At 46.5% G+C, this 72,089-nt stretch overlaps 1 long non-coding RNA gene across 3 annotated transcripts; it reads left to right on the forward strand.

The window, feature by feature from the left end:
• The first annotated feature begins 28,596 nt into the window (after positions 1–28,596).
• Positions 28,597–59,632, forward strand: LOC147979375 (uncharacterized). Of its 3 annotated transcripts, none has more exons than XR_015618699.1 (3): positions 28,597–29,432; positions 31,624–31,753; positions 59,377–59,632. It is a non-coding gene; the product is annotated as an uncharacterized LOC147979375 (long non-coding RNA). The 3 variants fall into 3 exon arrangements; XR_015618700.1 differs by lacking the exon at positions 59,377–59,632 and adding an exon at positions 31,934–32,266; XR_015618698.1 differs by lacking the exon at positions 59,377–59,632 and having other exon boundaries at positions 31,624–32,266.
• Positions 59,633–72,089: the final 12,457 nt, after the last annotated feature.

Here is a 72,089-nt window from a genome sequence, read left to right on the forward strand (position 1 = left end):
TACAACTCCAATGTCATCTTCTCTTCTTCAATTCTTTTAATTTTTAATTTCAAATACTCATTTTCTTTTTCAACTAAATTTAACTTCTCGACAAGAGGGTCCGTTTCAAATTCCGGTTCACATACCTCCTAGATTAAAATATCTCTATGTCAACTTGATGGCCATAATTGTCATAAATGCGAAATGCAACAAATAGTTATTAAAGATAATTTACCACATCTGAATCATAAAGCAGGCGAGGGCCGACCGGGACGGATATCAAGACCATGGCACTATGTATAAGAAACAATCATACAAAGTAAGAAAATTATAAATACCAACTATATAAATCATACAATCATACAAATAACTATATAAATCAAGTACAACGTAAAAATTTGAATATCTAATAATCACTATCGGTAATGACGTGCTCTTCATCATCATCATCATCACTATCGGTAATGACGTGCTCATCATCATCATTAATAAATGCATCATCATGTGGAAGGCCACCTTTACGTAATCGTTCAAGCATTGACAGGTCATCTGCAACAGTAACTTCTTCTTCTTCCGGCTCTTCTTGTTCCAGCTCAGGGATGAAGTTGGATTCACTATCGTTGTCTACTTCAATGTTCTCGTGGAGTAGAGCGGTTCTTGAAACTTTTTTTGGAAAGACGTGTTTCTTGGAAGAATTATCCTTTGTCATATGTGTCTTGGTTAATGTGATGTTCATAATCCTTTTCATTGGGGGGAGGTGGTCTAACGCGTGGCGGCACTTCATAAACGATGTCCCAACCACTGAGATGTGGATCACTTTGACAGGCCCACGGTAGATAGAAAACTTGGGTTGCCTATTGAGCCGTAATATAGACATCGGGAACATCCAAATGGGTGCTTTGTTTGATTTTGACTAGCCCTATATGTTCATGAGTCCTTCTAGTCTCCCTCGGCTGGAACCAATAACATCTGAAGACTACGACGTTTGATGGGTTTTCACCATAGAATTCAAGTTCATAAATTGCTTCAACTCTTCCATAATACTCGATACCTCCTTCGCCGATAGCAGAGACACAACAATTTGTAGACTTTCGGTCGGCCATAGATAGGTCTTTGCCATAGGTACGAAAATGATACACGTTGATGTCGTATTTGTCAAATGAACGGACCTTATAGTCAAAACCATTAGCTACTTGTCTCAATTCGGCACCCATAGTCTCTAAATTAGCCTACAAGTTTAATACGAAAGGATTGTTGCATTAGTCGCAAATTAGCCAAAGAAAAGAAAGGGTCTAATGGAAATTACCATTTTTTTGAACCAAGAGATGAAACCAGGAAATTCGGCTCCTTGTTTTGCGAGAAGCTCATACTCTTCGATGGAATCCTTTTGGATCACTGCTCCATACAAGAAAATAGCGACATATCGACTTCATCAAATATCCAGGAATAAGAGAAGTTCAAAGGAATTCAAAGTTGTGAAACAATGTACCAAGATCTTAGTCGATGTACGGCCGCACTTCTGTTAGGTTGTTGAAGGGATACAACGAAATGGTTCGCCATTCTTCAACATCCAACCTTACTGGTTTCCAACCACCGGCTGGTGCGAGATTCCCTTTGAATAGGCTGAGGTTGGATTGACCCTTTTGAGGTTCGTCAGCATTGTAACGAGGCTTCAAATTATTCAAATGACGATTTTTGGCTTCGTAGTGTACGGTCACGAAGTTTGCCGCCTCCTCAGTGATGAATGCCTCCGCCATCGATGCTTCTATTCTACGTTTATTTTTACATTTTTCTTGAAGCGTCTTCTGCATCCTCTCAGTTGAGTAGCACCAACGATTTTGCACGGGCCCCCCAATCGTGCCTCGGTCGGGAGATGCAAAATCAAGTGTTGCATTGGATTAAAGAAGCTTGGCGGAAAGATCTTCTCTAACTTGCAGATCAACTCCGGCGCCAACTGTTCCATTTCTTCTAGGAGTCCAAGCGATAGTTCTTTCGCACAAAGAACACGGAAGAAATAACTCAGCTCAGCTAGTATTAGGCATTCATCCTCAGGGATGAAGCCACGCAACATCACCGACATTATCCGCTCAATCCATATGTGCCAATCATGACTTTTTAGACCAAATATTTTCAATTTTTGAAGACTCGCTCCCCTCTTTAGATTTGCTGCATACCCATTGGGGAACATCAACTGCATTTTCACCCACAAAATAATTTCCTACATAGCTGGCCTTCCAAGATTGAACCATGCCTTTCGCTTCGTCTAGTTGATCCCCTTTCCTTTCAGTTCTTTCATGTTTTGTAACGGCCTATCACATAGCTCCTCTTGATCGACTCTAGCCTTAGTATTATCCTTTGATTTCCCCTCTATGCCGAACAATGTACCAAAAATGGCTTCGGCGATACTCTTTTCAGTGTGCATCACGTCGATGTTGTGTGGGCAAAGGAGGTCTTTGAAGTAAGGCAGATCCGAGAAGCATGTCTTGTGAGTCCAGGCGTGTTCCTTATTATACCCCCTGAAATACCGTGGACACTCTGGATCTGGCTCGAGAGCGTTTAACTGATCTAGGGTCTGTTGGCCTGTCAACGCAGGTGGTGCAGAGTGTTTGACAAATCTACCTTTGATGAAGTTCTTCTTGTCTTTCCTGAACTTATGGCCAGGATGTAGAAACGGTCTATGTAAGTCGAAGCAACTATACTTGCGCCCTGCCGTCAGCCAATGAAACTCAAGAGGTCCCTTACATGTGGGGCACGGGAACCTTCCATGCACACACCAGCCAACGAATAGCGCATACGCCGGCAAGTAATGCGTCGAGTACATGTACCAGGCACGCATTATGAAGTTCTGTTTGCTAAAGGCGGCGTATGTCTTGAACCCATTATCCCAAGCTTCTTGCAATTCGTCCTTAAGCGGCTGCATGTACACATTCATATTCTTCCCCGGATAGTTGGGCCCTGGAATTATCAACGTCAGGAAAATATTCTTTCGTTGCATAAACTACCCGGGGGGAGATTGAGTGGAATAACAAACACGGGCCAACAGCTGTATGGGGCTGCCATCTGACCAAACACACTGAACCCATCTGGGCTGATGGCGACTCGAGGATGCCTTGGATCTGCCATTTTTTCCTTATGTAATGCATCGAAGTGCTTCCACGCTTCACCATCCGATGTGTGCACCATCATCACATTCCCATCTGCATCTAGTTTGGTTCTTTTGCTCGTTTTGTGCCATGTCATCTGTCTGGCCATCTCTTCGACCATGAAAATACGTTGAAGTCTTGGTACGATTGGCATATACCGAAGAACATTAATGGGTATTTTGGTCCGCGTCTTCTCACCCATACCGTTGTCTACCACAACATACCTGGAAGAATTGCAAATGGGACAATAGTTCAAGTCCTCATACTGAAGCCTAAATAAGACACATCCTTTCTCATAGGCATGTATCTTCTCATAGGGAATCTTAAGAGCACGGAGGATTTTGGCTGACTGGTACAGGTTTGGAGGTAGCACATGGCCTTTGGGTAGAAATCGGCTGAATACTGTCATCATCGCGTCATAGCATTCTCTGCCCAAGTTGAATTGAGCCTTCAAAGCCATTATTTGTGAGATGGCATCCAGCTGACAAAGCTCAGTTTGCTCGTAGAGAGGACGTTTTGAGGACTCCAACATTTCAGTGAAGGCCTTTGCAGATTCCTCCATCTCCTCGTCTGAGTCCCAAGCATTGTCAAAGTCTTGCACCATGTCTGCGGTCCCGGTACCATGCTCCTCGGTGTGACGACGAACCTCGGCTCTGGCACATTGGGCACACTCACCATGTAATGTCCAGACCGTGTAACCAGGCGTAAAACCGAACTTTTGCAGGTCTTTACTCATTTTAAGCTCGTCCCTCTTTTTATAGTTGTCGCAACGGGCACAGGGGAACCAGCTAAATTCCTGGCCATTTGCAAATGTGGCTCTAACAAACCCCTTGGTTCTTGTTAACCATTCCTTGGTCCAAACTTTCTGACTAGTGTAACCGGTGTACATCCATGCACGATCACTCATATTGACTTCCTATTGGACACACAAGAAATATATACATAATTAAGCAAACCATATCCATCAGTTAATGGAGTTTGTTAGTTTTATTACGTCCATGCAACCTACACACTAATAGGTAAAGATAGGTCCTAATCCCACCCGAGTATGTGTAGATCGGGTTCGTTTTCCCATGCTCTGCTCCGGACCGATGCAAAATTTCGGCAGCACCCCCCCCCCCCCGCTGTTCTCCTAATACACGTCTCGGCAATAAGCAGAGAGAATGTGTACCCGGAGAACAACAGGGAGGCACCGACGAAATTCTGCATCGGATCCGGAGCTGAGCATATGGGAAAACGAACCCAATCTACACATACTCGGGTTGTCCATGTATAACGTTGGACAATTCGAAAGAATCATGATTATAAATATGCAAATGCATGCATATTTATAGATGTAACCCTTTCGAACGGGAGACGCATAGTGGTTACGCATACTGATGATTGACACCTATAGCTAGCAAGTTTCATCGGCATGAAGACCGGAAAAAAACAAATGAAGGGGGGAGGAGGAGATGTCATTTGTGCTCACCAACGAACGCAGGGGCGAAGCTCGTCGAACACTAGCCCCTCGCAGTGATGAAATACCTGCATATTTAAATTGAAAGATGAGTAACATAGCAAGTATTCGACACCGACGACCACATGTACCTCGCACTGACGATACTTGCTATTTACGGTACCATCGACACCGAGGAACCCTCTAATCCGCTCGTCCCTGGGTAAACTAAATAGCAACTACCATCGGTGCAAGGTACATGATGCGATTGGCGTTGAACACTAGATCCACATCCCACAAGTGAATCCAGCGCCTGGCGTCCCGCAACAATAGTTCTGGTGGCCGATGACGGTTGAAAACCTTGGCGAATTTGTCTGGCAGCCTCTGTGATGAGGCTTAATGCCAAGGTTTGAAATTTCAAACAACCAAACTGACTTGAGTTAGTTTGGGTGTTTCAAGTTTCAACACTTAGCTTTCAATCGTCATCTCTGAGGTTGCCAGACAAATTTGCAATGGTGTTCGACCGCCATCGACGCCGAGAACTGTTGCTGCTGGACGCAGGACCCCTGTGTCACTTATGGGACGTGGATGTAGTATTCAACACCGACGGCCACATGTACCTCGCACTGACGATACTTGCTATTTAGGGTACCATCGACACCGAGGAACCCTCTTCTTCTTCTTTCTCTTTTTTCCTTTTCTTCTTCTTCTTCTTCTTCCTCTTCTCATTTTTCCTCTTCTTAAACCTAGCACTAACCTAAACCTAAAAACTCAAAACTACACCTAAACCTAAAAACTCAAAACTACACCTAATTAAACATAGCACTAACCTAAAACAAATCAAGAAAATAGAGAACAAAAAAACAGAAAAAAAATCACCTCTTGCTCCGGCGAGGTCGACCGATTGGGCGGGGCGGCGCAGGGGCCGTGGGGAGGAGGATGGCAGCGGGGCGGGGCGACGCAGGGACCTCGGGGAGGGGTCCGGCACTGGGGCGTCCCGGCGCAGGCCACTCCGGCCACGGGGCGTGGCGGGGCGGCGGGGCGACTGGGCGACGAGGCGCAGAGGGGCGGCGGGGCGACGGGGCTCGGTGGCGCGGCGGGGCGGGGATGGCCGGCGGCGGCCACAGAGGAAAGAGGCGGACGCACAGGAGGGAGGAAGAGAGAGAAAGAGAGAGAGAGGGGAGACGGCTTGGCCCGTTAAGTGGGCCTTCTTTGCCGTGCTTTAGCAGATGGTAATGAGGGCAATCGTTAGGGCTGGCCCACGTCTCCTCTTTGCCGTCTGCAAGCAGATGGCAAAGGACTAACATTGACGTCCGCCAGCAGACGGCAAAGTAATCACCTCTTTTGAAGTTCGCTAGCGGACGACAAAGAATCTGACCTAGCCACGCCGTGCCCTGTGGGGCCCACCTGGCTCTTTGTCGTCTGCCTTATAGCTCTTTGCCGTCAGATGGCCGACGGCAAAGAAGCAGCTGACGGCAAATAGCATTTTTGCCATCTGCCCTTTCTTTGTCGTCCGCTTTGTGGAAGCGGACGACAAAGAGGCTCTTTGCCGTCAGCTAGCGGACGGCAAAGAAGCTGATTCCAGTAGTGTTAGTGCAATGAGTTATATGTTGTTAGGAATTACCAAAATCACCCAGGGATAGTTGCACTTTCAATCTCCTCCTTTTTGGTAATTGATGACAACATATAGATCAAAGCTTCGACAAGTGATAATAAGATTTAAATATATCATCGCTTTGAGAAGTATGTGATAAGCAAGAGCACCCTCTAAATTTGTGCATTATATAAAAATTTGCTTTTTGAATGCAAATGCACAATCAATTATAATCATGGGTTACTCTTCCATGTCAAATACATCTTGGTGGAGCGCTCAAAATGATAGAAGGTAAAATATGCACTCATCACCAAGGAAAAGTGAATGATCATATATGAGAGATAAGTAGTAGCATCATTCAAGTACAAGCATTAAGGTATGATATGATCAAACACATGATCAAACAAGTATCTCACACACACATAAATTATCATCCAAGCAAGCACACAAATAAGTAACAACCAAGAAGCAAACGATATAGCAAAAAGAAACAAGCTCTCTCTCTCTCGAAGCCTATGATCTATACACTTTCTCCCCCTTTTGGCAACAAGTTATCAAAAAGCTCGAAAATGCATAGTGTTATGCGTCTCTCTAGGATTGATCTTCGGGAGGAGGCGTTGAGAGGACTCCAAGGACGAATGTATCGGTTGAAGTTGTTGGAGCTGGTGGAGTGGCAACTGGAGGTGCTACTGATGTTGTGGCTACAGGTGCTGATGTAGTAGCTCTTGTGTCAGTTACTGGCACTGTAGCAGATCTCTGTCCCCTAGGCACTCTCTAAAAGGCATATGTGGTAGCTTTCCCTTTCTTCTCCTCAGCTTCTTCCTGGAGCTGCTCAACAGTTGTCTGCATCTCTGTCACCTTCAAGTCAAGATCATAGAACTTTGTTTCAATGATCCTCTCTAGGCTTTCTTGGTTATGAGTCAGGGTGGCCAATCCCTTCTCAATCCTCAAGGTGGCTTGAATAAGATATCCAAGTTGATCTTGCTTTGACTTGAGAAACACTTGAGAAGCCTCTTCAACACTTGGGATTTTGGTTGCTTTCTCAGCCTTTGCTTTCTCCCTCTTCTCTTGAGCCTCTATAGAAGTAGGATCTTCAGCATTCATGAAAACTATGTTGTCCTCAAAATCAGGCCTCAAGGGAAGATGTTTCTTGTCTAACAAGTATGTGCATGTGCCCATCTTGGAGTTGATGAGCATCTGGATGTGTGGAGCATACCCACATGACCTCTTCTGATCAGCAGCTGTCCTCTTGATTGTCTCAACAATCAGACTCATCACTTTGAACTTTTGGGGCACATCAAACAACTGCAACAAGTTTATGGAATGGTCTCTGATCATCCTATGATCGCCTGACTTGGGCAACAAGGTGTGCGTCAAGATAGTGTTGATGGTGGTCAGAGCAGACAACAGATAGTATATAGAGCCCATCTTGTGAGTCTCCAAGGCTTTGTCAGGAATCTCCTTATACGTGTTAGCCATGGAGTTGTGATCTTTCTTCTTCTTGGCATAGACATATATGTCATCATCATGCTCTGCAGGGGCATTTATCAGCTTGGCCCATTCAGCAACTGTCGGTTGGTACCTAGTACCTTCAGAGATCCAGACAATCCTTCCATCAGGATAGAAATGAGCTGTAGAGTAGAATTGCATAATGAGCTCATCATTCCATTTGATGAGTTTCTGACCCACAAAGGTGTCTACTCCACATAGTCTGAGCTCTCATGCACTCCTGGAAAGTGGTCTTCATTGTTATCAATGTACTTCCAGTCTACCCACTTCATATCACAGACAATTGGCTTCTTATCTAGCAGAATAGTATCATAGAAGTCATGCCGCTCCTTGGTGTGAAACCAATAATCCATAGCAGTCCTTCTCCTCACAGCATATGGATCGGATTCTCTCCATAGTCTGAGGCCTGCATATTTTCTGATCTTCATATTTTCTGCCACTGGATGATTATCATCATGGTCAGGAATCTTGGGCTTCTTCTTCTTCTTCTTCTTCAATCTCAGGCACTAGGCCCTGTTCTTCTCAACAGCTGGTATATTCCTTGTGCTACTCTTTGGTGCAGTCTTGGGGGCTGGAGCAGAAGCTTTGGGGGCAATCTTGGGCTTAGAAGGGGTAGCCCCAGACTTGATGGCATCCCCCATAAGCTTTTGAGTTTTGGGTGCTGGTGTAGCATCCTCTTCCTCTTCATCCTCAGTTGGGTCTTCCATCATAGAGGATCTCTGAGGCGAAGCATCCTATGGATATCACCATGTCAAGAGTCCGTTTGGCAAGTGACACGTGCGACATCTACTTCACATACATAAAGGTGAATCATCTCCTTTACACGTGCTCACTTGACCCCTTCGAGGATGATATACTACTTGACACTCCACTCGTGTGCATGCATAGGTATTGTCGGAACGGTACGGACGAGGAGGAGGAGTGTGAGCGCAAGTGTACAACTACACCATCCGCGAGGGAAGCGTGGAAGCGAAGACAGAAGAAGATGGAAGCTGCAGAGTCTACAGTGGCCGGACGTCCGACATACCACCGGACGTCCGACACTCTACAGCACCCGGACGACCGGCGTCCACCGGACGTCCGACACACCTTCAACCAGTCGCAGACCGAGCCCTGCGATCGGACGACTGACGCCAACCGGACATCCAACGCCACCTGTCCCGAGAAGAATCAACGGACGTCCGACGCGCGCCGGACGTCAGGACCGTCCCGAGCAACCGGACGTCTGACCCCCACCGGCCGTCCGGTACCTGCCTGTGCGCAGCCGCGGGCCTTTGGCCTTGTATCCCTCTCCCACTTACCCCTTCGTGGCTTAGACTATAAATAGACCACCTCCACATACTTTCTAAGGTAGCGTTGGTTTAGCTCATACTTAGAGATAGAGCTTCGCTCATCCACATCGAATCTACTCCTCGTGAGATACCGCGGCCTCTTCGGAGAAGATCCCTTTGGATTCAAGACCTCCTTTTGGAGAAGAACATCAAGACCTCCTCACGGAGAAGACCGGCTACCTTTGTATCGTCCGTTGTTGACTTTGGATCTTGTATCTCACCTTTGTGTTCATCGATCTAGCGCATGTGTGATCTATTCTTGTTGGTTGAGTGATCCTCTCGTGTTTTCCCTCGTTTTCCCCTCGTGTTCTTCGCGTTCTTGGACGGGATCCGCTCCTTTCGTGAAAGATCGGCCCCTAGGGTTCCTACCCTACATCATCTTGGTATCATGAGCCACGTTGATTACGATTTCGGAGCGTCCCCCACCGTTTTCTAGCCTTCTTTTGCTTGATTTCGTCCTAAATTCGAAAATCCCCACCAAAAATAGCCTCAATTTTTTTTGTGATTTGTTGGTTTGATGATGTTTTGTTGATTTTGATCCATGGATTTGCTTGGTTTCGAGTGGATCTAGCATCTTCCCAAGTTTCCCCATCTTTCATCCACGAAATCTCATCAATTTTGACCCCAAAATCCCCAAATTCCGCCCAAAATCGTGTCCCGAATTTCGGATCTGGAGTTGACCCCGATACACCGGACGACCGTCATCTTACCGGACGTCCGGAGCCGCAGGAACCACCGGACGACCGGAACCCCCTAACCCGAGCAGAATCAGCGGATTTCCGACCCGACCGGACGTCCGGCGACCGGACGTCCGTTTTTTCCGGACATCCGCTATCTGTACATATCAACTTCGGCTGATTTTTGTTTCGGCCATAACTAATTCATCCGAACTCCGTTTTTGACGTTCTTTAGCTCGTTTTGAAGCTCTTGACATCCCCCTTCCCACAAAAATACCACCAACATCATTTGACTCCATCAAATTTTCGGAAATTTGGCAAGTTTGCCTAGGCCCTCCACCATATCATCCACTACACCACCATAGCCTTCCGCAACCTAACCAAATTTGTTCCCCATCGCATTAGTGGTTGCTTGAGGAGTGATTTGAGTCTCCTAAGGTGTCTAGACAATTAGGGACGGTCGCTTCTTCATCAACCACCACCACCATTTCCGCATAACCTTGCCCACCATACACTTCCGCCACCTCAACTTAACCCAATTTTGTTTGTGTTGTGAGTTGTGTCTCCTAAGGTGTTTCGGCTACTTAGGGACCGTGCTTCCAACTCCGACACCGTGTAAAGTCCACCACCTTACCCTCGACTTCCGCATTGCGTACTCCACAACCCATCTTTGCCTTTCCGCAATTCCATTGAGCTTCCACAAAATCACCACCGCATTCCGCTACCACCATTTGACTTTTGTCCTTGAGATTTTGAGTCGCGGTTTTTCCGTTTCCTAAAGTGTTTCGGCTACTTAGGGACGAGTCTCCATCATCTTGGTATCTCCATCAAGATCACCGCCACCCATCATCGACACGGACGGTGACCCCCATATCATCTTGGTATCGTGGTATCCCTCCATTGTATATTCCCTCGCCATTGCATTGATAACCCCTAGCCCATTTTGCGTTACTTGCCTATCGAGACTAGCCATTTGAGTATTGCCGGCAATGTTACTTGTGCGCATTAGTGATCTACACCATACATTGCGTACATACCATATCATATTGGTATCATATCATCTCGTGTGCCTCAAGTTTGTTCCCGCATATACACAATTACTATCTTGGTTTGTGCATTTCGCAAAGTGGATATAAAAAAAGAGAATAAGCTTTTAAGCAAAAGAGAAAGAGCAAAGAAGCTTGTAAGCAATAGCCATAGCATCCTCCCACATTGCATAAGATTGTCATATCCGATCATCTTGGATCAAACACCGGAAACCATACATACATAGCATACTTGGGATAGAAAGTTTATCCATTTTGCATCTTATAGGTTGTGCACAAGTGTCGTATCCGCCTATAGAGCAATCGTGCTAGCGTCTCTCTTGAGTTGTGCAACACGAGCGTTTTCCGTGGATTCCACATTTTGTGCTCATCCTTGGTTGCACGACCCCATTTATCTATCCATGTGTGCATTTCCGTGTGCCACCATATTGCTATTGGTCTACTTGTTTCACTTGCGAATTTGTGAATCTCTTTCAACATTATTGACTCTTGCTAACATTTTGCATTAAATTTTTGTGCCACTATCCTCACCGAGCTCCACCATAAGCCTTACTTGTGTAGGTGTGAGAAACCGACAAGAATTGGTACCAATTGTGCTATTTCCTTGTCCACATTGGAGTGATCATTGATCCACTTTCAACTTCGGTCAAGGTACATTTGGTATTCGTTCTTCTCTTTCTACCACTCACATTTTTATCTTGGAGTGATGGATAGGCAAGGCATTTCATCTTCGGTCTACAACAACAATGACGAGTTTGATGCCATGAACAACTCCAACGACGCCAAGATGCAAGCTCAAATGGAGGAGATCAAAGCCCTTATCAAGTCCTACAAGAGGTCTTCCTCACCTTCGAGAAGACGCTCAAGAGCACATGCCTCCGAGATACCATCTCCGGCAAGATCACATCGGCATCGACACAATCACCAACAAGGACGTGAAGGTCAAGAGCTCAACACCAACAACCGCTCAACGACTTCAACATCGCCCTTGGCATCTTCGCCAAGCGACTTCAAGGCATCTTCGCCTACGGACATACGACATCTTCGCCCACAAGCACTTCAAGAGAAGCTCCCCAAGCTCAAGTCCATGACTTCCAAGAGCTACTACGACCTCGACACCGACCACAAGATTCCTTTCTATGGGACTCAAGAACCCGAGGAGTATCTCGAGTGGGAGCGTTTGATGGACGACTACCTCAAGCTACATCAAGTTCCTCCCGAAGATCAAGTGAAGTGCGCCACAAGGAACTTCCACGACTACGCGTCCACATGGTGGCTTCACACACCTTCGGAGACCTATGACATGAGTTGGCCCAAGACGAAGAGAGCTTTACGACGAGAGTTTGTGCCTCCAACCTACACGGAACAACTTCAACGCCAATTGGAGAACACCATCCAAGGATCCAAGTCCATCGACGAGTACTTCAAGGAGATGAAGATTGCCTTGCGACGAGCCGGCGTGAACGACCCCATTTCGATGAAGTTCCACTTCATGATGGGATTACACAACGACATCTCCAAGACGATCTTCCTCGAGAACTACAAGTCCCTCGACGACAACTACATTGGTGCTCTCAAGGCGGAACAAGAACTCATGAAGGCCAAAGCTTCTCCACCCCAAGCTCACTTCACGACGACCAAGCTCCATAAGAACGAGCATGAGGATAGTACCACCAATATGTCCAAGCCCGACAAGCTCCAAGACGATGCTCCCAAGTTCAACATCACCGACATCCCTCTTTGTGGCATTGATGATGCCGAGTCCTCCATGACTCTTTTTCAAGACGGTGCGGCGAAGATGATGTAGGGTAGAGACCCTAATCGCCCGATCTTTCACGGAAGGAGCGGATCCCGGGAAAATCACGAAGAACACGGGGAAGAACGGGGAGAAAGTACAACAAGAAACACAAGAGGAATCACTAAACCGACACGAATAAGTCACACATGGGCTAGATCCTCGAATACATAGAACGATACACGAATCCACGGACAACTAAGGACGATACAAGTGTAACCGGTTCTTCTCCGTGAGGAGGTCTTGATGATCTTCTCCAAAAGGAGGTCTTGAATCCGCTTGGGGGATCTTCTCCGGTGGAGGCTCGAATCTCCGAGGAGAAGGTAACCAAGTGGATGAGCAAAGCTCTCTCACAAATATGAGCTAAACCTTTACTAACCCTAGAAAGGAGGTGGGAGAGGTCTATTTATAGTCTAAGTGCAAATGGGGGCGAAAGTAGGGGTACATGGGCCTCAGGCCCGAATCTGGACGCAGCCAGGTACCGGACGTCCATTGGTGGCCGGTCGTCCGGTGTCTCAGGAGCGGCCGGTCGTCCGGTGTCCTCCGGACGTCCGCTGGTTCTGCTCTATGATGGGGTGCCGGACGTCCTGAAACGTCGGACTTCCGCTGATGTTGGCTTGGATGCAGTGGCGCCAGTCGTCCGGTCTGGACCAGACATCCGCTCGTTTGCTTCGGGTGCAGGGGCACCGGTCGTCCGGTCTGGACCGGACGTCCGCTCCCTGGGGCTTGGCTGATGCTTCAGGCACCGGATGTCCGGTCCCGGCCGGTCGTCCGGTGGCTGGGACTTTTCCTTCAGCCCTCCTTCTTCTCCGTCTTCTCGTCCATCTTCCTCTTCTTCTTGTCCTTGCTCCTTAGCTTCTCCATGGTACCTGAGTATGCACAAAGTGTCCATATGAGGTAGTAGCCATGCTTCATGTGCATCAAAGTGGAATTGTGAGAGGAGAGATGTCACCTCGGTTTCAAGAGCTCTTGCACGTGATCGAGTCATGGGTCCACTAGGCACTTGATGAGACGATGGTAGGTCCATGGGGATGACCTTGGGATGCTCCGCATCATCTCCCCTCCCTTGGGGAAGATCCAACCTCGGATCGAAATCCTCATCACCATGGTACGGGGAGAGATCTTTGACGTTGAAGATGTCGCTCACGGAGTACTTGTCACGTGGGATGTCAATCTTGTATGCGTTGTTGTTGTAGCGTGCGAGCACCTTGAATGGTCCATCGGCTCGTGGTAGTAGCTTGGACTTGCATTCGTTGGGGAAGCGTTCCTTGCAAAGGTGTAGCCACACAAGATCTCCAATGTTGAATATCATGTGATTCTTGTTGACATTGAGCTTGGTCGCGAGTCGTTGTACTTGGAGCTCAATGGTGTGCCTTGTATCTTCATGCATCTTCTTGAGGTGGTTGGCTCAGTCACTCGCGTCCATGTTTGTGCGCTCATGGAGTGGTAGAGTTACGATGTCCAATGGGGACAACAGGTTGAAACCGTAGACAACCTCGAAGGGGGATTTGCCGGTAGTCAAATGTCTTGCGTGGTTCTAGGCGTACTCGGCGATGGGTAAGCACTCCTCCCACTCCTTGATGTTCTTCTTGATTAGCACGCGAAGAAGGGTGGAGAGCGTGCGGTTTGTCACCTCCGTTTGGCCGTCGGTTTGTGGATGATAGGCCGTGGATAATAGAAGCTTGATTCCGAGCTTGGAGCATAAGGTCTTCCAAAAGTAACTCAAGAACTTGACGTCGCGGTCCGAGACGATAGTCTTTGGCACACCATGTAGACGCAATATTTCCCTACAAAAGAGATTAGCCACATGTGAAGCATCGTCTATCTTGTTACAAGGAATAAAGTGTGGCATTTTTGAGAAACGATCGACAACAACAAATATAGAATCTTTCCCATTGTGAGTCCTAGGCAAACCAAGTACAAAGTCCATGCTAATGTCTTCCCATGGTTGGTATGGAATCGGTAGAGGCATATAGAGGCCATGAGATTGAGCTTTGGACTTAGCTTTGCGGCATGTCGAACATCGGTTGGTAAAGCGATTGACGTCCCGAAACATCTTTGGCCAAAAGTAGCTCTTCGAGAGCGTGGCCAACGTCTTGTCACGTCCGAAATGTCCCATTAAGCCTCCTCCATGTGATTCCTGCAAAAGCAACAAACGAAGGGACGACTCGGGGATGCAAAGTTTGTTAGCTCTCATAAGATAGCCATCTTTGATGTAATAGCGTTCCCAAGATGTATTCGACAAACACTTGGCATAAGGGGTAGCAAAAGTTGCATCATGTTCGTACAAGTCTTTGATATGCTCGAAGCCAATGACATCTAACTCAAGTTGCGTGACAAGCATGCAAATGCGGGAAAGGACATCCGCTACGATGTTTTCTTTACCTTTGATGTACTTGATGACATAGGGAAAAGACTCAATGAATTCACTCCATTTAGCATGACGCTTGTTCAACTTAGTTTGACCCTTAAGATACTTGAGAGTCTCATGATCGGTGTGAATGATAAACTCATGGGGACGAAGGTAATGTTCCCATTCATGTAAAACGCGGACTAAAGCATATAGCTCTCTGTCATAGATGGGATAATTGAGTTGCGCTCCAGAAAGTTTCTCACTAAAGTAAGCTATGGGGCGCTTCTCTTGCGTTAACACACCTCCTATGCCATTACCACTAGCATCGCAATGAATCTCAAAAGGTTTGTCGAAGTTGGGTAAAGCAAGCACGGGAGCATGAGTAAGCAAATTCTTAAGCTCATTGAATGTGGTATCTTGGGATGGTCCCCAAACAAACGACGCATTCTTCTTGCTCAAAGCATGCAAAGGCGAAGCAATGGTGCTAAAATCCTTCACAAAGCGACGATAGAAACCCTCAAGACCAAGGAAACTACGCCCGAGGGAGACACTTCCATCTTCGGAAGCCCCTCAAGGAAGATGGCCGAGCATGGGAATTTCCCTTCGGTCATGGAGACGAGCTACGAGGTACCACATCATTTGGGCCTCCAACAACAACGACGGCGTGAACAACTACATCACCAAAGCGTCAATCTTCGATCTACAACGACAAATGCAAGGCGCACAATCAAGACTGCGAGAGCGCATCGAGAACCTCTCCATCGACATTCGTCACTCCGAAGCGAGGAAAAGGGACTACATCGACAACAAGCTTTCCGCACAAAAGGAGGAGCAAGATGCAAGGATGGAGGAGATTCGGGCCTTGATAAAGTCTACTTCCCCTTCGTCATCTTCAAGGCGGCGGCAAGCACATCGATCCTCTTCGGAGCGCCCAAGCGACACAAGCGCAAGACGTCCACGTTCACATCTCCATGGCGACCACCATCACATTCGTGATCCACCTCGTCATGAAGGGCAAGTCACCTCCAAGCAACATGTGCACGACGACGACGAACGACATCTACTACGAGCTCAAGTGCGACAACGCCACCATCAACATGAAGATGCTCGAGATGCGCCTTCCTACAAGTCCCAACAAGCCCTACTTCACGCCAAGTCCAAACTTCATGAGCACAAGAGAAGACCGCGAGACGAGCACCACCAAGAGATGATGCGGAGCATCCTATGGACATCACCATGTCAAGAGTCCGTTTGGCAAGTGACACATGCGACATCTACTTCACATACATAAAGGTGAATCATCTCCTTTGCACGTGCTCACTTGACCCCTTCGAGGATGGTATACTACTTGACACTCCACTCGTGTGCGTGCATAGGTATTGTAGGAACGGTACGGATGAGGAGGAGGAGTGTGAGCGCAAGTGTACAACTACACCATCCGCGAGGGAAGCATGGAAGCGAAGGCAGAAGAAGACGGAAGATGTGGAGTCTACAGCGGCCGGACGTCCGACGTGCCACCGAACGTCCGACACTCTACAGCGTCCGGACGACTGGCGTCCACCGGACGTCCGACACACCCTCAACCAGCCGCAGACCGAGCCCTGCGACCGGACGACCGACGCTGACCGGACATCCGACGCCACCTGTCCCGAGAAGAATCAGCGGACGTCCGACACGCGCCGGACGTCCGGACCGTCCCGAGCAACCGGACGTCCGACCCCCACCGGTCGTCCAGTACCTGCATGTGCGCAGCCGCGGGCCTTTGGCCTTGTATCCCTCTCCCACTTACCCCTTCGTGGCTTAGACTATAAATAGACCACCTCCACCTCCTTTCTAAGGTTAGCGTTGCTTTAGCTCATACTTAGAGATAGAGCTTCGCTCATCCACATCAGATCTACTCCTCGTGAGAGACCGCGGCCTCTTCGGAGAAGATCCCTTTGGATTCAAGACCTCCTTTTGGAGGAGAACATCAAGACCTCCTCACGGAGAAGACCGGCTACCTTTGTATCATCCGTTGTTGACTTTGGATCTTGTATCTCACATTTGTGTTCATCGATCTAGCGCATGTGTGATCTATTCTTGTTGGTTGAGTGATTCTCTCGTGTTTCCTCTTGTGTTTTCCCTCGTTTTCCCCTCGTGTTCTTCGCGTTCTTGGACGGGATCCGCTCCTTTCGTGAAAGATCGGCCCCTAGGGTTCCTACCCTACATCATCTTGGTATCATGAGCCACGTTGATCACAATTTCTGAGCCTCCCCCACCGTTTTCTAGCCTTCTTTTGCTTGATTTCGTCCTAAATTCGAAAATCCCCACCAAAAATAGCCCCAATTTTTTTTGTGATTTGTTGGTTTGATGGTGTTTTGTTGATTTTGATCCATGGATTTGCTTGGTTTCGAGTGGATCTAGCATATCCCCAAGTTTCCCCATCTTTCATCCACGAAATCTCATCAATTTTGACCCCAAAATCCCCAAATTCCGCCCAAAATCGCGTCCCAAATCTCGGATCTGGAGTTGACCCAGATACACCGGACGACCGTCACCTTACCGGACGTCCGGAGCAGCAGGAACCACCGGACGTCCGACCTTACCGGACGACCGGAACCCCCTAACCCGAGCAGAATCAGCGGATTTCCGATCCGACCGGACGACCGTTTTTTCCGGACATCCGCTACCTGTAGATATCGACTTCGGCTGATTTTTGTTTCGGCCATAACTAATTCACCCGAACTCCGTTTTTGACGTTCTTTAGCTTGTTTTGAAGCTATTCATATCCCCCTTCCCACAAAAATACCAACAACATCATTTGACTCAATAATTTTTTCTGAAATTTGGCAAGTTTGCCTAGGCCCTCCACCATATCATCCGCTACACCACCATAGCCTTCCGCAACCTAACCAATTTTGTTGCCCATCGCATTAGTGGTTGCTTGAGGAGTGATTTGAGTCTCCTAAGGTGTCTAGGCTACTTAGGGACGGTCGCTTCTTCATCAACCACTACCACCATTTCCGCATAACCTTGCCCATCATACACTTCCGCCACCTCAACTTAACCCAATTTTGTTTGTGTTGTGAGTTATGTCTCCTAAGGTGTTTCGGCTACTTAGGGACCGTGCTTCCAACTCTGACACCGTGTAAAGTCCACCACCTTACCCTCGACTTCTGCATTGCGTACTCCACAACCCATCTTTGCCTTTCCGCAATTCCATTGAGCTTCCACAAAATCACCACCGCATTCCGCTACCACCATTTGACTTTTGTCCTTGAGATTTTGAGTCGCGGTTTTTCCGTTTCCTAAGGTGTTTCGGCTACTTAGGGACGAGTCTCCATCATCTTGGTATCTCCATCAAGATCACCGCCACCCATCATCGACACGGACGGTAACCTCCATATCATCTTGGTATCGTGGTATCCCTCCATTGTATATTCCCTTGCCATTGCATTGATAACCCCTAGCCTATTTTGCGTTACTTGCCTATCGAGACTAGCCATTCGAGTATTGCCGGCAACGTTACTTGTGCGCATTAGTGATCTACACCATACATTGCATACATACCATATCATATTGGTATCATATCATCTCGTGTGCCTCAAGTTTGTTCCCGCATATACACAATTAGTATCTTGGTTTGTGCATTTCGCAAAGTGGATATAAAAAAAGAGAATAAGCTTTTAAGCAAAAGAGAAAGAGCAAAGAAGCTTGTAAGCATTAGCCATAGCATCCTACCACATTGCATAAGCTTGTCATATCCGATCATCTTGGATCAAACACCGGAAACCATACATACATAGCATACTTGGGATAGAAAGTTTATCCATTTTGCATCTTATAGGTTGTGCACAAGTGTCGTATCCGCCTATAGAGCAATCGTGCTAGCATCTCTCTTGAGTTGTGCAACACGAGCGTTTTCCATGGATTCCACATTTTGTGCTCATCCTTGGTTGCACGACCCCATTTCTCTATCCATGTGTGCGTTTTTGTGTACCACCCATATTGCTATTGGTCTACTTGTTTCACTTGCGAATTTTTGAATCTCTTTCAACATTATTGACTCTTGCTAACATTTTGCATTAATTTTTTGTGCCACTATCCTAACTGAGCTCCACCATAAGCCTTACTTGTGCAGGTGTGAGAAACCGACAAGAATTGGTACCAATTGTGATATTTCCTTATCCACATTGGAGCGATCATTGATCCACTTTCAACTTCGGACAAGGTACATTTGGTATTCGTTCTTCTCTTTCTACCACTCACATTTTTCTCTTGGAGTGATGGATAGGCAAGGCATTTCATCTTCGGTCTACAACAACAATGACGAGTTTGATGCCATGAACAACTCCAACGACGCCAAGATGCAAGCTCAAATGGAGGAGATCAAAGCCCTTATCAAGTCCTACAAGAGGTCTTCCTCATCTTTGAGAAGACGCTCAAGAGCACATGCCTCCGAGATACCATCTCCGGCAAGATCACATCGGCATCGACACAATCACCAACAAGGACGTGAAGGTCAAGAGCTCAACACCAACAACCGCTCAACGACTTCAACATCGCCCTTGGCATCTTCGCCAAGCGACTTCAAGGCATCTTCGCCTATGGACATACGACATCTTCGCCCACAAGCACTTCAAGAGAAGCTCCCCAAGCTCAAGTCCATGACTTCCAAGAGCTACTACGACCTCGACACCGACCACAAGATTCCTTTCTATGGGACTCAAGAACCCGAGGAGTATCTCGAGTGGGAGCGTTTGATGGACGACTACCTCAAGCTACATCAAGTTCCTCCCGAAGATCAAGTGAAGTGCGCCACAAGGAACTTCCACGACTACGCGTCCACATGGTGGCTTCACACACCTTCGGAGACCTATGACATGAGTTGGCCCAAGACGAAGAGAGCTTTACGACGAGAGTTTGTGCCTCCAACCTACACGGAACAACTTCAACGCCAATTGGAGAACACCATCCAAGGATCCAAGTCCATCGACGAGTACTTCAAGGAGATGAAGATTGCCTTGCGACGAGCCGGCGTGAACGACCCCATTTCGATGAAGTTCCACTTCATGATGGGATTACACAACGACATCTCCAAGATGATCTTCCTCGAGAACTACAAGTCCCTCGACGACAACTACATTGGTGCTCTCAAGGCAGAACAAGAACTCATGAAGGCCAAAGCTTCTCCACCCCAAGCTCACTTCACGACGACCAAGCTCCATAAGAACGAGCATGAGGATAGTACCACCAATATGTCCAAGCCCGACAAGCTCCAAGATGATGCTCCCAAGTTCAACATCACCGACATCCCTCTTTGTGGCATTGATGATGCCGAGTCCTCCATGACTCTTTTTCAAGACGGTGCGGCGACGAGTACAACTACGGAGACCTTCAAGGACCAAGCTTTGGAGGCGAGCGACAAGGTGGCGAGCAAGGATGATGCTTCCATTTTAGGAGGCGAGAGTGATGATGTGCCATCTTCGGCCTTCATCCACGGCGACAACAACGAGATGGTTGAGCATGGGATTTTCCCTTCGACCACGGCGACATATGATGACTTGAGTGACTTGTGCCACCATTTTGAGAGTGAGAGTGACTTCACCACTAGCCTCATATATGTGTTGCCACAATTCCCATGTGAGGAGAGCCACAACCCCCATCATTTGAGTGAGATGAGTGACTCCACCATATGTGAGTTTGAGTGGACCTATTTTGAGGGAGTGAGTGAACCACCACATAGAAAGAGTGAGATAGTTGATAGGTCATGTGAGGCCACTTTCAACACTAACTACTTGACCTCTACCTCTATTGTGTCTTCTCATTTGGTGTTAGGTCCCATCTATGATGACGCGCCAATTTGTGATGACTTCGTCCTCCCTTTGGACAAGATGATGGCCATGGTGGAATATGATGCACCCCCCTCATGGTTCCATCACAATGATGATCTTGACCACCATTCGGTCTTACCCACCTCACCTACACCACATGAGTGAAATGACAAAGGTAACATAGGTGAAGGTGATGCTCTTGTCCCATTAGTGGACTATCATGACATTGATTGCTTGCATGATGTTGATCAACCTATTTCCATGCTTCATGCTAGTGTGACTTCCCCATGCCATGATTTACCCATTTAAGATGAGTATGATGATTTCCATGTGGGGTCTATTAGTTGTGATGCCATGTTACATAGGATTTCTTGTGCTAATTCTCTCGGTCACATCATGTTTGCCAATCCGCTTGACTTGTCATATGCTATGCATGAGATCAATCATATGTCATATTTGCAATCTCTTCATAGTGACTATGCATATGCCATTAAAATTAACCCAATTTGCACATATGGCATAGATGATAAGCCCATGGTTATTGGCATTTGTTTTTCTTGTGATGATATTGATATGCTCCCTTTGCATCCTTTATCTCATATGCCATGCCATGACCACCTAGCTTCGGATACGCATTGTTTTGGATGTTTTCCATTTTATCCATGTGATGTTTACAATATTTCTCATGAGGAGACCCCCATAGTTTCCTCATACATTTTAGGAGATTTTGATTCATCCCATCCATTGCATGATCCTTATACTTGTATGCTCAATTTGCATCCCCATCGTGTCATACACAATAACTATTCTTTCATGATGGATGACATGTTCTTATACCATGCTTCAAATTTCTTTGAGCGATGCTTATCTTGTGCTAACTCTCACGTGCACATACACATCATGATGGATGATGTGTACATTTACCACACACATAGTTTCTTTCGTTTGTGTTTCTTTTGTGTAGGTAACCTTGAATACTTGTCAATCTCACAATCCCACGAGTTGACAAAACAAGCTCTAGAGAGCAATGATGACTTGGAATCCCATGGATTGCCTTTCCCACCGCTCTCTTCGCGCAAATACTTCGCGTATTTCTTCTACTTGGCCCTCACTTGTCTATGGGTTATTGTCCATTATATATCATTTGCCCATCTTGCCATGTTCACTTTGCATAATATGTTCATTACTATGCCTTTGCCATGCATTCGTGACCCATGCTTTGCATTACAGATGATGATTGATTCTCATACTAGTATGTGTATTTGCAAGCTTGGTGGAGATATTGCTTGTTATTGCCATGTTTGCGTTGTGCCCCATGCCTATGATGATACTATGATATTGCTTTGTGTTTGTGCTTGCGATATGTCATGTGCATTGCCTATGCTTATTATTTACTCACATGACATCATTGCCATGATTTCCTCTAGTGTGTTGCATCTTTGCTCCACTAGTTTGCACGACATGATTGTTATTGCTTCTTGTTATATCTATCCATATGTTGCCTCTCTAATGCTAGATTTGCCATGTATTGAGTGCAATTATGCCTTTAGTCTTGATAATGAGTTTGCCCCCATAGCATTCTCACATATGATTGGAGATTTTGACATATTCCTTGTGAAGCATGCTTGTCTTACCTCTTTGCACCATATACCTAGTGCCATGAATATTGCCATTGTTGCATCATATTATTCATGCACTTGTGTTTCTAATGGTTATGTGCAAGAGAAGAGAACCATCATGATGGATGATGTGTTTATCTACCATGCGCATACGTTCTTTTTGTTGTGTGCATGTGTAGTATACTTGGACTTCGTGTCTACTTCCACGTCACGTGAGTTGACAATCCGAGCTCTTGAGAGAGAACCACCTTCTACCACGACGATTCTACATCGCACTTGCTTGTACTTCGGCATTGTGAAGAACGCACAAGAACATGCTTTCCAGGTGATATCCTTCTCTTTTGAGAACCCCAAACCATGAGCACGCATATTGTGAATCATACTACTTGTGTTGCTTGCACCATGCGACTTATTTGTCATCTTGGACCCCTTGCTTGCGCACATGTTAGAGATCTTGCTTCCACTTGTCATTTCCACAATTCCATGCATCATGATATATATGCCTTGTGTGTTGCATCCAATTCTTGAATTACTTGCTCCTCTCATATGTTTGGTTGCAACAATGTCATCACTTCACATATGCCATGTCCCATTGATTGCTACATGCTTGCCTTGATTGCCTCACACATGATGCACAATTACTCTTTCTATTGTGTTGAGTGCCACACTATCTTCACTACACCCTATGCATGTTATGCTTGGATTGTCTTGCACTTGACCCATGTGTTTAGACACTTCATTTCTTTTGGTGTTGTGAATGATTCCTATGCCTACCATAGACCTTTCATTGAGCGCTTTACCCATGTTTGCTATGAACTTGAGGTAGATGCTTCTTCTCTTGCCACACATATTTTCATCACTACCTCACATTCACATGCTTGTTCCCATGATATCTTTGCTTGTGCTCAATTTATGTTCTTACATGCCATGTCACTATCCTTTGTCAAACCATATGCTTCGCATGATGACGACACTTGTTTGGTGAATCACCTCTTGAATGCTTGGTTTTGCACTAATGCTAACCACAATTATTTTTCCAAGTGTTTGTTGTCTTTGCTCCTTTTGAAGGAATCCCAAGATGGTGCGACATTGGAGAGTGCCCACTTCAAGCTTGAAGGTGATGACTACTTGGTGAACGTCCACTCCTACACGGCGAAGCCATCTCTTTCCCATGGTGATTTGGATTTCGATCCGAGGTCGGATCTTTCCCAAGGGAGGGGAGATGATGCAGAGCATCCTATGAACATCACCATGTCAAGAGTCCGTTTGGCAAGTGACACGTGCGACATCTACTTCACATACATAAAGGTGAATCATCTCCTTTACATGTGCTCACTTGACCCCTTCGAGGATGGTATACTACTTGACACTTCACTCGTGTGCATGCATAGGTATTGTCGGAACGGTACGGACGAGGAGGAGGAGTGTGAGCGCAAGTGTACAACTACACCATCCGCTAGGGAAGCATGGAAGCGAAGACAGAAGAAGACGGAAGATGCAGAGTCTACAGCGACCGGACGTCCGACGTGCCACCGGACGTCCGACACTCTACAGCGCCCGGACGACCGGCGTCCACCGGACGTCCGACACACCCTCAACCAGCCGCAGACCGAGCCCTGCGACCGGACAACCGATGCCGACCGGACATCCGACGCCACCTGTCCCGAGAAGAATCAGCGGACGTCCGACACGCGCCGGACGTCCGGACCGTCCCGAGCAACCGGACGTCCGACCCCCACCGGTCGTCCGGTACCTGCATGTGCGCAGCCGTGGGCCTTTGGCCTTGTATCCCTCTCCCACTTACCCTTTCGTGGCTTAGACTATAAATAGACCACCTCCACCTCCTTTCTAAGGTTAGCGTTGGTTTAGCTCATACTTAGAGATAGAGCTTCGCTCATCCACATCGGATCTACTCCTCGTGAGAGACCGCGGCCTCTTCGGGGAAGATCCCTTTGGATTCAAGACCTCCTTTTGGAGAAGAACATCAAGACCTCCTCACGGAGAAGACCGGCTACCTTTGTATCGTCCATTGTTGACTTTGGATCTTGTATCTCACCTTTGTGTTCATCGATCTAGCGCATGTGTGATCTATTCTTGTTGGTTGAGTGATTCTCTCGTGTTTCCTCTTGTGTTTTCCCTCGTTTTCCCCTCGTGTTCTTCACGTTCTTGGACGGGATCCGCTCCTTTAGTGAAAGATCGGCCCCTAGGGTTCCTACCCTACATCAATCTCCCAACGACTTTGGCCATGGTCTTCTTGACCCTTTACTTCCTTTTCTTGCCTTCACCAGCCTCTTTTGGTTCAAGAGTGAACTCACTTGTTCCTTGTGTTGAGACTCTGGCTTTAGACATGGGCACCCTCTTTGCAGGAGCCTTAGGAGCCTTCTTGTGCATACCAGGCTTTGTAGATGCAACTGTGCCAAATTCTTTCTTGACAACCCTTTTCTTGGAGCTGACCTCCTCCTCAGCACCTACATAGTCTTCATCTTCAGACTCAGAATTTCTCTTCCTCCTCTGCCTAGTAGCAGCCTTAGACAGGTTGCTATGAGTACTTCTGCTGCCATCATCATAACTGTCAGAGGGACTAGTGCCCTCACTCAGATTCACCTGCTCTTCTGACCTGTTCTGGCTATCACTCTGATAAGACATTCTGGCACTGCAAACTGACAGCTGACCATGTGAATAGTTATAGATGAGACTAGTAAGCTTGCATGTGCAACACACGTATCATAATTTACAATGAAAACATTCTGTATTTGATGCTTATTTTCCTTTTTAGTCATTTTTTACCGAATCATTTAAATGCCTCATTCCCAACAATATAAGTGGTGTTAAAGGATCCAAAATAATGACACACCATAAAATAATTAGTATTATGATACGATACAAAATATACCTGATTGGGGGTGTCGGATCCAAAATATACACATCATGAAATAGTTAGTATGATGATTATTATTCACCAAAGAAAATTAGTATGATGATAGGATGCAAAATATACCTCTCTTGGACAAAATATCTCCCGCGGAGTACTCCATAAATTTAACATCCAGAAGATCACAAGATAACTTGTATGATGACTATAAGTGTTAATAGTTTTATAAAACTATTATCCTTTAATTCTTTTTATAAAACTATCAAAATAATAATGACTGAATATTTATTTAAACCATTGTGACAGTATAAAAAAATCGCACCATACAGCCGAACCTAACTCTCTCGATAAAAAAGGAATTAAAAAATGTCCGATGCTAATATTAGTATTACTAGGAAAAGTGCCCGTGCGTTGCAACGGGAGAATACAGTAATGTGTAGCGCAACGCTACTGAGAAAATGCTAGAGTCCAAGTAAAATGTATAATTATGTTCCATTTTCACTTGGTCATGTAATATCAAAAGAAAAGCCGTCCGCTTAGGAAAAAATCAGAAGTGTGTGCTTTTGTGGATATGCTTGAACAAAATATCACATTTGATTACACTAATAGAATATCTCAAGTCAGTTCAAAGATGTAGTAAAAAGTATCATATTGAAACACGAAGTTTCTGAACCGACTTGCATACATACTACTGAACATTGAACAATAGTTGAACCTGAAGTTGCTGGGCAGCAATTTGTGGCTCCAATTTAACCATCCGAGCTACTATATGAGAGATCATGAGTTTGTCTAATAGAAAATCTTTTCTGGCGTAACATTATTCCCTGATTGCTTTGGTTGTTGGAGGTTGCCTCTACCATCAACCAATCCAAAGAGACGCGAGGCTGGATATTTTGGCAACACAATTGGTCAGGCAACTGGGATGTAGGCGTGTAGCACCATCTCCGGTTCTATAATTTCGCAAACGATAAAGATAATCTGAAAGGTAAGACTCTATCCGCGGCTTTGATGTTGGACACAAAGTTTGATGGTGCTGACTTAACAGAAGTTGTCATGTTCAAGGCCTATGCTGTTGGTGCAAGTTTCAAAGGTAACAAAAACATAACTATAGACCTTGATTTGTTCTATACAACACTGCTTTGTTCGTTGTCTCATTGCTTTCAAATACCGACCCTTTCATATGTCCTTTGCAGTCCATGCGTTGCAACAGAAGAAAAGAAAATGATGTGCTTTACTGGGAAGCAAAACACCAATTATCATTAATCAAGCTGGCAGGTACAGAATAAATTTGATGATGACCAAAATAATGATTCGGTTAACTACAAAATTCTTTGGGGCGTTAGTTTGAAATATGGGACATGAATCCTAGTCAGCTAACCGAGTGAACAACTTTATCTTCAGACAACCGTACCGATAATAAAAATATCGCACACGCAATGCTTATTTTAAGCTACCATCAGACAATAAAAATGTGGTATACTTTGTTTGGATGTAGATCAACTAAAGACTCTATTGCCATGATATGTAATTGTCTGTGTTTTGACACCAATAATGAGACAAGTTATTTTTTATTTACTTTTTAGTTTTCGCGTCTTAGTAGCCCGTCACTATGAGTCCATGAGGGACATAAAAAGAGTCAAATTCAATCTTAAAACAAAAAGGCAACGTTTGTATAGCTCAGAGAAACATGTGCATGCTAAGACGTCCATGCTAACACATGTGTGACGAATCCAGACCGCACCTTTATTTATATTAATTCATAAAAAACAAAGAAACAACTGGCCATGTGTGCCACGCTATGACGCTAGCTACGTAACAACACGTCGGCTGGCTAGAAGAATCCAGCGCGCCTCGTTGGCGCTCGTATGGACTCGCTCGTAGGCTCGTAGCCTTCCTCCGTTTTCTCTACCACGAGGCTCTGCTCAGTTATCCGTATCCACCGACCTCCTGCCACCAGCATACCAGGACCTTCCCTTGGATGCGACGCCGCTGCCGTCTGCGCCCACCGCCGCCGGGATCCTGCCCCATCCCATCCCCTCCCCCACAAAGCTCCGCCACCCGCTGGGATCCCCCCTCCCCTCCCCTCGAACGGGAGGTTCTGGCAGCGTCGGCACGTTTGCTCGGACGGGGTGGCGGCGGCCTGCTCGTCGGCTCACAGGGCTGTGGTGGCGCCCCCCTGCCGTGGTGGTGTGCCCCCCTCATTCCTGGTGGGTGGCTGGTGGCGACGGCGGTTTGCGGGGCGGGTGTTCAGTGGCTCCGTTGCTCGACAGATCTGGGGCCGGCCAGCAGCGCGGGGGCTAGCTGGGCCTATGGCGGAGGGAGGCGGTCTGGTGGTGGTGCTGCTTGCCTGCTTGTTTGCCGGTGACGCAAGGATTCTGGGGCGGCTTAGATCGTGGCCCATCATGGCTGCATGAATTTTTTCTGCATCTTAAGATTGGCTCCCACCGCCGGTGAGCTACCTCCTCCTCATCCCCTTCTACCACCGGTGTACTACCTCTCCTCACCCTCTCTCTTACCTCTCGAACAGGAAGCAGCAGCTCCACCGCACAACAATGGCGCTGCGGGTGTCGCTCTCGAGCGCCAGTTCATGGTCCCCGCGCCCATCTACCTGTGCAGCGCGACCGCTAACATGGGCAGCTCGATGAGGAACACCGGCGGCGCCCGCGTGTACTCGTGGATGGCCAGGCTCAGCCGGCCGCAGCGGTGCCCGAAGAGCGCCACCGCCGGTGCGTGGTCCGCGAGGAGGGCCCTGCTGCCGCTGTGCTGCCTGAGCAGCGCGCCCATCTTGAGCACCACCACGGCTCGCCCCATTCCTGGGCTCGGGCGGCGCGGACCCCCGCCGCGACGCATCACCCCTTCCTTGGCTCCTGCGGCGTGGACGCTGGCGGCAAGCCGCGACGCGTGCCCTCTCCGACCTACCTCGCCGTCCTTCGTCCGTTCCCGCCCTCTCTATCTCTCCCCTGTCTCTCTCTTCTCTCTCTGAACCCTCTCTATTTTCTTCAACAGGAAGACCACCATGCCCGCTGCAGAAGCTTCGAGCCGACCCCGCAGCATGGAGACCGCCACCGCCCATCCGTCGTCGGGAATCGCCGGATCCGGCCCCTCTCCGACCTGCCTCGCCGTCCTTCGTCCGTTCCCGGTATCTTCCCGGCGCCAGGAGCTCAGGCGAGCGCCGCCACGAGACCCTGCCTCCTCTGCCCCGTAGCCAGCCATGGAGGTTGTCGCCTCTCCTTCTCGATTCGCCCGCCGCGGGATCCACGATGGTCTCCTCCAGGGACCCGCCATGGAGGTTGCCGCCGGATCCACGGCGGAGTAGCCGAGATCCGCCGCCCGTTCCGCGGCGCCTCGGCCCGCCAAGGCCAGCGCCGAGGCCGACAAGGCGCGCAGGAAGGCCAAGGCCCTCACCAAGCAGCGGGAGGACTTGCGGGCTAGGCTCGCCTACCGCAAGCGCGCCCGCGAGCTCACCTCCATGCCGGCCAAGGCCACCGCCGTGACGCCAATTTTTTTTTATAATGAATAGTTTCCCAGATCCACTTAATAGGGACTGCGGGTTGATTTCGCAGAAACAGAGGGACTTTTTTGTAAAATTGGCGACGACATACCACCAGAAGCAGTCGCTGCTTTATTAGTAGGTAAAGACTTAATTATTACCCCCACTGTCTCCCCACCGCTAAAGAAAGAAAGAAAAAAGAGCCATCGATAAAGACATGCCCGACGTTCTTTGCCTCGTGCCTCCCTCTTACACCTCACACATCACCAAATCTTATCCTTCCACTGGCTCCCCTCCGCTACTGGAAAAGGAGAAGAAAAATAAAACGCCAGCAAAAGGCCGGCGCGGACCTCCGCCACCTGCCACACAACAGCCAGCTGCTGCCGTCCTCGGTGCTCCCGGCGGTCGGCGAAGGCGACCCTGGGCATGCTGCAGCTGCTGCTCCGGAGGAACGCTTACCTGGAGCAGGAGCTCGACCTTCGCTTCCGCCTCTTCCGCTCCTGGGACTCCCCTTCGCGCCAACGCCTCCGCCATCGGTGCCGTCGTTGGCAACGCCGATGCCGCATCGGCGCCGCCGTCCTTCTCCGTGGGGACCGACCGCGTAGACCTCCCGAGTGCCAGGAGCACCGAATCCGCGTCACCAACACCCCCAACTTCCTCACCGACGACGTCGCCGGCCTCGCCATCTCCGTGCCAAGGAAGACCACGCAGGCTGACCGTTACGTGCGCGCCGGCTTGTGGAAGGCAAGAGTGACTACGCAGCCACCACACGGGTTGGTATTCGATGCTTTTCCATTGACTTCCGTTCATATTTTTCTATCCAGTGCATTCTTTAATATAAATGAAACACAGATACAGTATATCTAAGTCGATACTTTTTGTGGATACATGGTCGATGGCACAAGTTATTACTTACTGGTGAGACATCGCCCGTCGAGATGGCGAGGCTTCTCTTGGACATACACATACCTCTATGTGCCCAAATCGTTAGGGTCAAATTCTTCCATGATGAGCATTGTGTACTCATCCGCTTGCTCCTTCATCTTGGAAAGTTTGTTTGCTGATGCACTAAGGGCGATAATCTGCGAAAGCGTGTCATCATTTGCTTAATTAATAGTGGAATATATGCTTCACTTTCCGTAAAAAAAAGGAATATATGCTTCACATTTACACACTAAGACTATATTTTCAGTTTAGGTTCTTGTGACTGACCTCCTTAACATCCTCGGATGTGATTCTTCCATCAGCATTTTGTCAACCCTGAACAAAGTGCACCTATATATCAAGAGTGAAGGAAACCATGAAAAAACATTTAGCAGGAGTGAACTACTAACATGTCAATGCATGTTTGGTGACGGTTGTCGAAACCCTGGTGACTGAGTTGCTCCCAGAGCTCTTTCAGCTCCGCCTTGGTCAGCACTTCACTGTCCCTCTCTTCCTTGATAGTGAATCGAACATCTGCACTGCAAACTCGTCGGGCCCTTCCATCCCTCATCCCTGCACACACAATCAAAAGTAATCACTACTTGAACTATACTACAAATTATATCCAAGGAATACTCACTGAAACTGTTCAAGTTACGTACCAATGCATTTCCCAAATCTGGAATGGAGCAGGACACCATCAATGTGTAGGTGACTGAACGATTTCTCCACAGCAGCGCATCGTCAGCGGCAACTTTGGCAGTCACAAACTGCAATCCCTTAAGTGCCACTGCAGCGATACTCTTACTTCTGTCGTATCTCTTCCTCGTGTCAGCCACACAGCCTCCGCAGGCACTGCCCTGACACCTTGGACCGACACTGAATCGCGTTGTACATCGAGCGTGATCTCGACAACCTCATCGTTGTCTCTGAGCCAGGTGGTCTTTGTGGCCTGTTGTTGCTTGAACCTTCTAAGCTTCCACTGTTTGTGTTTGGGATCAGCGTTACAGTGTCAGAATCAGTGGCTCGCTTGCCAGCTTCAGTGTCAGACATTTCCATTCTTTACCTACCTCTAGGACAACTTCTCCCTGCTCAAAGGAGAAGTTGGTCACTAACTGTCTTTTTCAGCGAATCAAAACTTGCAGCAGACGTGTCTCCACAAATAGAAAGGTAAATAAAAATAGAAGTTACAAGTGTACTTGTAATAACTTAAGAAACAGGAATAGAAATTACAAGAGAAGAGATCTCCCTTTCTATTTTCGAAGTGCTCAGATCTAGCTAGCTCAATCAAGGTCTCATCTCTCATTGGGGGGGCGTCATCAATTGGAGTAAACGGAAATTGGACCAAACCCCAAGCGGAGAAACAAACATACACTAACTAACCATCAAGCACAGAAGAAGAGAAGTAACTCTTTTTTTACCTCGAAGGGGAAAAGAGCAATGCCTTATATTTTGAGACAGAGGGAGTACAAACCAAGTTGTGTGGGACCTAGACGCATGAGGGAAAGCACCAACCAACACTGGCACTGGTCACTGGTGTCTGCTCTACTCCTCCGAATGTGACTCGCTGGCCTCGCGGCAAATGACACAGGGGAAATTGGTTAGTGCATGGTTGCACTTCAGCTATAGGAAACTTAAGGGGAAAAACCAGGATATTCATAATTTTTCTCTCTTTGAATCAGATCTAGAGGTATTTTCCAAAAGAAACTTTGAAGAGAACAGAAACAACAGTAAAAACTGTTGGCAATCTGGATCACATATCCAAAAGAAACTTCGAAGAGAACTAACCAGCATCTTCGTTTGTGCAATCTGGATCACGTATTCTGCTGAGTTTGGGTATCTTAACCCCAGAAATTTGGATGTTAGGCCCTACATTCACCATTTTTCAACATAGAAAACCATTAATTAGAGATGTAAAACAAACGGTTATAGCATTCTGTTGTGCAACTGTTTATTTTTTAGAAACTCCGTTCTCAAAATTCTAATCCTGAGTAATGTTGCAACATGTCAAAGGAAGAAGTCTAACCTGAAGAAGTGCAGGGAAGAATTACAACTGCGTGTGGCCGGCTGGTTCAAGGGACGTTCATGGTGGGCGCGGCGGCTCGTGTGCCGGGGTAGGCTCCTGTGCCGGGGCAGTGGCGATCTCGCGGACGGATAGTAGAAAAAAAAGGTGAGTTTTTTTGCTGGAAAAAAGAGAAGGTGAGGTTGTATCTCGTTAGTTGGGTTTCCACTGTTGATGAAAATCATACCTGGCCGATCTGACGGGGCTGCCTGCAACTTCAGAACTCGAGCGGATTGCTGCATAATAGTCTTGTTGTAGCCTGGCCGATCTGTGAATATTTGATTGTAGGTGAAGGAGGGGCGGCCGCCCACTTGACGGTGCTGATCAGGGCGGCGAGGGAGCCCGGCAGGGGGGCGTCGATGTAGTGCTGGGCGGCGACGATCCGATGTAGGGATCAAGGTCGCCGTGCAGGGCTGGCGATGAAAGGCAGGGAGAGGGGCGAGGGACACGATTAGGTTGAGTTTCCTTTTTTGCGAGTTGGTTAGATGGTTAGATTACCATGATTTGAGGGGCTGGAGAGGTGGGACGGGGAGTTTCATATTTTCATCTGGTGGAGTACGGTCAGTTTATGTAAACTGCTAAGCGCACACCAGATCTCGAATAAATCAATGATGGCTGTTAGATGGGGTTGTGCGGGCTTGATCCTGTGGTGGTGATATGGGCGACGAGGCTGTGGACGTTTTGTGGGGTGCACGTAAGAAAGTTTTTGTTTGATTGTTTAATAGTAGTGGAGATAGAGTGGATGAGCATTACAAAGTGCAGAGGTTTTGCAAAATAGATGAGTCAAAAACTTAGTTTTAGTTTTCCACAGAAAGCATTTCGGAGCTACCGATTTAAACTTGGTGACACCTAAGCTACTTTTGTAGTCTAAACTAGTGGAATCGATCAGACCGAGGCACAGTTCGGTGAGTTCGAGATTGCTAGGGTTTCACTGAGAGTTGAATTCGGTCACACCGATTTGCAAGTTTTGGTCAGACTGAAAAGTGCAAGTGTAATGGCCAAAGCCAAATTGGTGAGACCGATTTCCATAACTCGGTCGGTCCGAGATGAGTTCGACAGAAACCTAACTCTGAATTTTCGAATCAAATCTAGTCTAAAGAAGGTTTTTGCTGGACAGGATGATCTCATACGTGGTAAGAAACATGGCATTTGCTTTGTGCTAAGAATCAGAGGAAAGAATTGCACACAGATTCGAACTCATACCCTAGTTCGGTGATGAGCTCGCTACAACGACAACGGCGGCGTAGAATTCTGTTGACGGCAACAGAAACTAGCGGCGGGAGGTCGTTGGCGACGAGAGGACGATCCGGAGACCCGAGACGACAGAGAAGGACACGCGCGGGCGAAAGGGTTTTGGAGAAATTTCCAAAATTTGACCCGTCGGTATATATATCCTGACCTTGTCGGTGTGACCGAGTGGAACAACTCGGTGGCACCGAGATGCAGAATTGCAAGTTGTTACTGCAACTCGGTGTGACTAAATGGTTTTAATCGGTTGCATCGAGATTAAAACTAGATCAAGGCAATGAACTCAGTTTGACCAAAAAGAATGAATCGTTCAGACCGAAATGCACACATAGATTTTGGAAGTTTAAGTCTATGATGAATCGATGACTCTGAGTGCTTCTCACACAGAGGGTTCGAATCTGACTTGATCAAACTTTGTGATATAGCATGAATATAGTTTGAGACGAGAAAATCATAGATAACTATATGAAGTTCTTAGGCATTCTTGTCCATCCATTTGGCAAAAGAAAAAGATCCAAAAATCAAAGCAACAAATGGATGTCCTTGAATGAGTAAAATATGCAACCAACATGCTCACACAATAAAATGTCAAATAAAATATGTGAGGAAGCATCCACAAACACTTTAGAATCTATCAAACAATTGGCGTTGACTAGGTCATCTATATATGAGTATATTGACTTAGGAGTCAAATGAAAACATTTTATCATAGGTCATATTCATCGTTTGAGCATAAGTGGGGTTACCACTTTTACATAAAGTATTGTTGTGTTCACATCATTAAAGTTGCTTTAACTCAATATTTAGAGTAAATCTCCTCCTAGATGTGATGTCCCCCCTTAAGAGGGATAAACTAACCTTGGGTTTTGTCGATGATGACTTTATGTAGATGTTGAAGATGTGGATGCTCAATGTTGATTTAGATCATTTGGAACAATCCATTGGAGTAAGTTGCACTTTCAATACCTACACGGGTTAGTTCCACAAGGAACAAGCAAGGATATCCATAGACATAGAGTGAAGTGCACACAAGATGATGTCCATGAAAGCATTAGGTTACCTTGTCCCTTGACTTACCAACAAGAGGGTTTGTGAGTCCTTAAACTAGTGCAAGATGTGAAAGTCGTTTGCACTTGTCCACGCCAAAGTGATATGAGTGACGTATGTTGGCAGAGTCACCCTCAAGAACTTTCTAGTTCTTCTTCTCCAGGATCCACATCAACTTGATGGGAATACTTGGAGTTGTAGTCATACTTGATGAGGTGGAACTTGATGTAGTTTTGGGAACCCACTTGACCAAGGCCTTGTGAGCTTCTTCAAATGCATCAATCTTCTCTTGAATCTTGTTCTTGCCTTTTTGCTTGTGGTTTTGTGTTGGAAGATCATCTTGAGCTTGTGTCCCCTTGAAAGAAGTAGGATCATACTTCTCTTGTTGAGGAACAAACTTCGTCTTAGGGTATTGATCTTCTTCCCATTCAACTCCATTAGCATTGAAATTTCGTTCAAAATCAACACCTTGTTTTTTCTGGTGCCTTCCTTGCTTGTTTACAATTTCCTCAAATTGCTTACTTCCAACAAGCCTCTTGTAAACACCTTTCTCTATAATTCCCTTCAATAAGCTATTTTCTTGCTCAAATGTAACTTGGCTAAGAGAACCATTAGTGAAATCAAGAGAACTACTAGAAGCAACAATAGTGGATTTAACATAATTATTGTTACTACTAGAAGGAGAATCTTTCTTGCTCTGGTTGCTAGATTTTACTTGTGGCATGGAAGTAGACAAGAGTAAACAACGCTTGGCAATGTAACAAGAACTTTTCGTATGAAGATCATCGTTGATTGCCTTTAAAAACCCATGCTCGTGCTCAAGGTTGAGCTTTTCAAAGCATAGCTTCTCATGAATCTTTAAAAGCTCTTGATGATCTTCCAAGATAGTTTCATGAGCTAACTCAAGAGTGTTTAGTTCTTTAGTTAGACGCTTAATCTCCTTCTTATCATCGTCATTCGTTTTATCTTGATTAGCATGATTAATAGCAAGTTCATCATAGTTTTCATCACTTGAGTTGTCAACAAGTAAATCATCATCACCTAGCAAATCATCTTCATCACTATTGACATCAACATACTCGGGATGTGATACCTTTGGGCCTTTAGCCATGAAGCATCTTCCAATTCCTTCATTTGGTGAGTCAAATATGTCATAGGAGTTGGTCGACACAAGTGCTAGACCGGCAACACCTTCATCTTGAGTATATTCAGACTCGGAGTGATAACTTCTCTCGGGGTGATGGTCGGTGTCAGAGTCGGATACCCATTCACCAACGTGAGCTTGGTGTCTTCGTTTTTTGTAGCTCCTTGATAACTTGTCCTTCCTTTTCAAGTCCTTACTTCTGCAAGAGGTTCTTCGTTCATAACGATCATCTCTCTCTTGGAGATGATTCTTCTCTTCTACTTCTTCTTTTAGGCGAGTCTTCTTTTCTTTTGTAGGGAGCCATACATTCATTGGAGTAGTGTCCGGGTCTTCCACAATTATGGCAATTACGCCCACAACTAGAATATCTTTTGTCATTATAGAACCTTGACTTGGAATTCCTTTCCTTGCTTTTACTTTTGTAGAACTTGTTGAAATTCTTCACCATTAGGCTCAATTCTTCATTGAAGGCTTATTTCTCACTTGACAATGTAGGAACATCACATGAGGCTTTGTAAGCACCACTAGACTTGTTGTGCAGCTCTTCTTTATCACAATTCTTCCAATGACTTCCGTTGGCTTGAGATCTTTGTAGTAGGGCATCATTTGGATCAATGTGCACATGGTATCATATTTTCCATCCAAGGCTCTTAGGATCTTTTTGATGATGAATCTGTCGGTCATCTCTTCACTTCCTAAGTCGGCAATCTCATTTTTGATGAGAGCAAGCCTAGAGTACATTTCAGCGACACCTTCAACATCCTTCATTTTGAACTTGTCAAGCTGACATTGAAGCACGTCCAATTTGAATTCCTTGACGGAGTCGGTACCATCGTGCATATCAATCAAAGTATCCCAAATTTCCTTAGCATTCTCAAGACGGCTGAGTTTGTTGAATTCTTCGAGGCACAATCCGTTGAAGAGGATATCACAAGCATGAGCATTGTATTGTAGCATCTTCAACTCTTCCGCGGTAGCTTCACTATTCAGTTCTCTCCCATCAAAGAATTCACCTTATAAGCCAATACACACAATAGCCCAAATGGCGGGGTTATGTCTAAGAATATGCATTTCTATCTTATCCTTCCGATTAGCAAAATTAGTACCATCAAAGTAAGGACCTCTACGATGGTAATTTCTCTCACTAGACGCCATACTCTCCTAGGTTGTGAAACCAACGCTATGATCACCAAAGTTATGGAAATCAAGGCAAAATGGAGACAAAATCTCTAATACCACTTGTAGGATCGAAAATATGTCTAGAGGGGGTGATTAGACTACTTGACCAAATAAAAATCTAGCCTTTTCTCAATTTTACGTCTTGGCAGATTTTAGCAACTTAGCACAAGTCAAGAAATCAAACTACACATGCAAGTCTAAGAGTATAGCAGCGGAATATAAATCATTGCATATGAAGGTAAAGGGAGGAGTTTAGAGGGATCAAACACAATGTAGACATAAAGATTTTTGGCGTGGTTCCAATAGGTGGTGCTATCGTACATCCCCGTTGATGGAGACTTCAACCCACGAAGGGTAATGGTTGTGCGAGTCCACGGAGGGATCCACCCATGAAAGTCCACGGTGGGGTATATATAGCCTCCACACAAAATCTAATCGTTACACACAATTTACCAAACTCGGTGGGACTGAATAGTTAAACTCAGTCAGATCGATTTAGTTCAAAATGTGAACGTTAGGCTTTTTGGTGGGACCGACATGTCAACTCGGTGGGACCGATTTCATTAGGGTTAGGGCATAACATAATCTCGGTGAGACCAATCACATAAACTCGGTGAGACCAATTTCTGTAATAGGCAAACAGAGAGTTGGTCAGGCAAACTCGGTGGGACCGATCACTCATTTCGATGAGACCGAAATGTAACAAAAAGGAAACAGAGAGTTTGCATCGCTCATTTCGGTTAGACCGATTGCTCATTTCGGTTAGACCGAAACATTACGAAAGAAAACAGAGAGTTTGCAATCCCATCTCGGTGAGACCGGGATCCCTATCAGTGAGACCGAACAGATTAGGGTTTTTGGCTACGGCTATGTCAAATGACCTCAGTGACGCCGGATAGATCAAATCGGTGGGGACGAGTTTGACTTTTGGTTTGAGACATATGTGGATATAAGAAAGTGGTCGAGGGCTTTGGAGCATATCACTAAGAATTTTGAGCAAGCAAGCCATTAAGCAACACCTCATCTCCTTTTAATAGTATTGGATTTTCCTATGGACCCAATGTGATCTTGGATCACTCAAATGAAAATATAGAGTCTTTAGCTTGAGCCAATACGTGTCCTTAGCATTTTTAGGGGTCCACATTTCTAGTCCATGCCATATCAATCATTGAATTTTCTGAAATAATCATCTTGAAAGAGCATTAGTTCAATGAGTTATATATTGTTAGGAATTACCAAAACCACCCAGGGATAGTTGCACTTTCACGCGCGCCGGTTGTCTTTCTTCAGGATTTTCGCATGAGAAGACTGGGCACGGCGTCTGTGCTCGGGTCCATCCCTGCAGCGTCGGTAAACCCAATGATTAAGCTCTGTCTGGCGGGTCGGTCCCGTTCACATCACCTCATGGGGTCGTTGGTGTTTGGCCTTTGTGATGCCCCGAGACCGGTGCGCCTGGTGTCTCCCAGATATTCTCCGTCGTTGCCATGTCATTCTGCTTGCGTGTTGCATTTTGCCATGTCATCATGTGCATTGCATCCTCATGTTTTCCAAAACTTGCATCCGTCCTGGTCTCCCTTTTCCTTCCGTTGTTCGTTTCGAACCCAGACACACTCGCATGCGCCCGCGGCACGTCCGAAATATTATTTTATAAGTGGCAGGAAAATGTTCTCGGAATGGGATAAAAGTTGGCGTGCGGTGTTGTTATGTTGTCAGTTGGCCGCCTGCCAAGTTTCATCGCATTCGTAGTCCGTTTGATAGCCCAACCATTAAACATATACCGACACTAGCCGGTCCATCGTCTGACGTTTTCGGTCTCCGAAAACTTCTGCCGGGCCTCTCTCTCTTTTCTCTTCCACGACCCAAGGCATCTCCACACAGCCACAATCAGCCAACCTGCAGCCCGCTAAAACCCTCCTCTGACCGGAACCGTTCGATTGCGATGGGACGGTCCAGAAACGACCTCAAACCCACCAAAACCTAACCCCTTCCTTATATAAACACCCCACATGCCAATTTTGGCCTCCTCCAACCCCCACCTCATTTTTCGCGCCCCAATCATCTGCCACCGGCGCCCTCTTCGTGTTCCGCGCCGGCCACCTCCTCAGCGCCAGTTAGCGAGTCGCCAGTGGGCGCGCCGCCTCCAGCCGACCCCCTCCAGCCAATCAGAGAAAGCCACGCGCCCCCTACCTCCTAGCGCCACCGTGGCCCGCCCAGGCCCCGGGCAAGCCCGTGGAGCCCATCGGGGCCCGCCCCCAAGCCCGCGCGTCGCCGCCTTCAATCCAGATTAGGAGAGCCTCGATCTCTCCTCCCGCTCACCCCCAACGTCCGCCGCAGGCGACCAAGGCCGCCGGAGCTCGCCCGCCGCGACCTCGTCGGAGCCGACGCCGACGAACCCATCTTGTCTCGCCGCCAGGTCGGGCCCCCATCCCTCTCCTCTCCCGTTCTCTCTCTTTTCTCTCTTTCTCTCCCTAACCTCTCTGCTCTCCTCCTTGGTCAGCACCGCGCCAGGGCTCCCTCGCCGTCGCCCCACGACGAGCCGCCGCCGGATCCGGCCATCTCCGGTCCATCCCCGCCGGATCAGCGTTGTCACCGCTGTTCCAAGCCCCGCCCTCGCGGGAGCCACCTAGCACCGTCGCCCCTTGCCTACTGTTCATGAGCCAGGCACTAGGAGGGCGACGAGCGCGTTGACCGCGCGTGGTCTGCGCATGGGCCTCGGCCTCGCCCGCTGGCCCAACCGGACCAGTCGGCCTACCTCCTCCACATATCTGGGCTTTTGGCGCATGGTGAGCCACCCACACCCTAGCGCCCAAGTGCTCTGTACGCCCAGTTTTGGCCCGTGCCTGTTTTTTTACTGTTTGGTGAATTTCCTAAATAACCAGTGCATGTATATTACAGTTTTGCCATCGCTTTAAAATGCTCATACCTAGAGAACCGTGCATCGGATTTAAACATGTTATATATGTAAACTACTTAGATTCATGTCTAGTTTCATAATCCGCATCATTCATCCATGTTAAAAATGTTAAAAATGTTGTTTGATAACATTTGTATATTGCCATGTTAAAATGATTTAATTCATAACTAATTAACCGTAGCTCGGATTTAAATAAACTTTATATGCAAATGGGGTAGAAAAATGCGTAGTTTGACATGGTGCACTCATCTTGCATGTTTAACAACTCTAAAATATGGTTTAGGGCAGAACAATACCAAATTCATAATATGCATATGGGGATTTTCGGAATTGTTGTTTGTTATTTCCGGCCTCATTAAAACTTGCCTAAATAGTTAGTTTACTTATGCCTCACCTCTTGCCATGTTAACCAACATTTAATACTGTTGGGTACATAAACAAGAGCAAACTAAATAACTTGAATGTGGGGTTTCGTCAATATGCAACTTGTCACATATTGAGCTCCACTTAACTTGTAGTGTTGTTTGTGCACTTGCCATGCCATGCATATTTTAACCGGACATGCATCATCCTTGGTTGTGCATCATGCCATGTTTATGTTTGTGTGTTTACCATGTTGCTTGCTTCTTGCTGGTTTGCTTCTCTCGTTAGCTTCGGTTTCATTCCGGAGTTGTGAGGATTCGTTCGACTACGTTCGTTTTTCTTCTTCATGGACTCGTTCTTCTTCCTTGCGGGATCTCAGGCAAGATGACCATTACCCTCGATATCACTTCTATCTTTGCTTGCTAGTTGTTCGTTCCATCGCGATGTCGCGCTACCTACCACTTGTTTATCATGCCTCCCATGTTGCCATGTCAAGCCTCTAACCCACCTTCCTAGCAAATCGTTGTTTGGCTATGTTACCGATTTTGCTCAGCCCCTCTTATAGCGTTGCTAGTTGCAGGTGCCTTGTAGGTTGTTCCATGTTGGAACATAGATATGTTGGGATATCATATCTCTTATTTAATTAATGCATCTATATACTTGGCAAAGGGTGGAAGGCTTGGCCTTTTGCTCGGTGTTTTGTTCCACTCTTGCCGCTCTAGTTTCCGTCATACTGGTGTTATGTTCCTTGATTTTGTGTTCCTTACACAGTTGGGGTTATGTGACCCCCCTTGACAATTCGCTTTGAATAAAACTTCTCCAGCAAGGCCCAACCTTGGTTTTAACATTTGCCTAACAACCTATACTTTTCCCTTGGGAGTTATAAACCCGAGGGTCATATTTATTTAACCCCCCCAGGCCAGTGCTCCTCTGAGTGTTGGTCTGAACTGGGCGATGTCCGGCGCCCCCTGGGCAACCAGGGTCTCAGCTAACCTGACGTCTTGCCCATCCGGTGTGCCCTGAGAACGAGATACATGTGACTCCTATCGGGATTTGTCGGCACATCAGGCAGTCTTGCCGGTATTGTTTTACCATTGTCGAAATGTCTTGTAACCGGGATTCCGAGACTGATCGGGTCTTTCCGGGGGACATAATATCCTTTGTTGATCGTGAGAGCTTGTGATGGTCTAAGTTGGGACCCCCTGCAGGGTATAAACTTTTGAGAGTCGTGCCCGCGGTTATGTGGCAGATGAGAATTTGTTTATATCTGGTTGTAGAGAACTTGACACTAAACTTAATTAAAATGAATCAACCGTGTGTGTAGCCATGATGGTCTCTCTTCGGCGGAGTCCGGGAAGTGAACACGGTTTGAGTTATGTTTGAACGTAAGTAGTTTCAGGATCATTTCTTGATCACTTCTAGCTTCACAACCATTGCGTAGCTTCTCATCTCACTCTTATATGCGTATGTTAGCCACCATTTTTTGCTTAGCGCTTGCTGTAACTCCACTTCATTACCTTATCCTACCCATAAGCTTAAATAGTGTTGATCTCGCGGGTTTTGAGTTTGCTGAGTCCTTGTGACAAACAGATACAACCAAAACAGTTGCAAGTGCCGATCATACCAGTAAAGGTGCTGCAACCGAGCTCAAGTGGGAGTTCGACGAGGACCTTGGTCGTTACTATGTTTCGTTTCCTGATGATCAGTAGTGGAGTCCAGTTGGGACGATCGGGGATCTAGCATTTGGGGTTATCTTCTTTCCATTTGGTTTTGACCGTAGTCGGTCTATGTGTGTATTTTGGATGATGTATGAATTATTTAACTATTGTGTGAAGTGGCGATTGTAAGCCAACCCTCTTTATCACTTTCTTGTTCATTACATGGGACTGTGTGAAATGACCCTTCTTGCGATAAAACCACAATGTGGTTATGCCTCTAAGTCATGCCTCGACATGTGGAAGATATAGCCGCATCGTGGGTGTTACAAGTTGGTATCATAGCCATCTCCGACTTAGGAGCCCCCTGCTTGATCGAATCGCTGATGTTGTTGAGTCTAGAACAAAAATGTTTTGAGTCTTAGGATTATATATATCGGAGAGTAGGATTATTTTTACTCCTTAGTCCCTTCTTCTCTCTGGTGAGGCCTCCTGACGTAAATGTTTTGACTTTCCTCTCCTCAAATTTCATGAAAAAAATTAGGATCACGCGGGTATATTGGAATCATTCTGATATTCTTGTGATGAGAACATTGTTCTTGGTGCCTCCTGACATTTAGGGGTTGTGGCAGTGTCCCAGGGAGTTGAGCTCTGAGGTGTTGTCGTCACAATTTTATTATTGCAGTTCTGGAATACCTGAGTTCGCCGACATCGAAAATCTGTTTTATGCAGTTGTTGGTGAGATAACCTCGACGCCACCCAGTATTGGGACAGGAATTCGGGAATATAGCCATAACTCGTATAAAGGATGCTTTTCGAAGGTGTAGGTACATGATTTCCGGAGTTTTCTTGGTTATGTGTTGACGGATGGATACAGTTGGAGCATAGGGCTTGTTAGTTGTGTGATATATATTGTGCCTCTCTGTATCCCCAACACCAGATTGCATAACCAGAAAGTTTCGGGAGTTAATAGGTGGGATTCAAGTAGCTCCTAGAATATCTTTCTGACATATGCATGATATGGGATTGGGTAAATCTCTATCATATGTATTTGTTTCGGCTTATTCTGCAAGCCAAATCTTTGATTTGTTTTGAGTTGTGGTATTCGAGTTGCTTCAATGTCAAGTGTTGATTCCATATCTTTCCTAAGTGGTGTTGTCATATCCCTATGTGAATACTAATCCTTCTTATTTATCGAGATTGTCATCCCAATTCTATTTCCAACCGGTGCGCTTCTCTTCGAGAGGATCCCATCATTCTCCCCACCCACAAGATCAATTCTAAGTTTTCTCAAAGGTGTTTCTTCCATCAGTCCCAAGTTGCCTTTGTTTCTTTCCCGCCCTCCCACCCTTTTCTTCAAGGACTCATATATATCTTAATCATGTATCCTTTTATTCAGGTGAAGCCCCTTCATTCTTTTTCAATCAATGATCTTATCTAGTGATTCCCTGGAAGATGCTTAGGAGCTATAAGTTTATCATTCTTCGTTCTCTTTTCTTCTCCGGTGGATTCAATTCAAGCTTTTGGTGTTGATCATATCCCTTTCCTCGTTTCAAATGCTTTCTCATGTTGGAAGTTCTTATCCAAGCATCTCTGGATCATTAACATTACGATTCTTGTATCCGGAGTGCTGAAGATATCTCAGAAGATTCACGTTTCCATTCTCAATCCGTTCAAGTTATTTCGAGGTTGTTATCTCATTCGACCATTTAGTTCAACTGGTGCAATCTCTCTTTATATCATTCAATGGTGTATCTTTGAGTGGGCCCTAACCCACAAGTCTTTTCCCAGGATCTTACCTGACTCTTCTAATTTTGTCGGCGCTATTCCCTAATTTTTTTCAAAGTTTGACGTAAGAATGAATTATCATCAGCCAGATGCCTTCTCCAGGATCGCTTTCAAATTCTTTTCATCGCTGATTCAACCTTTATATTCTTCATTATCCCGGAGTGTCTCGGCAATTAATGGTGGTGTTTCTCATCGTCATTCTCAACATTTGAAGACCAAAGAAGAGTTCCTCTTAAATCCTTGCCCATTCTTCCAAAGATTCATGGTTCTAGCTTTATGCCATCCTCATAATTGCTCTAATCATCAAGGATTCTTTTCAAACCCATCCGGGGCATTTTAGGAGTTATTCGCTTCTTGATCATCCAAAGGCCATCATTTCAGAAGATTTATGCATTCTCAGCATTTAGCTCGCATTCCCCAATTCTACCGGCGCATCGTCGAACTATCCTCTAATCAGTTCATGATCTCTTAGTTCTATTGTATCTAATTTCCCTCAAGTATCAACGTTGTTTTCTAATTTGTAATACCCACGATGCGGCTATATCTCCCATGTGTCGGAGCACGACTTAGAGGCATAGCCACATAGTAGGCATGTCGCAAGAGGGGTAATCTTTACACATCCCATGTACTGAATAAGAAAGGGATAAAGAGTTGGCTTACAATCGCCACTTCACACCATACATAAACATAGCATTACATCATCCAGATACAATCAAGGTCCGACTACGGAACCAAATAAAGAAAGACAACCCCTAATGCAATAGATCCCCGATCGCCCCGACTGGGCTCCACTACTGATCAACTAGAAACGAAACAACACAACGAACACGATCTTCATCGAGCTCCCACTTGAGCTCGGTTGTGTCACCTGCATGGTATCATCGGCACCTGCAACTGTTTGAAGTAATCTGTGAGTCACGAGGACTCAACAATCTCACACCCGCGAGATCAAGACTATTTAAGCTTATGGGTAGGAAAGGGTAGTGAGGTGGAGCTGCAGCAAGCACTAGCATATATGGTGGCTAACTTACGCAAACGAGAGCGAGAAGAGAAGCAAAACACGGTCGTGAACTAGAAGTGATCAAGAAGTGATCCTGAAACTACTTACATTCAAGCATAACACAAGAACCGTGTTCACTTCCCGGACTCCGCCGAGAAGAGACCATCACGGCTACCACACGCGGTTGATGCATTTTAATTAAGTTAAGTGTCAAGTTTTCTACAACCGGACATTAACAAATTCCCATCTGCCCATAACCGCGGGCACGGCTTTCGAAATTTCAAAGCCCTGCAGGGGTGTCCCAACTTAGCCCATCACAAGCTCTCACGGTCAACGAAGGATATTCCTTCTAGCGGGAAGACCCGATCAGCCTCGGAATCCCGATTACAAGACATTTCGACAATGGTAAAACAAGACCAGCAAAGCCACCCGATGTGCCGACAAATCCCGATAGGAGTTGCACGTATCTTGTTCTCAGGGCAACACCGGATGAGACTAGCTACGAGTAAAACCAACCCTCAAGTTTCCCCGAGGTGGCCCCGTAGGCAGCTTGGTTCAGACCAACACCCAGAGGAGCACTGGCTCGGGGGGTTTAAAATAACATGACCCTTGAGTCTGCAGAACCCAAGGGAAGGTATATGGTGGTAGGTAGGCAAATGGTAAAACCAAGGTCGGGCCTTGCTGGAGGAGTTTTATTCAAAGCGAACTGTCAAGGGGTTCCCATAACACCCAACCGCGTAAGGAACGCAAAATCAAGGAACATAACACCGGTATGACGGAAACTAGGGCGACAAGAGTGGAACAAAACACTAGGCATAAGGCCGAGCCTCCCACCCTTTACCAAGTATATAGATGCATTAATTAAATAAGAGATATTGTGATATCCCAACAAATATCCATGTTCCAACATGGAACAAACTCCATCTTCACCTGCAACTAACAACGCTATAAGAGGGGCTGAGCAAAGAGGTAACATAGCCAAACAACGGTTTGCTAGGACAAGGTGGGTTAGAGTCTTGACATGGCAATATGGGAGGCATGAAAAAGCAAGTGGTAGGTATCGCGGCATAGGCATAGCAATAGAGCGAGCAACTAGCAAGCAAAGATAGAAGTGATTTCGAGGGTATGGTCATCTTGCCTGAGATCCCGCAAGGAAGAAGAACGAGTCCAAGAAGAAGACAAGCAGACGGTTGGCTGCGGGAGGATTTGGATCTGGGAAGATCCCAAGGTGGAAGGAGAGACGAGGTGGAGTGGCGGCGCGGTGATGGAATGGATGGGACAACTCCCTAAATTTTAGGGTTGGTCTATATATATAGCAGACGGAAGGGATTTTTAGGTGCGTCCGATCATCATCGGACGGCTCCGGGTCAATTGGGTACTCAAAAGAAGAAACGAAAGAAGTATTGTGGTATTTCAGGGTTGATCCAGACTCAACTGTTACGACCGAGGGGGCCGGGTTAGGGGGGTATATCGTCCCTCTGATCTTAATCGGACGGTCCCGGATAAATAGGCTAGGGAGGCCAAAAAGAAAAAACGAGATGTTTTGTAGATGTTTGGGGATGATCCGGATCCAATGGTGACGACTGCCCGGGTCGGGTCCGGGGAAGTTTCGGACGCGCACGAGAGGCCTGTGCATGGCACAAAGAGGGGCAGGCTGGGCCTAGGTGGACTGTGGAGAGCGGGTTAGTCTGAGAGAAGAGGGTAGAGATGCAGCCTGGCACGGTTTCCGGAGACCGAAAACGTCCGACGAAAAGACCGGCTATACTGCCGCTATTGGTTAACCGTTGGGGCATCAAACAGACTCCGAATGCGATGAAACTTGGCAGGCGGCCTACTGGCAACCTAACAACACTGCATGCCAACTTTCAACCCATTCTGAGAACATTTTCCGACCACTCCACCACTATGAGAGGATCTCGTCCCGAGATCTAGGATGGCACCGGAGGGAAGCAGAAAAGGAAGAGGTAAAACAAAGTTGGTTCTTTGACAAACGAATGAAACCACGAGCCTTGAGAGGTTAAACCATTTTGAGAAAAGAATACAACGGATATGATCGAAGTTGAAAACACTCCGTTAGAAAAAGGAACAAGCAACATTACTAGAACCTTGTAGGTTGAAAGACATAGGAAAAGTGTCACAAAGGACAAGAAGTACTAGCAAGCACTCCGGTAGAAACGAGATGTACAGGGAACGATAAGGATCAATTACGACAACACTCCGGTTGTAAATGGAAGGTAAAGAATATGAACTTGGCAAAATGAAAGCACTTGGATGAGAGTCCGGTTAGAAGAGGAATGATAGACACAACACTCCGGTTAAACAAGATAGAGAAGGAATAAGAATGATATAAATTGGACAGCACTCCGACTGTAAATGGAATGAATTGAACATGATTTTGACAAGATGAGAGGATACTTGAAAAGAGGACACGACACTCCGGTTAAAAGGATAAGCACGAAAAGAACAATATCCTCACCATTCGAGATGATGAGAGAAAAGAGCAACATCACCATGCCTCCGGAAGAAAGAATAGAAGGTCGATCGTCGAAACAATAGAACAGAGGATAAAATGACAACTTCTGCCACAAATGAGCTTGGAAAACACCCTTTCAAGAAATTTGTACGGAGTTGATGGAAAACCCACAACGAAACGAAAAAACTTGTAGATGGCTTATGGAAAAACTTCTCAAAATTGAGGCAAAATTCTGCCACTACGGAAACGAAAGATTGGATTGATATCAACAAGAAGACGAGAAGGTTATTTCACCACGAGTATAAATGAAGAACTTGGGTCATTTATAAGCACCATAATTAGCAACAATCCTTAGGGAAAAGCTTTAGGTGAAAAATAACCCAAGATAATTTCAACGAAGAGATTGATGGTTTGAAAAGATGTCTTGAGCGAAGAGAAAATGATGGATTTAGATATGTCACTCTTGAAACTTGTGAATCATGAAACACGAAGGAAAATTATCAAAAATGACATAACACCACCTGAAATGATAAGGTAGAAAGAATTGCACTTCGGAATGTAAGATGAAGAATGCTTAAACTCCTCAAGACAAAACATGTGTTGAGCACCATGCATACTTTTGAGAGTATAGCTTGGCGGATCATAACTTCAAGAGAAATCTTGAAGAACAATTGAAGAATGAAAGAAATCCTTGATGAACCACCATGAAGAACTCTGGTAATAAAAGGATGATAAAGGAAAGAGAAGTTGAAAACACAAGGTGAAGCCTTGTAATGATTTAGATGGATCTTCGTGATGATGAGAGATTGGAACTCCGGGAAAAGAAAAGATGAAACAATTGAAACCAAGAATTACTTCACCGTGAACAAACTCCGGAAGAATGAATCAATCACTTGGATGAAACAAGAATAAGAATTATGTTATGCGCATCCTTCACCAATTAAATTGATGACAAGCAACAGATTTGGCATACCACTTATTCTCGTAGAAAGGATTAAGAGAGGTATAGTGCAAACTTGAGAAGGTCTTCGACGAACCACCGGAAGGATAGAAACAATGAATAAATTGATATGATAAACGAAGGAAGAAGAATCTTGGAAGAACCACCGTAAGACTTGAAAATGAAAGTAGCAAAGGCACAAAACACCGGGAAGAATTTGAAAACGAATGAAGATACTTGCTGGGATTTAGATACATGAGAACGAAGAGATCAAGAACTGATTAGAGGATATTTGAATGATGCACCGGTAAGATTTGGAGAATGAGAGCTGAAAGCTGAGAATGAATAAACCCGGAATGATGGCCTTCAGAGAATCAAACTGAAAAGACTCCTGAATTGCTCCGGATGGGTGGAAAGAGTTCTCCCAATCAAAAACAATTATGAGAGGATGGCAGAAAGCTTGAACCATGAATCTTTGAGAGAACGGATAAGATTTGAGAGAAACTCTTCTTCGGTCTTCATATGTTGAGAATGACGATGAGAAGCACCACCCAGAATTGTTGAGGCACTCCGGAATGAAAATTAGAAATGTTGAACCAACGATGAAAATAATTTGAAAGATCTTGGAGAAAGACATTTGAGTGATGACAAATCATTCTTACGTCAAACTTGGAAAAGAATTTGAGAGTAACTCTGGGGAGATTAGAAGAGTCAGGTAAGATCCTGGGAAAAGACCTGTGGGTTAGGGCCCACTCAAAAGAAACACCGTTGAACGATTACTTGAAAGGGAGATTGCACCGATTGAATTAAATGGCTTGAATAAGATAACAACCTCGAGATAGCTTAAGCGAATTAGCAATGAAAACGCGAATCTCTTGAGATATCTTCAGCACTCCGGAACAATTGAATAGCAAGCGGGGAATGATTATGAGGTGCACCGGTATGGGAAAACATTTGAAACGGGGAAAGGGATATGATCAACAAAGCTTGAATTGAATCCACCGTAGAAGAAAAAAGAATGAAGAATGATGATTTGAAATTTCCTTAGAAAAGAATGAAGAGACTTCACCTGAATAAAACGGATATTTGATTAAGAATTCTGAGTCCTTGAAGAAACAAGGGTGGGAGGGCAGGAAAACAAAAGCAACTTTGGACGGATGAAACAAATAACGTTGAGAAGACTTTGAGTTGATCTTGCGGATGGGAAAATGACCGGATCCACTTGAAGAGAAACACGCCAGTTGAAAAGGATTGACATGAAAATCTCGATTATCATGAAGGATTAGCATCCACATAGAAATATGAGGACACTTCTTAGGACAGGTATGGAATTAACACTTGACATTGAAGCAACTCGAATACCACAAACCAAAACAAAACAAAGGATTGGCTTGCAAAATAAGCCAGAAACAAACATACGATAGATCCATATTGTATCATGTGTCTGTTGGAAAGATATTCTAGGAGCTACTTGAATTCCCACTTATAAACTCCCGAAACTTTCTGGTTATGCAATCAGGTGTTGGGGATACAGGGGAAGCATAATATCTCACCCAAACTAACAAATCCTACATCCAGCTGTATTCATCCTTCAACACATAAGTAAGAAACCTTCGGAAATCATTTACCTCAACCTTCAAAAAGCATCCGTTATACGAGTTATGGCAATACTCCTGAACTCCTGCCCCAGTACTGGGTGGCATCGAGGTTATCTCACCAACAACTGCATAAAAGAGATTTTCGATGTCGGCGAACTCAGGTATTCCAGAACTGCAACAATAAAATTGTGACGACAACACCTGGGAGCTCAACTCCCCGGGACACTGCCACAACCCCTAAATGTCAGGAGGCACCAAGAACAATGTTCTCATCACAAAACCATCGAAACGATTCCAACATACCCGCGTGATCCTAAAAAAATTCGTGAAATTTGAGGAGAGAAGAGTCAAAACTCTACGTCAGGAGGCCTCACCAGAGCGACGAAGGGACTGAGGAGTAAAAAGAATCCCACTCTCTGATATATATAATCCTATAAGACTCAAAACATTTTGTTCTAGACTCAACAACGCCAGCGATTCGATCAAGCAGGGGGCTCCTAAGTCAGGGATGGCTCTGATTACCAACTTGTAACACCCACAATGCTGCTATATCTCCCACGTGTCGGGGCACGACTTAGAGGCACAGCCGCATGGTAGGTTTGTCGCAAGAGGGGTAATCTTCACACAATCCCATGTACTGAATAAGAAATGGATAAAGAGTTGGCTTACAATCGCCACTTCACACAAGTTCAAGATTAAACATGCATCATCCATAATACAATCAAGGTCCGACTATGGAACCAAAATAAAGAAAGACAACCCCAAATGCTAGATCCCCGATCGACCCAACTGGGCTCCACTACTGATCAACTGGAAGCGAAACAACACAACGAACACGATCTTCATCGAGCTCCCACTTGAGCTCAGTTGCGTCATCTGCATTGGTATCATTGGCACCTGCAACTGTTTGGAAGTATGTGTGAGCCACGAGGACTCAGCAATCTCACACCCGCAAGATCAAGACTATTTAAGCTTATGGGTAGGAAAGGAATAATGAGGTGGAGCTGCAGCAAGCACTAAGCATATATGGTGGCTAACACACGCAAATAAGAGCGAGAAGAGAAGCAATGCACGGTCGTGAACTAGAAGTGATCAAGGAGTGATCAAGAAGTGATCCTGAAGCTACTTACGTTCAAGCATAACACAAGAACCGTGTTCACTTCTGGACTCCGCCGAGAAGAGACCATCACAGCTACACACGCGGTTGATGCATTTTAATTAAGTTAAGTGTCAAGTTATCTACAACCGGACTGCCCATAACCGCGGGCATGGCTTTCGAAAGTTCAAAACCCTCCAGGGGTGTCCCAACTTAGCCCATCACAAGCTCTCACGGTCAACGAAGGATATTCCTTCTCCCAGGAAGACCTGATCAGACTCGGAATCCCGGTTACAAGACATTTCGACAATGGTAAAACAAGACCAGCAAGACCACCCGCTGTGCCGACAAATCCCGATAGGAGCTGCACATATCTCGTTCTCAGGGCACACCAGATGAGCGCTCCATACAACTAAAACCAAACCTCGAGTTTCCCCAAGGTGGCGCTGCAAAGGACTCTAGTTCGGACCAACACTTAGACAAGCACTGGCCCCGGGGGGGGGGGGGGCTTAAAATAAAGATGACCCTCGAGAGCGTAACTCCCAAGGGAAAAGTAGGTGGTGGTGAGGCAAAAGTAAAACCAAGGTTGGGCCTTGCTGGAGGAGTTTTATTCAAAGCGAATTGTCAAGGGGTCCCCATAACACCCAACCGCGTAAACAACGCAAAATCAAGGAACATAACACCAGTATGACGGAAACTAGGGCGGCAAGAGTGGAACAAAACACTAGGCATAAGGCCGAGCCTTCCACCCTTTACCAAGTATATAGATGCATTAATTAAAATAAGAGATATTGTGATATCCCAACATATCCATGTTCCAACAAGGAACAAACTTCAACTTCACTTGCAACTAACAACACTATAAGAGGGGCTGAGCAAAGCGGTAACATGGCCAAACAACGGTTTGCTAGGAAAGGAGGGTTAGAGGCTTGACATGGCAATATGGGAGGCTTGATATAGCAAGTGGTAGGTATCGCGGCATAGCAAAAGAGCGAGCAACTAGCAAGCAAAGATAGAAGTGATTTCGAGGGTATGGTCATCTTGCCCGAGATCCCGCAAGGAAGAAGAACGGGTCCATGAAGAAGACAAACGGACGTAGTCAAACGGATCCTCACAAACGCGATGTTATCGGAACTAACCCGAAGAAGCAACACCGGAAAGAAGCAAACAACATAGTAAACAACCATCACATAAACATGGCATGATGCACAACCAAGTATGATGCATGTCTGGTTTAAAAAGGCATGGCATGGCAAAGTGCAGCAAACAGCACTACAAATTAAGTGGAGCTCAATATGCAATGATTTGCATATTGACGGAACACCACATCAATTATTTAGTTCACTCTCGTTTAGGTACCCAACAATATTAAATGTTGTTAAACATGGCAAGAGAGTGAAACATAACAAAACTATACCATCTAACAATTTAAATGGGGCCGGATATAACAAACAGCAAATCCGGTAAAACCCCATATGCATTTAGCAATTCAAAGCAACAACAATTTAAACATTCTTGATGTTGTTATCATGATGTGTAATGACATTTGCAAGTTTTATGCAAGTTTTATGAAAATATTGATAAGAGCATTATGAAGCATTTGTCACCGTGGTGGAAAGAAAGGGTGCCACGGCCACGAATCCGAAAATGATGCCACGGCAACATATCGGTTCCGGTAGCTCACGGAGATACCGGTGCAAAGGAAGGGTGGCGGGAGCGTGCAAAAGATGGTGGGGTGATCCCGGTTACCGGGTTCCCATGGGTGGACGGCATGGCAACGAGGAGGACCGAGCAAGTGACAACTCGGACACGGTGCAAACATAGGGTGCATCTCATACAACACATCACATGCATACGGTCCACGGACGGCCGTCTCGGGGTTATACCTTTGAAGCGTGCGAACGGGACAGTTCTCACGACGGCGGTAGTGGAAGTAGTCATTCTCGCATGCTCTAGGGTCGACGGTAGAGGTTCTCGCGATCTCGGCGACGGTAGTGGTACATGTTTATCGTTGCCCGAGTTTCCATAGATGTTCATGTCATCGGTGTCGTGGTACTTGGGGTCTTCGGACTTTCCGGTCCCGTTCTTGTGACGGTAGTCGTTCACGTTCGTTCGGAGAGGTACTTGATGACTCCAATTCCTTTGGGCGAAAAGCACGTCGACGGTAGTCATTCTAGGTAGGAAACGGTAGCTGAACACAGTTCGTAGATGTTCATGTCGCCGTAGTGGTACTTGGTGAATCCCGAAACAGTCTTGGCGTCTTCGCGCGTAGGGGTACTTGGCGTTTTCCTGTGGTACTTGTCAAGCAAGAAGCGAAGTCGTGGTACTTGGGTCGTCGTGGAACTTGGCGCATCATCATGGTACTTGGCAAAATTCTCGGAGAAAAGCTTGACAGTCCGGGGACGCTCAGGTCGGTAGATGTTCTTGGTCTTGCGGTTCGGAGGCTGGTACAAAGAGCTGCGGTTCATGGCACTGGTCATAGTGGGCGAGCAGAGGCGCTTCCTCCTCTCTGCTCGAACGAGGCAGAGGCGGAGCAGCGGCTTGACGAACTTGAGGCCATGGCTGCGGGCTGAGGAACGAGGTCCGGCGAGGGTGGCGACGCTGCTGGTGGAGGACGGCGTGGGCGTAGAAGGCAGGGGCACGAGGAGACGAATCAGAGGACGGGGAGGCCGGAGGAGCTTCTGCGGTGTTGGAGAACGGCATGACGATGGAGGCAGGCTCGGCAGCCATGCGGCGACGCGCGTGGAGGGCTCGAGTCCCTGGCGCGGCAGAGAGGCGGGGAAGCGACGGGGCCGCAGCGCCATGGGGACAGAGGTGGAGGCTCCAGCTCGGGGAGGAGGTCGAGGCCGACAGGAACAGGAGCGCATCTTCAATGGCCGGCCGGCGAGGCCATGTCCTTGGTGCAGAGGAGCCACGCGGGAGGAAGGAGAAGGAGTGGAGGACGACGGGGTTTGGAGGAGGATGAGCGAGGGGCGCTCCTCTCCCTGGCGATGCGATCAAGAGGAGGACGAGGGAGGCTGGCGGCGCCGTGGGAGGCAGAGAACGAGAGGAGGAGGTCGGGCACTAGGGTTAGTTGAAGGTGGGCTGTGGGAAGCCTTAGGGAGGTTGGGCCGTCGCTTGTGGGTTAGGCCCAAGAGGTGGGAGTGGGGCGCTGGGAAAGCTGGCAGGATGCAACTGGGCTGGGAGGCCAGCGCTGCTAGGAGGCCCAAGTGGCCAGAGGCGGCTGGGCTCCCTTCTCCCTCCCTCTTCTCTTAAAACTTATTTTCTTTAACAAAAAAGAAATTAGAGAGAGGAAAAGAAAGAGAAGGTTAGGGAAGGATTTTGCGCATGGGGATAATATTTCTGGACTCACAAAAATGTGAGGAATTTAAATAAAATGACAAGAGGATTTTTGGAGAAAAAAGGATTCGCACATGTTGAATTTAATTCAACATGTTTGAATTTTTGAAACCCATTCGAAAGGACTCTAAAATGGGCTGAGCTTTTTCAGAGGAGCCTCGATAAAAGAGATGAGAGATATTGGCAAGGTTTGAAGGTCAAACTCGAAGAGGAATAGACATGGGAATTATTTTGCACGTGTGTTATGATGATTCCAAATTAATGGAATATTTATAATAGCTCCCTAAAATATTGGGAGGATATGTTATATAGAGAAATCACCATGTGAGTTCCCTCGATTTAAATGGACCGAAGATCCATGCAATTTATTTAGTTGAGTTGCAAAAGATTTATGAGAAGATGGCATGATGACATGATGCGAAGCAAAAATAAAAGGGCAGGCACAAATGAAACACACGGGGAAACCCGAAACATATGGAAGTCTTCTCGAGCATCGGTCTCGGGGCATCACATAATTCCTCCTGGTGATTCGTCCATTTGCTGCGTTCGTTTCAATTTATTATGGTGGTTTGTTAAAGATTCATTTTACTTTGTTATCGTATCAATTCATTTGCTGTTTCAATCCTACCGGCTGTTCATTGAAGACCTTCTCAAGTTTGCGCTATATATCTCTTCAATCTTTTAAACAAGAATAAGTAGTATGCCAAATCTGTTGCTTGTCATCAATTTAAATTGGTGAAGGATACACATAACGTAATTCTTATTACTGTTTCATCCAAGTGATCTAATTTCTTCTTTCCAGAGTTGTTCACCATGTCACATTCTTGGTTCGAGATACTTCATCTTTTATTTTCGGAGTCACAAACTCTCTCAATTATCTCGTCGCGAAGCTCCATCTAAATCATAGCAAGGCTTCACCTTGTTCTTTCAACTTCTCTTTCTTTCTATCATACTTTTGTTATCGGAGTTCTTTATGTAGGCTCTACATGGTGGTTCGTCAAGGATTCCTTTCATTCTTCAATTGTTATTCAATATTCCCTCTCGAAGTTAAGTTCCGCCAAGCTATACTCTAAAATTAACATGGTGCTCAACACATGTTTTGTTTTGAGGAGTTCAAGCATTCTTCATCTTGCATTCCAAAGTGCAGTTCTTTCTATCTCATCTTTTGAGGTGGTTTTATGTCATTCTTGATAATTTCCCTTCGTGTTTCATGATTCAACAGCTGTCAAGAATGAGATAGTTAAACCCAACAATTTCTTCGAGCATGAGCTATTCTTAATCCATCAATCTCTTTGTTGGAGTTATCTTGGGTTATATTTCACCTAAAGCTTTCCCTAAGGATTGTTGCTATTTATGGTGCTTATAAATGACCCAAGTTCTTCATTTATCCTCCCGGTGAAATAAGTTTCCCGTCCCCTTGTTGATATCAATCCAATCTATTGTTTCCGTTAGTGGCAGAATTTGACCTCATAATTTTGAGATGTTTTACATAAGCCCACAATAGCCTTATTATTTTGTTGTTTAATTTTCAACAACTCCATTCAAATCCTTCTTTCTAAGGATGCTTTCAATTTCATTTGTGGTAGGATTTGTCATTTGTTCACCATTCTTTTCTTTACATCAATCCAGCTTCTATTCTTTCATTCCGGAGGCATGATGATGTTGCTCTCTTTGACCCATCATCTCATTTTGTAAAGATCATGTTTTTTCCTTTCCTTATCCATTCAACCGGAGTGTCGTGCCCTCCATTCAAGTTCTCTCATCTTATCATGTTTTGCTTCCCTTCTCAACCGGAGTGCTGTCTGAAATCTTTCCTAACCCTTGTGCCATTCTTTCAATAGTTCCAGAGGCACTGTGTTGTTGATTTCATCAAGTATCCTCTCATCTTGTCAAGTTCATGTTCAATTCCTTCCATTTACAATCGGAGTGCTGTCCAAATTATATCATTCTTATTCCTTCTCTATCTTGTTTTAACCGGAGTGTTGTGTCTATCATTCCTCTTCTATCCGGAGTCTCATCCAAGTGCTTTCATTTTGCCAAGTTCATATTCTATGCCTTCCTATTTCCAACCGGAGTGTTGTCGTAATTGATCTTTATTGTTCCTTGTACATCTCGTTTCAACCGGAGTGCTTGCATGTACTTCTTGTCCATTGTACTCGTCATTCATAGCTTTGCAAACTCCAAGGCTCACATGGTGTTCCTTGTTTCTCTTTTCTACCGGCGTGCTTTCATATTCTTTTGGACCGTTAAGCTCTTGTTTCATGTCCTTCAACCTACAAGGTTCTCACAATGTTCCTTGTTCCTCTTTTATAACTGAGTGCTTTCAACTTCTTGCATCTTTGTTGGATTCCTTCTTTCAATTTGTTTAACCTCTCAAGGTTCGTTGGTTTCACTCTTTTGTCAAAGAAGAAACTTTGTTTTACCTCTTGCTCTTCCGCTTCTCTCCGGTGCCATCCTTAGATCTCGGGACGAGATCTCTTGTAAGTGGAGGAGTGTTGTGACGCCCCGAGACCTATGCGCCAGATGTCTCCCAGTTATTCGCCGTCGTTGCCATGTCATTCTGCTTGCGTGTTGCATTTTACCATGTCATCATGTGCACTGCATCCTCATGTTTTCCAAAACTTGCAGCCGTCCCGGTCTCCCTTTTCCTTCTGTTGTCCTTTCTGAGCCCAGACACACTCGCATGCGCCCGCGGCACGTCTAAAATATTATTTTATAAGTGGCAGGAAAATGTTCTCGGAATGGGATGGAAGTTGGCGTGTAGTGTTATTATGTTGTCAGTAGGCCGCCTGCCAAGTTTCATCGCATTCGGAGCCCGTTTGATAGCCGAACCGTTAAACATATAGTGGCACTATAACTGGTCCATCGCCGGACGTTTTTGGTCTTCGAAAACTGCTGTCGGGCCTCTCTCTCTTTTCTCTTCCACGGCCCATGGCCTCTCCACACAGCCACAATCAGCCCAACCGCAGCTCGCTAAAACCCCCCTCTGACCGGAACCGTTCGATTGCGATCGGAGGGTCCAAAAACGGCCTCAAACCCACCAAACCCTAACCCCTTCCTTATATAACACCCCCACATGCCAATTTTGGCCTCCTCCAACCCCCTACCTTGTTTTCTATGCCCCAATCATCAGCCGCCGGTGACCTCTTCGTGTTCCTTGCCGGCCACCTCCTTAGCGGCACTTGGCGAGTCGCTAGTGGGCGCGCTGCCTCCAGCCGACCCCCTCCAGCCAATCAGAGAAGGCCATCCGCCCCCTGCCTCCCCGCGCCGCCGTGGCCCACCCAGGCCCGGGGCAAGCCTGCAGAGCCCAGCGGGGCTTGCCCCCGAGCATGCGCACTGCCGCCTCCGATCCAGATTGGGAGAGCCCCGATCTCTCCTCCCGCGCATCCCCGACATCCGTCGCCGGCGACCAAGGCCGCCGGAGCTCGCCCGCCACGACCTCGTCGAAGCTGACGCCGGTGACGCCATCTTGTCTCGCCACTAGGTCGGGGCCCCGTCCCTCTCCTCTCCCTTTCTGTCCCTTCTCTCTTTCTCTCCCTAACCTCTCTGCTCTCCTCCTTGGTCAGCGCCGCGCCAGGGCTCCCTCGTCGTCGCCCCATGACGAGCCGTCGCCGGATCCGGCCATCTCCGGTCCATCCCCACCGGATCCGCGTCGTCATCGCTGTTCCAAGCCCCGCCCTCGCCGGAGCCTCCTAGCGCCACCGCCCCTTGCCTCCTGTTCGTGAGCCAGGCATGAGGAGGGCGACAAGCGTGTTGATCGCGCGTGGTCTTCGCATGGGCCTCAGCCTCGCCCGCCAGCCCAACCGGACCAGTCGTCCTACCTCCTCCATCAATCTGGGCTTTTGGCCCATGGTGAGCCACCCACACCCTAGCGCCCAAGTGATCTGTACGCCCAGTTTCGGCCTGTGCCGGCTTTTTACTGTCCGACGAATTTCCTAAATAACCAGTGCATGTATATTACAGGTATGCCATCGCTTTAAAATGCTCATACCTAAACAATGGTGCATCGGATTTAAACATGTCATATATGTAAACTACTTAGATTCCTGTCTAGTTTCATAATGTGCATCATGCATCCACGTTAAAAATGTTAAAAATGTTGTTTGATTAAATTTGCATATTGCCATGTTAAAATGATTTAATTCATAACTAATAACCGTAGCTCGGATTTAAATAAACTTTATATGCAAATGGGGTAGAAAACTTCCTAGTTTGACATGGTGCACTGATCTTGCATGTTTAACAATTCTAAAATATGGTTTAGGGTAGAACAGTACAAAATTCATAATATGCATATGGGGATTTTCCAGAATTGTTGTTCGTTATTTCCGGCCTCATTTAAACTTGCCTAAATAGTTGTTTACTTATGCCTCACCTCTTGCCATGTTAACCAACATTTAATATTGTTGGGTACATAAATGAGGGCAAACTAAATAACTTGAATGTGGTGTTTGGTCAATATGCAACTTGTCACATATTGAGCTCCACTTAACTTGTAGTGCTGTTTGTGCACTTGCCATTCCATGCATATTTAAACCGGACATGCATCATCCTTGGTTGTGCATCATGCCATGTTTATGCTTGTGTGTTTACCATGTTGCTTGCTTCTTTCCGGTTTGCTTCTCTCGTTAGCTTCGGTTTCGTTTCGGAGTTGTCAGGATTCATTCGACTACATCCGTTTCTCTTCTTCATGGACTCGTTTTTCTTACTTGCGGGATCTCAAGCAAGATGACCATTACCCTCGATATCACTTCTATCTTTGCTTGCTAGTTGTTCGTTCTATCGCTATGTCGCGCTACCTACCACTTGTTTATCATGCCTCCCGTGTTGCCATGTCAAGCCTCTAACCCACCTTCCTAGCAAACCGTTGTTTGGCTATGTTACCGCTTTTGCTCAGCCCCTCTTATAGCGTTGCTAGTTGCAGGTGCCTTGCAGGTTGTTCCATGTTGGAACATGGATATGTTGGGATATCATATCTCTTATTTAATTAATGCATCTATATACTTGGCAAAGGGTGGAAGGCTTGGCCTTTTGCTCGGTGTTTTGTTCCACTCCTGCCACCCTAGTTTCCGTCATACTGGTGTTATGTTCCTTGATTTTGCGTTCCTTACGCGGTTGGGGTTATGGGACCCCCTTGACTGTTCCCTTTGAATAAAACTCCTCTAGCAAGGCCCAACCTTGGTTTTAACATTTTCCTAACAACCTAAACTTTTCCCTTGGGAGTTATGAACCCGAGGGTCATCTTTATTTAACCCCCTCGGGCCAGTGCTCCTCTGAGTGTTGGTCCGAACTGGGCGATGTCCGGCGCCCCCTGGGCAACCACGGTCTCTGCTAACCCGACGTCTTGCCCATCCGATGTGCCCTGAGAACGAGATACGTGCGACTCCTATCGGGATTTGTTGGCACATCGGGCAGTCTTGCTGGTCTTGTTTTACTATTGCCGAAATGTCTTGTAACCGGGATTCTGAGACTGATCGGGTCTTTCCGGGAGAAGGAATACCCCTCGTTGACCGTGAGAGCTTGTGATGGGCTAAGTTGGGACACCCCTGCAGGGTATAGACTTTCGAGAGCCGTGCCCACGGTTATGTGGCAGATGGGAATTTGTTTATATCCGGTGTAGAGAACTTGACACTAAAGTTAATTAAAATGAATCAACCGCGTTTGTAGCTGTGATGGTCTCTCTTCGGCGGAGTCCGGGAAGTGAACACAGTTTGAGTTATGTTTGAACGTAAGTAGTTTCAGGATCACTTCTTGATCACTTCTAGCTTCACAACCGTTGTGTAGCTTCTCATCTTAGTCTTATATACGTATGTCAGCCACCATTTTTGCTTAGCACTTGCTGCAACTCCACTTCATTACCTTATCCTACCCATAAGCTTAAATAGTCTTGATATCGCGGGTTTTGAGATTGCTGAGTCCTCATGACTCACAGATACTACCAAAACAGTTGCAGGTGCCGATGATACCAGTGCAGGTGACGCAATCGAGCTCAAGTGGGAGTTTGACGAGGACCTTGGTCGTTACTATGTTTTGTTTCCTGATGATCAGTAGTGGAGTCCAGTTGGGACGATCGAGGATCTAGCATTTGGGGTTATCTTCTTTTCATTTGGTTTTGACCGTAGTCGGTCTACATGTGTATTTTGGATGATGTATGAATTACTTAAGTATTGTGTGAAGTGGCGATTGTAAGCCAACCCTCTTTATCCCTTTCTTGTTCATTACATGGGATTGTGCGAAGATGACCCTTCTTGCGACAAAACCACAATGCGGTTATGCCTCTAAGTCGTGCCTCGACACGTGGGAGATATAGCCGCATCGTGGGTGTTACAAGTTGGTATCAGAGCCATCCCCGACCTAGGAGCCCCCTGCTTGATCGAATCGCTGACGTTGTTGAGTCTAGAACAAAAATGTATTGAGTCTTAGGATTATATATATCAGAGAGTAGGATTCTTTTTACTCCTTAGTCCCTTCGTCGCTCTAGTGAGGCCTCCTGAGTAAATGTTTTGACTTTCCTCTCCTCAAATTTGACGAAAAAAATTAGGATCACGCGGGTATATTGGAATGGTTTCGGTATTCTTGCGATGAGAACATTGTTCTTGGTGCCTCCTGACATTTAGGGGTTGTGGCAGTGTCCTGGGGAGTTGAGCTCCGAGGTGTTGTTGTCACAATTTTATTGTTGCTGTTCTGGAATACCTGAGTTCGCCGACATCGAAAATCTCTTTTAAGCAGTTGTTGGTGAGATAACCTCGACGCCACCCAGTACTAGGGCGGGAGTTTGGGAGTATTGCCATAACTCGTATAACAGATGCTTTTTGAAAGTTTAGGTACACGATTTCTGGAGTTTTCTTGGTTATGTGTTGAAGGATGGATACAGTTGGAGCGTAGGGCTTGTTAGTTGTGTGATATATATTGTGCCTCCCTGTATCCCCAACACCAGATTACATACCCAGAAAGTTTCGGGAGTTAATAGGTGGGAATTCAAGTAGCTCCTACAATATCTTTCTGACATATGCATGATATGGGATTGGGTAAATCTCTATCATATGTATTTGTTTGGGCTTATTCTGCAAGCCAAATCTTTGTTTTGTTTTGAGTTGTGGTATTCGAGTTGCTTCAATGTCAAGTGTTGATTCCATATCTTTCCTATGCGGTGTTCTCATATCCCTATGTGAATACTAATCCTTCTTATTTATCGAGATTGTCATCCCAATTCTATTTCCAACCGGTGCGCTTCTCTTCGAGATGATCCCATCATTCTCCCCACCGGCAAGATAATTTCTAAGTTTTGTCTACGGTGTTTCTTCCATCCGTCCCAAGTTGCCTTTTTTCCCCGCCCTCCCACCCTTTTCTTCAAGGACTCATATATCTTAATCATGTATCCTTTTATTCATGTGAAGCCCCTTCATTCTTTTCAATCAGTGGTCTTATCTGGTGATTCTCAGGAAGATGCTCGGGAGCTATAAGTTTATCATTCTTCTTTCTCTTTTCTTCTCCGGTGGATTCAATTCAAGCGTTTGGTGTTGATTATATCCCTTTCCTTGTTTCAAATGCTTTCTCGTGTTGGAAGTTCTTATCTAAGCATCTCTGGATCATTAACATTGCGATTCTTGTATCCAAAGTGCTGAAGATATCTCAGAAGATTCACGTTTCCATTCTCAATCTGTTCAAGTTATTTCAAGGTTGTTATCTCATTCGACCATTTGATTCAATCGGTGCAATCTCTCTTTTAAATCGTTCAATAGTGTATCTTTGAGTGGGCCCTAACCCACATGTCTTTTCCCAGGATCTTACCTGACTCTTCTAATTTTCCCAGTGCTATTCCTGATTCTTTTCGAAGTTTTACGTAAGAATGAATTATCATCAATCAGATGCCTTCTCCAAGACCGCTTTCAAATTCTTTTCATCGCTGATTCAACCTTTATATTCTTCATTATCACGGGGGCTACACTCAGGTCACGCCTGGCGCACGCCACCCCGCCAGGTCCCTCGGACCTGGTCGTCACGCGCCCATCCCGAGCGGGACCTCGGTGAGGAAAGGTGAGGAAAGACATGGAGGTTTGTTTGTACGTCAAGGGGGACTCCTGAGCATCGCGACTCAGGAGCCTAACTGGTCACGTAGCCCTCACCCCTTGGTCTCGGCCTGTGTAATACCCTACTCCAGCTTTGTGATGGATTGCCTCGAGGGGCCGAGGATGAACTAGTATAGTGGATGAACAACCTCAGGAGGTGAGGTGTTCTTGGGCTCGATGAGATAGTGGGTGTTGGGGTGGTCTGAATGATTCGTCCCCTCTATTGTGGTGGCTAAGTCCTATTTATAGTAGCCTTGGTCCTCTTCCTAAATGTAGGCGGGAAGGGATTCCACAACGGCCAAATTCAAAGGGGGACAACTAGTACAAGTTATCCTGACAAAAGTAGTCTTCGCCTGCAAAGGCTCTGGTGGTGGCGCTGTAGTGGGCTCCACGATGACCTCCGTCCTGTCGTCCTAGCGGCGTTGGTCTCGTTGCACCAATATGGAAACCTTTTCTTGATTCCTCGGGACTCCGTGCCTGCGCTTGCCTCTTTGGCACCAAAGAGGAAACTGGTACACTGTGCCCGCTGGTGCCTGCCTGGCCTTGGTCATCATGGCTCACGTCACGTGAACCTCGTGAGGTGCACCTTGCCTTGATATCTCCGCTCCTCGGGAGCCATCCTAGTGAGGCCGCCCCCAGGGAGGTCTTGGTGTCGTCCGCCTCGCGAGGCTGGGCCCCTCGCGGGAGTCTTGGATAGTTGTTGCTGAAACTGGGCCGTATCGAGCCGTCGATGGAGCCACGCCGTGGGCCGCAGGCAGGCAGGTCTGGGTACCCCCGTTCCCAGGACGCCGAAACATGACACTATTTTGTAGCTGATTCCTTTATGCATGTTCGGTAAAATTTACATGGCAATTATCAAAGAAGTTCACTGCATTTCTAGTTCTTAGATCATTTAATGGCAAATCTAGTGGATTTCACATGGCAACTATAATAAATTGCACATGGAAAATCTAGTACATTACACATGGCCAATCTAGTACATTACACATGGCCAATCTAGTGGCTTCCACATGGCAAATATAGTGGATTCCACATGGAAAGTCTAGTGGATTCCGTATGGCGGATATATTTGGATTACACATGGCAAATCTGGTGGATGACACATGGCAAATGTAGTGGAATCCACATTTTAAATCTAGTGGAACCCACATTGCAGATGTAGCATTTTCCGCATGATAAATCTAGTAATATTTTCACATGGCAACTAGATTTGCTGTGTGGTTTACATGGCAATTAGCATAGAAATTTCACTGCATTTTTGCTTACTACTGTAAGAGGATGTAGGCGTGTCCCCCATTCTTAGTGCTAGCATCATCCAAGTCCCTACTCCTAAAGTTTTTTTTGCGATTTCTTAGTCCAACCTTTTTTTCCTCCCCATGATATCCAAAAGTGATCGTTTCATATTTATTGTTCAATCTTTTGCTATTTTCGTTTTTTGATATAAAATAATATATGCAGATGGCAATTTATGTTATATTTGCATGTAAATTTGTGAACAAGCCACATTTCAACATATGACCACACTACATGGCACCTACAAATTTCCTTTTTCGGGTGCCCTACCATTTTTTGTTGAAATTTACATGGCAATTATGAGATCAAGTTCACTGCATTTGTTAGTGCTTACATCACTAGCTTTATCTAACCTCGTTTTTACGTTCTTTTATGCGTGCAAGCAGATTTTGGTTTTATAGCATAAGAGGTTGATGGCATGTCTCCCATCATCAGCCGATGCCATGTGCTACCTCCCATTCCTGCATTTTTAATTTGCAAGTTTTCGGTTCATTATTTTTGTTGTTTTTTTGCATTGCTTGGTATTGTTATTTCACTCTTTTTTACCACTCTATAGTTTCATATCCGCTTTTTTCCATACCTTGATTTGCTCCTGCGAGTTAATGTTGGTGTCCCGAATCTGGAGAATCCGTAGTTCCTTCTGGTATAGTTTTTCCATGGGACTCCTAGTGGTGTAGTTGTATTGAAAGCCCATGCAAACAAATTTTTTGGTTATTCACGTCAGAAGCCAACAATCATACATAATGGCACCTATTTTGGGTCTTTTAAGGTTACAAATTACTGGAAACTCTCACTCAAAACATCAAACAATTACCATCTTATTACTACAAGCATGGCAAATCTTTTATTTGTAGTTTGTACTTATGTCTGCATATTGATGTAGTAGTGGCAACAACAATCTAGTTGAAATGAGTTCCTCATAGTCTAGCGCATCCCATGTGAGTGCTCCCATCGGTCCGGATAACAAAGGATTAGACCCGTCTCCAAGATCCATTTGCTTCTTGTCTTTTTTGTTTTACCCTATTGAATGAACAAGCATGACATTTATGAGCAAGCATATTCTGGAGTTTAAATTAAAATCATATGGAAATTTTTGAGCCAACTAAGGGTGGCAAATATCACTAGAATGACATGGCAACTAGAAGCAGCAACTTGTGGCCATTTTTTCACTGTCTTCCAGGGTGGCAACTATAGCTTAAATGGCACGATAATGAAGTGCAAATAGAAATGGCAAATTAATTATAGTGTGGGTGGCAAATATTACTAGAATGACATGGAAAATTAACTGCAACGAGACTACACTACAAAAAAATACACTTCTGTGATGATACGTTTATGAAAGAATCAAGATAGTCATACCTGTGCTGTCATAGAAGTGTTCCATGACATTACCAAAATTATCATCATGGAAGTGCCCATTTCCATGATGATAAATCGCGCGTCATAGAAGTGCTTTCATCAATGGTAAATGACACGTGGCATCCACCGTAACGGGTCGCCGTTAAGCTATCGGGTTTCGATTTGGATCCGATAACCCGTTAACAGCCCAGACCAATCGGGATTTTCCACGTGTAAAATTCTCAATGGCCAAAGGAAACCACATGTTGGCTCACGGTTGGGATGGATGTCGTCCACTCATTGGTCCGCAAGCACCTATGATACATCTAAATGTGGCACGACCCAACAGAGGCCCATTCCGGTGAAAAGGCCGCCCATTTGACTTGGTCAAAAGGTAGCGGGCCGGCCCATGGAAATCCTGTTAACGGCCTGTTCGCATATAGCCCATTTACAGCCCGCTAACTCATGACCCGTTATGGCCTATCCGAATTGGGCCCAGTAGCGTCATCTGGGCCATCCAATATGATTCCAGCCCGTTCTAACTTCCGTCCCATGTATGGCCCATGACATCTTTCAGCCCATACGAGGCCCTTTGTAACTCTGGGCCCATTAAAGGCCTGAGGTGAAACTGGCCCATAATGAATAGTGTATCACTTTATACCCATTAATGGCCCATTATTCCGTAGGCCTTCTCTAGCTCGTGTTACCTTTTAGCCTTCTAAGGGCCCATTTATTCTTGGGCTAATTTCTAGAATTCGGTTACTCATGGTCCGTTACTGGCCTGTTCCGCTTGTGGGCGAAATTCGGCCCGTGGTTACAGTCGGCCCGATTGTGGCCTATTAACCCGTTGGGCTGTTTTCATAGTGTCATCAAATACGACATGTTAACGGCCCGTTATGGCCAGGCCATAGACAAACGATTTCCACTCTAGCTTTTTGGTCCATTTTGTGGACCGTTATTGGTCCATGAATAGTATGGCCCATGTGTGGCCAAATGATTATTCGGCTCGTAGAAGGCCATGGATCCTACGGCCCGTAAGGGGCCCATGGTCACTACATCAGGTAGCAGGACCATGGTTACAACGGCCCGTGTGTTTCCATGGTTATTGTGGCCTAGTTATAAAAATAGGTTATTGTGGCCACTAGAAAAACGCAGAAAAAGAACTGAAGTGACTACAAGCAAACAACTAAACAAGACAATAAGGAAATAAATAAATGAGCAACTAACGCTAGGCTATTATGGCTGTTACACATATTACATCCACTGGGCATCAAAGTTCGCCACCAGTGCAAATATAGGAAACAAAGCAGCATATTACATACACTGACCGTCTAAATTGGCCACCAGTGCAAATAAACGCGGCAACAAAACAAGTCCATAACTGAAACAATTTCAGAAGAGTCAAGAAATGTTATCTTGGGTATCCACCATGCTGGCAATAAGCTTAGCAAGTTTATTAGCTTTCTCTTGTTTGGCACTAAAATCCTCCAACGCTTGCTGTTGCACCAAAAAGTATGCATCTGAATTCCACAGGGACTTCCGCAGTCCTTCGGCTTCTTGTCGCAGCAAAGCTGATCGATGTCTTTCAGCTTGTAGTTCACACTCAAGAAACCGAACTGATTCAGATAGTGAGTTCGAATAGCTTGTGCCAACGGTAGTGGCTGTCGGCATTCTGGGAACCGGGGTACCTAGACTTGCCTACCTGTGGCCCATGGGGTGGCTCCATCAGCGGCCTGGTACGGCCCACCTCTAACATCGACAACACAAGACCCCTGCGAGGGGCCAAGCCTCGCGAGGCAGATGACATCAAGAACTCTAGAGGCTGGCTCCTGAGGAGCGGAGACTACTATGCAAGCGCCCACCTCGCGAGGTCCGGAGGAGCTGTGCGGCCTCTTCATCGCACGCTTCGCAGCACCAGCGCCCCATGCTGTCATGGCCCTCCTTGGAAGCTCATAGGTGCCGTCCTCGGACTGCCACATCAAGCAGTTCTTCCGTCAGCTGGGAGCCGCACACGCGCAGCGGGGAGCTCCTCTAGCTAGGGGGCGCCTAAGGCTGACCTCACCTTCGACACAAGGGACCACCCCGCGACCACGGCTGGCGCCGGCGCGCTCCCAATGCTCTGCACCCCCACCATCTGCAACATAGCAGTCACCAGGACCCTCATTGATGGCGGCACTGGCCTCAACGTCCTCTCCGTGGAAGTGTTCAGCCTGCTTCATGTGCCCTACGACCATCTCCCCCCCACCAAGCCTTTCCCTGGGGTCGTTGATAGCTCCACCTGCCCTCTAGGGAAAATCCGCCTCCCCATCACTTTTGGCACACGCGACAACTACCACACTGAGCTCATTGACTTCGACATCGCCCACATCAGCCTCCCGTACAATGCCATTAATGAGTACCCGGCCCTGACCAAGTTCATGGCGGCAACCCATCCTGGTTACAACCTCATGTAGATGCCGGGGAGCAGCGGTGTCCTCACCATGGAGGGGGATACCAAGGATCCACTCTCAGCCCTCAAGATCGCCTTTAGGGCCGCGGCGGCCGTGTGGCCTGGCAGGGAAGGGACTCCGGAGGGCCTGGGGGCTGCGCTAGCAAAGAAGCAGTTGTTCTCTCAAGACAAGGCTGAAACGACGCAGGTGCCGGTTGACTAGGACACGTAGTCGGGCTCTACTTTCGCCATAGGCGGCAACCTCCCCTAGGACCAGGAAGAGGCGCTGGTCAGCTTCCTCCGCGTGAACAAGGACGTGTTTGCATGAGAGGCGGTGGACTTGGTCGGGGTTCCGCGTGGGGTAATTGAGCATCACTTGATGGTGTGCCCCAACGCACGCCCAGTAAAGTAGAAGGCGCGGCGGCAAGCCCCGAAGAAGCAGTTGTTCATCGTTCAGGAGACCCGCAAGCTGCAAGAGGCCGACGTCATTCGGCAAGTACGACATCCAGATTGGGTGGCGAACCCTGTTATCGTCCCCATGAAGGGCGTGAAGGAGCGCATGTGCTTCGATTTCACCAACCTCAACAAGGATTGTCCTCAAGACCCGTTCCCTCTCCCACGCATCGATCAGATCGTCGACTCCACCTCCGAGTATGATCTACTGTGCTTCCTGGATGCCTTCTCGGGCCATCACCAAATCAAGATGGCGGTGTAGGATGTTGAGAAGACAGCTTTCTTGACCCCGTGCGGGGTATACTGCTACACCTGCATGCCGTTTGGAATGCGCAATGCCGGAGCAACTTTCCAGCGGCTGATGCACATCACCATGGGCTAGCAGCTCGGGAGGAATACCGATGTCAGGACCCCAATCCTAAGTCACACCGATCTAGCATGTAACACATCATATCGCTTTGCGGCCTCACACACGGTATCCCCACGAGTGCCACCTTACCTGGCCCGAGACCGTTTGAGCCTTTTGGCTCACGTATATGATAGTGTCGCTAGCATCCATATGACAGAGAACCCGGTCCGACATGTCTAGTCGTAAACCCAAGGTGGCACTAACTTACAGGGACATGCATACATGACCCAGCAACGAACGTGTCGGTGATCAACGTATGAACCCAAGTCGTAGCAAGCTACAAGGACTTAAAGGAACAACACATGTCATTTCCCCGAAGGGACAGACACATGAACGAAGAAGGACACATGCCGGCCAGCCTAAGTGTTCCAGAGCAGTAGCAAGCTACCATGGCTCAGTGGAAGCACGAGGAGACATTTCCCCATAAGAGAGGCTACCAAGAATAAACAACTAGGTTGTCGGATCCCACACATACCAAGCATTTCAATAACATACACACAATATGCTCGATATGTGCAAATACAACATGGCATCACAACAAAACTCTATGACTCAAAGTATTTATTCATTAGGATCTGAAGAGCCAGATATTACAAACATGGGTCTGATGACTCAGCATTCAAGTCATACAAGCAACAATCATAGGGGGAAGCATAAACATGTCTAAGTATAGACATCTGAAAGGAGAGAAGGCTAGTAAGCCTATCTATCTACAAGAACCTCTAAAGGTATAAGATCGTAGCTGAGGTAACAAGCTAAATGTCAAAGTTCACACGAAACTACTAGTGAGACTGAAGTCTCTCTGCAAAAACATTAATTAAGCAAACATGAGTACAAATGTACCCAACAAGACTTACATCATAACTAGCTACATATGCATCAGTATCAACAAAGGGGACGGTGGAGTTTAACTGCAGCAAGCCAGCTTTGACTCAGTGGCTATCATGAACTACGTCTGTAAGTAACTCTTTTGGGGTGGCGCACATGAGTCCACATATTTACCAAATCAATACACCGCTATGGATCCACTCCCGTCTCCCTACGAGAATGCCATCCATAGCACTCACACTTATCTTGCGCATTTTAGAGTATCCACTTTCACTTGTCTATGAATTGTATAAGCAACCAACTAGTCCTTTACCGCGGACACGGCTATTCGAATAGATGATGTTAAACCTGCAGGGGTGTACTTCTTCACACATGCTCCCGTCACTTACCACCATGTACACGTCGTGTATCTCGACAACCTTCAAGCGGAAGCCTGGCGAGGGAGTCGGCCACGACCTGACTAACCACACAAGTCTCTAGTCCAGGTTTATCGCCTATTCGGGTTCCATCCGCAAGGAGATCCGGCCGAGGTTTCACTCATGGCCCTAAACAATGAGAGCAGGGTTCCCGAGGCACCAAACGGGTGTCTCGGTACACCGTGCCTCGTGTCTCTACGACATCATAGCCCACCCGTACGGTCAGCACTATGCACGACCCCCAACACGTATCCTACAAACACCAGAAACTAGTTGCAACTCCTTGACAGAGAACAAGGGCGATTAATAAGTCAAGAGAGTCAATTAAGGATCCCAATGTGTGGTAGTTGCTGATCTTAAATCACACATACAGATCTCAGTTCCTAAGGACGGTTCCAATGAAACAACCCACCATGTACTCCTACATGGCCTCTCATCGATACCTTTACCAAATCGTGTTCACGCACTTAGCTCTCAACAGTAGGACATGTTCACACACCTCCAATTCATCCCTGATGAATCAGACTTAACTCAACTCTAAGTAGTAGCAGGCATGACAAACAAGCATGAATGAGTAGGCACATCAGGGCTCAAACAACTCCTACTCATGCTAGTGGGTTTAATCTATTTACTGTGGTAATGACAGGTCATGCAGAGGAAAGGGGTTCAACTATCGCAACATGTAACAGATGAATCGTTGTTGTCCTAATGCAGTAAAAGAGAGCAGGAGCGAGAGAGTGGGATTGTATCGGAATTAACAAGGGGGGTTTCGCTTGCCTGGCACTTCTGAAGATAATATAGTTCTTCATCAGTGTCATCGATCTCATCGTCGGAACCATGTCTACTAAGAGGGGACAAATACCGGCAACAGAGAAGAAACACAATCAATGCAATGCAACAATATGATGCATGATCATGACATGGCAGTATGCTGTGGTTTGAGCTAATGCACCTAGCAACAATTTAAATGAAGTTGGTTTGAATCCAAGATTCAAATTCAAACTCCATATGTGGATATGCAAATGCCATTTATTTGATTTGTCCTAAACAGAAGCCATAAGTTGTTCTAACATGCATGGAAATGGTACAGATGGATAGATTGGATTTTTCTGATAATTTTTCATATATAAATCTTTTCCATTGGAGTTGTAGATTATTTTCTATGTTTTTAGAAGTTTTATGCATTTTCTAGAATTTTCTGAATTATTTTAAATCCAAAAAATCATTACTACGTCAGCATGACAACAACATTGCGTCAGCAGGTCAACTGGGTTGACCCAGGTCAAACCTGATGGCAGGGACCCACACGTCAGTGTCTCAGGGCTGGTTTGGGTGGATGACAGGTGGGGCCGTTCAACGTTGACTTGGACAAAGTCAAAGCTGACACGTGGGGTCCGCAAGATTAGCACTAATCTAAATAGGAAATTTATACTAACCTAATTAGGCTCAGGGACCCACATGTCATCGACACAGGGCACTAACTAAACATGATTAGCACCTAAGCTAATGGTGCCACATCAGCTGCCGGCGTTTAGCCGCCGGCGACCACAGACCGCGACGGTGCCCATGTCGGGTTTGCTCTACGGGGCCACCGTTTGACGCGCAGAAGGGCACGTTTGAAAGAGGGGAGTGAGACGCATCCGCGGGTCGTCGTGGTTCGAGCGGGGGTGGACGGAGTCAACGTCGACAACCAAAATGGCGGCGGCCAGAGTTCGGGCGGGGTCGGGTTTGGCGCTACAGTGCACGGGAGGAGGAGCTGGCGAGGTCCACGGCTTCTTGGGAGTGACCTGAGTGCGGTGACACGCTCGGTTTGGACGGAGGCAAGCCAAAATGACAACGACGACATGTCCGGCGCTGGCGAGGTCTCGGCCGCGATGGAAACGAGGTCTACGCTGAGCTATTGAGAATGGGGGTAGGGGGGTTCGGTAGAGGAGCTCACAGCAAGTTGGATGAGGGTCTCAGCGAGCTCGAGAAGGTCTGGAGTCGTCGGGCCGGCGGGTGCGATCTCCGGTGTCCGAGCTTGAAGGCGATGATGATGAGGACGTTGCGGTGCGTCCAGTGACGTGCAGCTGGTCGAGGTGGTCGAGGGAGTCGAGGCAGAGCTCGTGGACGCGTTAGCGAGCCGATAGGTGGATGGTGGCTGTGGCTACGGCGAGCGGTGGCGACAGCTGCACTCGGTGGAGAGAGCAAGGGAGGGGGGAGAAGCACGGGGAGAGTGCGAGGTGGTCGGGGAGGTTGCGTGGCATGCGCGGAGGCATCCAAGGCGTCGGGGACGCAGGCAGGCAGGTGGCGTGGCAGCACGGCCGTGCGCGCGCGTCGGGCACGCGCTCGGCATCCGACTGGCACAGTGGAGACGACGACTGGAAGTTGGGCTAGTGGGCCGCACCGTTGGGCTAGGTAAGTGGCCAGGTATTCTCTCTCTCTCTCTCTCTTTCTAATTCATTCTGTTTCCGCTTTCTATTTTATTTACTCTGTTCTGATTTAGTTTAGGCACTAAATCATTTAAATAAATTCTGAAAATTATTTTGGAGGTTAACTGAATTATTTCAGAGCTCCACAAATAGCTTCAGAATTATTAGAGCCACAATTTATTTTATAGCATTTAATAGCTCCAATTCAAATAAGTAATGAATTAAATCAAAGACCACAAATGCCATGGAAAAATGTGCATAATCTCTGCATAAGGTTTCCACCCCTTTCCCTAAATTATGAACATTTTTGAAGGGCATTTTGTGTCATTGAAAAAGATTTTGGATTGAACCTAGTTGAATTCTGATATGTCTCCAACCTATCTACTTTTTCTCACGCTTTCCCTCTTGTTTTGGACTCCAATTTGCATGATTTGAATGAAACTAACCCCGGACTGACGCTGTTTTCAGCAGAACTACCATGGTGTTGTTTTTGTGCAGATATAGAAGTTCTTAGAATGGAATGAAAATTTTTGAGGATTTTTTATATCAATAATAAGAATTTCTGGAGCAAGACCTACCGAAGAGGGGCCCATGGGTGGGCACAACCCACCAGGGCGCGCTCCCCTCTCCTGGCGCGCCCAGGTGGGTTGTACCCACCTAGTGGCCCCGCTGACGACCCCCACTAATACTATAAAATCACATATTTCCAAAAAATCAGGGAGAAAGAATTAGCGCGATCCACGAGATGGAGCCGCCACCAAGCCCTATTCTTCCTCGGGAGGGCAGATCTGGAGTCCGTTTGGGGCTCCGGAGAGGGGGATCTTCGTTCTTCGTCATCACCAACCCTTCTCCATCACCAATTCCATGAAGCTCCCCACCGGGAGTGAGTAATTCCTTAATAGGCTCGCTGGTCGATGAGGAGTTGGATGAGATTCATCATGTAATCGAGTTAGTTTTGTTAGGGTCTTATCCCTAGTATCCACTATGCTCTTAGATTGATGTTGCTATGACTTTG

The sequence above is a fragment of the Triticum urartu genome, chromosome 3A, assembly GCF_056163025.1.
Source record: "Triticum urartu cultivar PI428250 chromosome 3A, HENAU_Tu73, whole genome shotgun sequence".
NCBI lineage: Eukaryota > Viridiplantae > Streptophyta > Magnoliopsida > Poales > Poaceae > Triticum > Triticum urartu.